A 62,531-nucleotide genomic window follows, 5' to 3' on the forward strand; every position below is an offset into this window, starting at 1 on the left:
TGCAGCTTGGGCGGACAAATTTACAGCAAATTTATAGTAAGGCTCAACTATTGCCCTCCTTCGAAATTCCACTCCTTTCCCCTTGGCCCTTCTTTTCATGACGCATTGGGGCCACCTTCTACCGGGAAAGGTAAACAAAACGAGGCCTACCTGGAGTTCGATTCGTGAAGTTCGTGCTTCAGTCCTCACCCACACCACCGGTCTTCTGCCAGGCCAGATTGGCCAGGTATTTTGCTCGGTTCGGTGATTCCTGACTTACCCCTCCGACCTTTCCACCGTTCACCCCCTTTCGACAAAGCTCCTATCCCCCGCGGGGGACGTCAAAGCCAAAGGCCAAATGCAGGTCGCCAAAGGTGACCGTGGTTCAACCAGGAGAGCGATATTTATGTGTTATTTATGTGTTGCATATTTATGGAAAACCTCATCGTCCCACCCACTCCTCCCACTCGGGTACAGCAACACAAGCAATGCACTTACGTTCGTTCTCGCTCTTGCGTTCTCCCCTTTCGGAGGGAGGGAGATTTTAGAAAAGCAGCAGCATTTTCACTTTCCCTTTTCCGCGCTCCGGCCGGGACGGTGCGACACGTCAAAATCCCTGCGCATTGGGAGTCACACCGGCTGTCTGGCTGGGGCCGGGGAAAAAGGCTCCCAGGGAAAAGAGCCCCACCCCGGGAGCTCTAAATCCGATTTGCAAAATAATAATCACATAATCACATCTGACATGTCCAATATGGCATTATGTATTATGCTGTCAATGATAAACTTATGCATAGCGCCGAAGCTGTTTCCGTTTGCTGCCCGGCGTTTTCTCCATCCGCGCCAGCGTTGCACGTTTTCCTTCGTCCTTCGTCCTTGACCGTCGCGTTCAATGGATTCGATTTTCCTACTTTTCACCAACGAACGGGTTTGGTCGTGGTTTTTAGCACGAATTTCACGATTTAAAGTTTGCCCCCCACCAGCCGCAACTACTTCCGGGTACGGGGTTTTTCCCCAAATCGATGACTCAATCGAACCGCTTTCGCCACGGTTGATCGATTTTTCACACGCTTGTTTGTTGGCGTTTTTTTCCCCTGCCAAACAAGGACGCTAGGGGAAAACTCGGGGAATCGAGCTAGCTGAAGCTATTTTTGTCATTACTAATTTTGACAGTTCAATTAGGACGATACTCGATGGCACACCGGGTTTGCATTCGTGTGCCACCCGGAACTCGGGTTCGAAAGCTCCCTCCGCGTGCTTCGATTCGTGGCAAAGCATTTTTAACCGAGATTGGGCTAAAATAGCCCGCGGGTGCATTTTGAAAATCACTTCCCCTCCTTATGGTGGAAAACATTTGGAAACTTTTGAGCACCTCCTTTTTGGAACAGCTAAGCCCTTTTCGAAGGCCCCCGCTTCCTGGTTGCCGCCGATCGAAAATGGAATCCCGCGGAGAATGCGATAAAATCGGGTTGAAAAGAATTTGTTAAATCAAATTAACCCACTGAACCATATAATTAATTTTCGCAAGCCATGAATGAGCAAAACGCACTCGCACACGCCTGCATAAACGCGGATAAACCGTTTGGAACGAGCGGAACGAGGGTTGCAAGGCTCTAAAAAAAAAGATTTCACATACTCTCGTATTGATCCGCAATTGAACAAAATCAGAAAAGGTATTAAAATCGTTTGTTAAACATACGCACTTATAAAAAGGTAGTTAAATCAATTAATTAATCACTTTCTATCGTAAGACATTAGATCATGTAAATTCTAACTTATGGAATTAGTTTATTAAATGTTGTTTTCTGTAATCCTGAATGGTCAAAATAATTAATTACTTCAGCATTACCAGCCTTGATATGGTTGTCGATTTTTAAATGTTTGATATCCATTGGACAGTATATTAAAATTAATGAAGTTACATCTATCCGTTTATCAACACAATACAGTACGGTAAAGTTCATAGTGCACACGATAGACGTCAGCTTTTTTGTCGCTAGAAGGGTTTTGGCATGATAAATGATGCATCCGTTTAAAACGGACATCAGTTAAGCACAATTGGGCGAAAGGGTTCGGATAAAAAGTTGGTAGAAAACCAAAAAAACAGATGCTTCCACAGAAACTATCGCACCAAACGTTGCCAATCATCTATTCGCATTCGTGGCATTCCCTTTTGCAAAGGGAGACAGCGAAAACTTGCGGAAAGAGAGAGAGAGAAATTAAATTAGTCGAATTGTCACGGGTCAAATGGACAGGAAATGCCACACGTGAGTATGTTGAGATGGAATCGTGGAAGTGTGCAGTGTTTTCCGTGTTACGTTTTGTTTTGGCAACCGTTCAGAGATGATTGATTTATCATGTGCAAGCTGTGAATAATTATTATTTTATTTTTTATTTTCGTTTACTAAAGGTTTTCCGAATAATTCAGATTTGAACTACTTTAACGCTAGGGCAGCGGTAAGCAAAATGATCTTTATTTTATTTTATAAAAAATCAATTGAGATTATTCCTTGCGTGAGCATTTGTCATTTTTATATTTAACTTTAATAGTCGGAGTGCCTTGCTTGCACTTTTTTGTTTAAAAATGATTGATTTACAAAATATCGAAAGAAAGCATCGAATCAAAGAGAATACGCTTTCCAATTTATAACGCACGATCCTTTGATCATGCCCTCATCTTGACACAATTTATATTTAGTTTGGCCATGAAGCCACATTATAGAGCAACATAAATGAGTTAGTTTTCCATTTTCAATCCCCGTACGCCTATTTTATTTTGATGCAATTTTTTCCCAACCACTATGCGACGGAAAAATGACTTTCTTCACCCTTTCAGAAATAGGTTTTCTCCAACGGATATCCGGGACCATCAAGCTGCTGGGGAAAAAAAAGAAAGACATACGATTCTGCCGCAAGCGTGTCCTTTTGCGATGGGCAATCACTATGAGTACAATCAGGCGGCCTGGCGACTAATGGCGACGAAATTGAATGGAAAATTCGAAAGCAACCGAAAACACCATAAGGTCACCAGAAACTAAGGGTCGTTGTGTAGGCCGATCGGACAGGCTCTCTCTGGGAACGATTCGAGCAAAAATGGCCGGAGGTAAAGAAAATTGACCGGAATCAAATTGCTCATTTTGAATTAGGTTGGACATTTTTGCACCGATGAAAGGATACTGGTGGAAGTGGTTTTGTGGCGGTTCATGTGGTCTAGTGCTTTGCTTTGAATGTTTCTCATTTAATGTATTTTCTTTCAACCAGCAACTCCAATGTTGACAAGATTCTTTGATGATTGATTTTTTTAATCCTGGAAGCTATGAGATACATATAAAGGTTTATAATGAATTAACCAATTCGTTAGTCCCTTGAATTACACTGTTCCACAAATATTTGTTTCTACATCATGGAGTGTTTTAAACAGTGAGAAGGTTGACTTTTTTGAGGTTGTAAATATTCTGTTTTCTATTCATAGAAAATAAAATCAAAAGGTCAGATTTAAAGTACATTCATAGCCAGTTACTTTTTCATTTCAAAGAAAATTGCTTCGAAAATAAAATCGATTGAAATGCGCCTCTTCGTTCATTTCCAAAACAAATATAAAAATTCTTTGGTCCGTTGGCGGCAAAGTTTTCCTCGGTACAGCGTTTTCCAACCCTCTATCCATGAAGAAGCTGCCCGAAAATAAAGGTAAACAAATTTTGCTCCCCTCTGCAACTGCCTTTACGGAACGGGATAGTCCACCGCCGAAAACTGTCCTCCGGAAAAAAGGGGGATGTAGAGGATGATTTTTCAAAGTTGGAATTCACCGTCCCACCGCTACCTTTGGACACTTCGTCGCAAATACCGCATCTCATGCAGCCAATCAGTTGCACCAAGTGCTTGCCATTCCACCTGCACCGGAAAAGGGGACATTGCAAATATGTTTACCCGTTTTGAAGGAAAAATGAGCCTCCCTGGGAAAATTGACGGCACTCCCTTGAAACTTATTTCGGGTAAAAGGTGAAAATACAAAAGTAACAAAGTGCGAGATAGATAGAAAGAAAAAACATAATCAACATGGCAAACAGCACGAGTTGAAAATGCAATCTCAGCAAAAAGGCCGGCTAAAGGGCAACGTCACTGTTACCTCGATTTTCCAGCCCAGCCTTCACTCCTACCGAGCTGGAAAAAGTTCTCACCAGCTCAGTCGTTCCTTATAGCTCTTCAACACGTTCGACAGCCTCATTCACTCTCGGGCGGCGGGGATGAGGTTTCCTCCGGCCCCGGAAGTATCCGGGACGCAAAAGTTATAATGTTATGAAATCAAATAATAAAATAAACTTTCATTTCGAAACCTCTTCATCTGCCGGTGCAAGATAAATCTTTTTCATCTTTCCTGCCAAGTTTTGGTGCAAATCTGGTTCTTTATAGTCTTCGTTCTTTTTTTCTTTTTTTTCTGTTGTAGTTGTTGCTGTCTTTCATTCATTTTTATTCCACACCACCAGTCTATTCATTTTCCCGAAAGGATTGTTCGCATCGTTCAATCTCTGAGCCGCCACCCGATTCAATGGTGGCTGCTGCCGACTGTTTCCCTTTCGTTTAGATGAAGCAAAACGTAGAGACGTTTCATCCATTAGGCTTCGAGGGGAAAATTTGACTTCCCTTCGCAGGCAGGATTCCGGGGCCGGCTGTGGCTTCATGAGACGAGATACTGGCAAAAGAAATACCGTCTACCGAAGGAAAAAAATCGCCGTCAATCCACCACCCGAGTGCGTCATCGCCGTTCGACGAACATAAAGGCTAAAGAAACGCAACCCTTTTGCTACAACACGAGCGCCCTACGCCTTTCTGGGGTTGGAAATGGTTGCATAGAACATGATGGGAAGAATTCAACAACGGGAATTCTTTGCGGAGATGCTCAGGTCGATTTCGCGCGTGCCATCGACGGGAAGGACGTGCAGCATGTGCCGACTCGATGACAGTTCGACTGAAGAATTCATTCCGATTTACTTCTCTGTTCCGCCATTGTTTGTTTGCGCCGCCAGTAGCAGACAGTATTATTGCACATGGTGGTAATATTTTCCCACGCAGCTTGCATTTGTTTTGTTTTTTGTAATCTCAAGAGGTTCTTTCATGTAAGAAAGGCTCAAAATATCTAATATTGCGTGAACATTGTATCTATTTGCTATCGCTACATCCTATATGTTGCGATGACAGAATCGATCTTCACAAACTCATCAGTTTCAGTTTTTAATTGATCAACTGAAAAGTAAACTGGCATACAATATTAAAACACATTTTGCTCCAGTTTTAAATCAACCATTATTTTAGTACAGATACAGACACAAAAGGAAAATGTGTCGCATCTTGTATGCAGCCCTGCTTCACCTCAACCTGTCGACAATATAACTGATGGTAGTTCATACATTAAACCCGCAATACGGTACACGACAGTCTGCAGCTTGCGGATCTCTTACTCGAAAAGAAGAAAAACTATTGGACGAATCGTGCAGCAAAAAGGAAACACTCGAAAACGAATGGTCTCTGGATGGATCTTCCTTGAGGGCTTCGAATCGATATACATCATGTAGGAGAACCCTTTGCCAAAGCTTTACTCCATCTGTTGGAAAAAGGATTGTTGGCGAAAAAGGAAATCGATAAGAAAACTCCCAACCCATCGACAAAAAAATGGGAGTGACTCGCATCACGAGTACGAAAGTAAAATTGGAAATTGAAAAGAAATGTATTTAAGGGGTTCAATATTAAAACATATAAATGCAGATTTGTGCTCCTCCGGTTTCTCGTGTTTACCGGCTTTCGGCTCCGTTTGAGGAGGTGTCCTTTGGTCGTGTCGGTAGCGAGCGATGCATCCATCGAAGGGATTCGACTGAAGCATGGCTGAAGGCCTCTGATCCACCGAGTGTTATTTATTTCCACATTTTTCGACGTCGTTTAGCAGCTTTGCATCCCTTTTTCCCGAAAGCGGATGCACTCCGTGTGTCGCAAAAAAACGTAATTCAGTAGCAAGATGAATGAAGTTGTCACGATGCCATTTCATTGTGTTTTTTTTTGTGACGATTGCAGAAGTGAACTTACGTTGTCATTTTCTTCTCAAGTGAATGTTTTGCCCTGAAAATTTTGCTATTATTTTGGTGAGATTCAGGGTTGAAAAATATTCACACTAAAATCACCTGAACCATACCTGAACGTCCAATATTTCATTTTTAATTCAAAGAAATACGTTGTTAAACATTATTTTAGCAAAAGATGTTCAAAGCAAATACCAGATAACAAGATCTCTCACAATGTCGATTTTCATTCAAAAGCAATGTTTAGTCTAAATGTGATGAAAACCTTTAATCACCATCGCTCTGCTTTAATCACCACGACATTAAAGCATTCTAGCCGCCATTTCAAATTCCATCAAATCGCAGAAGGTAAAACAAATAAACGTCCCACTTTTCTTCCGCGCCCGTTCCACAAGATCTTAGCGGCTCGTTGTCGAATCGATTTTGCCGCTTTCTTGCAAATTCACCTTCCGATTCCCGATCGATGGCGGGTACCCTACGGGCAATAAGCGAGCTCATGAATTAAACAATCTCCCAACGCTCCCTTCGTAGTGCACGGCAAGTACCATCGGTGCTTTTCTTTTGCTTATTTGCCGTATGGAAATGGGGCAAACAGTCTAGGGATATTTGTTTCGCGCCGGGGAAACAGTCGGACTTTATCCCCCCTGCCTTGCGTGAAATATCACACCAATCACGACTAATCGGTGGATTTTAATTTCAAATATTCCCGGTGTGAAAGGTGTCCCCAACCGGTGTACCGGATAATGGAGGTGTTTAAAGTAGGAGCTTAAAAGAAAACACTCATTACAAGTCCTGAACTAATTTACACGACTTTTGAGGCGCGTGTTATCGCGAGTAATTTAAGAACAATTCCTTTCTAGTTTTCCTTTATTTTCCTTGCCTTACAGTTCGTAAACATTAGCCTCAACCAGATAGACTTCTTTGAAAAGACGCTCGAACGTTTTTTGTTTTCCATTTCATCCATTTATTTGGAACAATTTTGTTCGTGTGATCTTGTTTTTGATCTTTTCGCCTTACCGTGAGCGACCGTGAGAAGATATTATTTCTTGGGTATTAAAAACTTCCGTAATCCATAATCACATTGTTAGCCGTGTCAATGAACACACATTTTCCATCCCGGGAGGTAAAATCAAGGAGCTGAGAAAATGTACAAGCCAAACCAGGAAGGAACCAGCAGCAGACGGTGAATGCCCTCCCGGTTAAAAACTCCAGAACCCCGGAAGTATTGATGAGCAAAAAAAACATTCCTTTTCCCCCCAAAAGCAAAAACCGGTGCGACTTGCTCGAGGCAAAAGCACAAATGATTAGCGAATAATCCACAACCGAAGCGTGGCACGGAACGTCTCGAAATGAAAAATTAGCATTTAAAATTAAACGGACCACAGGAAGCGAGTGGGTGACGACGGAACCGGGTCCTTTGGTTAATAGAAAAAATATTCGAAAGTAAAGTCACGCCTGAAACAGTCGTTGACGATAGATATTCGTTCACGTTCGAATCGTACGATTTTATAAAACTTACTGGCATGAAAAATTGGAAAGATTAAAAAACACCAGGAGCCTCCATTTATTCCGTTAAATGGAAAAAACAAACTAAACATTTCCAAATGTAAAACGAATCGTTTTGTTAAGAGAAAGAAAAAGAAAATCAAAGACTATTTAAGATGAAGTTAAAAAACCCAGGATATGAAAACAAACACTTACACTCGTACAACTACAAGAGAAGCTCAGACAGGCGGAATGAGATCGTGATTCGTTTTACGCCGTTCATTAGACACTTGCTCCTGTTTGGTAGCTGGGGGTTGGTAGATGAATTAAGAAAGTTTTTTTCTACTTTTGCTTTACAATCACGACAGCTAATAGTGTGCGCTGGATACAGGATAATTAATGTTACATAATTATTTCTCTCTTGCGCTGCGGTACTACTAGAACTTTGGACATACTCCATGCTTCAATTTATTTGTTTTAATAAACTGTTTTTGGATACTATTTATAATAACATTTCAAGAAGGAAATTCAGAAACGCGTATTTATTTATTCGTTGTGTAGACCTTAATTTAAAGTTTATAAGCTTCAGATTGCCATACACTTAATTATCCTTCACACTTAAATCTTATTGTAAACTCAAACTACCAACTGAAAACATAAAGGAAGGCAACAGTTTTCTCACACCATGACGATGTACTTTGACTTTCGACTTACTCAGTGAAGAATCTTGACCAATGGGGGCTATGGAAAGATTGGAAAGTGGAAACGATGTACAATACAAAACACTCTCCACTAAGAAAATGCTAGAAACGGCCGAAGAAAAGAAAAAGAAAGGATGAGAAATTGGACAACATTGTTCGGTGCAGCTTACGATAACGAAGTGGAAGGAAGAAATTAAAAAAAAGGAATACACGGAACTGGATGGCAGATCGACGAACACGACCACCAACGCGCAACACACTGCGGGGCGTAATGTAAAAAGTTTGATAATAAAGTATTTAATATAATCCATTTAGGGCGCGAACAGTGACGACGGTGCACCGGAAGTAACGCCAACGGTACCGGGTAGAAAAGTGTAACTAAAATAGGAAGCAATTAATATTGTTTATACTTTTCGTCCGGTGGTTCGTGTTTGTTCGCGCCCGGCCTTGGGCCCGGGCTTATTATTGGCCGTGTACCGCTCGTTACGTTTTGTGGCATGGGGCTGGAAGTCAGCGAAGTCGTAGGGCGTCCCGGAAGTCAAGTGTATCAACCCGGAACCACCGATACCACACGGTCGGTTCGCCATCCTTCTTCGCGTGAGGATGTTTCGGGTGTTGGTTATCTTAAGGACTCACCTTCCTGCCGCGGTCCCTTGTCGAAAGTTTTCGGAAAGAGACTCCACTAGCGTTGCAGCTCGCGGATTATGTAGTAAACGACGAGTCGCGCCGAGTCAGAACCATTCCCCACTGCGACCAGGTTTAATTTGTGATTAATAAGTGGAGTTTACGTGCACGGGGTCGAGGTTTTTTTATTCCCTTTCGAACCATCCCCGGGGTGTTCGCTCATTACGCTTATCTTCGACCGCATTAGTGAAGGAGTAAGGTGTCGGAAGAGTGGACAGCATAGGATGGTCTTATCCAACTTCTTTTTTTCATACACACCCGATCAACGAAATACTCGCGAACACAAAGAACATGCCCTCTCGCGGACGTGTCCATGTTGAACGATTGCGCTGGACACGTCTCAGACTGAAGTGCCATTATTTAATGGGATTATAATTCCTTTTAACTGCTGAACTTCTTTGTCAATTGCGCGGCTCGGTGAAAGCGAAGTACTTCACCAGTCCCAGTCCTACGAGCTCAGAACAGACTGTCTGCTCCGGAAACACCACCGATAGCATTACGCCATCCATACATCCATTCGACTTCCGACGCTATCCACAACCTCAAACTCCATTCCTTCGCTCTAGACAACTCCAACTTTGCATGTATGGTTGCGTGTGATTTTCAGAACATCGGTGTCCCCATGCTGGACAGATAATAATATTTCAATCTTCTCATCCGCGGTGCTACCACGTTTACGCAACCCCTGGAAGGAACCATCCGTACAGTCGTCTGATTTCCCATGGGGGAAAGCCAACGTTACGACATCTCGCAATGTCACTTCCACGGCCTACGCTTGTGCAGGATCGCTTTACGGTGACACTCTGGGTCCGCGGAATATCCCACGTGGCGGCACCTTCAACGCCGACGTAACCCAAGGTAACTGGGAAGCGCGCAAATATTCTGCTTGAACCAAGAGAGACACGGTAGTGCTGCCAAATTACTTCGATTTAATTACCGGAACTTGAAAACTGTGTGTTTGTTTGTCGGATGTGTAAGACGGGAACGAATGGGCTGCGGAAACCCAGGAACATACCATGCCGTTGAAAGCGCAATTGAGATCAATTATGTCGTCCTCGCACTAGACGATTTAAGATTGCATGAGTCTGCCGCGACTGGCTCGAAGAGGGTTTTACAGGAAGCGATTAACGTTTCTGAGAAATCTTTTTCTTTTTCTAGAGTTTATCCAGCCCTTTTACGCAATATGTAAGTCAATGTCATTGCTTAAGTGTCTTAGGAAGGTGCTGGTGTGTACACTGTTTATAATTATCCAACTTTGTATTTTACTAGAACTAGAGCAATTTTATTCCTACATTTAAGGTCTCTAGGCCAGACATGAATCGAACTTCTCCCAGGCTCCACGCGTAACCGGCACTATCGAGGCATTTCCATTAACCTAAATATTTCTATACCAAAGAACAAAGTAAAGCTAATTTCTTTATTAAGAGCTTGTATTCTGTTATACATATTTGCAGTATTGTCTTATAGTTTTTATATTTATCAATAGTAATTCTAAAAAGTATTTTGTTATTTTTGTCTAACTCGGATACATATGATTAAACGAATGCTGAATCATCAACTTGGAAAATACCGGGAGATGTTTTAAATAGTGCTATAATTAAAAGCCGCTTTGATTTGATTCATAATTTCCGATCAGATTTGAGGTTTTAGGGGGTCCGCGACAGCCGAGCGGTAGCGCCGGTTAGAAAATCACAGGAAAACAAGTCTCGTAAGCCCTTAACGGGCAGGCATGACCAAGAGATCGTTACGCCAAGAAGAAGATTTGAATTCAGATTAGATTTTCAATCATTTTGATAAATTCATCAACACATCAATATGATGTGATAGGTAACTTTAAAAACATCATATACAGAGCAATCTAGACAAGTAAACCTTTTTCTCTAATTATCCGAATCTTGCCGTTTACTACGGCCTCCATAACCCTACACTGACCTAACATATTAATTTTCTATTAGAAACTACTTTTTGCACTACTTTTTCAGATTATTTCATTCTTTCTTTTTCTTTTAAATATATTCTTTTGATAATAGAGTGCGTTTTACGTAAATCGCAAATAACTTCCATTGATCTTTTGATCTTTCATGGTCGCACAATACATTTCAATAAGCTCTATAATTACTTAATCCTTTTCCTTTTCAACCCGGGCCTCCCGCCGCTCTGTCCGCTCATAGGTAAATTCGCCTCTGCTCTGGGCCATATAAAACCCTTAAGTTCAAAAGTGTTGGAAATCTTTAGTCGGAGAACAATGTTTTTCACAACTCCCTAATTCATTTCTTATTCATCTACTTGCTTCTCGCTACATTATATCAATCTAGTACAGCAGTACAAATTGAATTTATCATTTCTTATACAAACACTTTTAAGACCAAAGATAGTTTTTTGGATACTAGTTTTGATTTCCCCAATGCCATTTGACCAATTAGTTTTGAATTTTTTTCATATCGTTTCAGAATTAATCTACAGATGTCGATCGTTATTCATTCTCCCCCTCCATAAGGATCGGTTAAAGGACATGTTAACATACATGCAACAACCAAACTCAAACCAAACCTCCTCAGGGAGCGCTTCATCAACGACCTGCGAATTGACATTCGATGTTGTGATGCGATGTGATAAAATGCTGCATAAAACCTACCCCACGAAAAAACCGACAAAGATTAGAATCTCAATGATGATCCGTCATGATGATGCGGAAGGTTCAATCCATTCTCACAAGTTTTGCAGCGTGGTGAACCGGCGCTCCCTCGAGCGAACGAACATCATGTCACGGTCCACCCTGACATCCATATTTTATTTCACTTTCCAGTATTTATCATTTTGAAGTGGCACTATCAACAACTCGCGCACTTGCATCCCCAACAGCTGCCCACTCGTCATGGCGTTGTAAAACATCCCCACGAACACCCTTAACCCCCGTGGTTGACATTTCATCAACAGACGCCTCGACCGGAAGCTGGCCGTGGACATCCGGAGCCCATTTCGGGACGCGCCGAATCCACACCCGGTGTACAACAGGCAGCCATAAATTATTAATTTGAGCTTCCGTGTTACCGCACGCTGCACGCGCTAGAACAACCTGCCCAACGCAGTGGAGGACGAGCATGCGTCGGAAAGGGAGGCCCCGGGTCCGATGTCCACCGGGCAAAACAAATAGGCACAAATTTTAAATTTATATACCCACTCGCAGCGTCCCCTTACCGGGTGTGTGTACCAGATCGTGTTCTAGCCCAGCATTCAACCCGCATTCGCAATCCAACGAGGTAGCATGTTGTTCACTTATTTGGCCAGTCCCATACGTTTTTTTTTTCACAGCGTGGGGGTTTTCCTTCTGCCCACTGTTGCTTGTTTGCGTTGTCCCTCCGATTGCACTCACTTTCCTTTTTCGCAATAAAACCGTTAGTATTGGAAACGCATGTTTTCATTTCATTTCGGGTGCGAGAGTCTGTCCTCTACTCGTGTTTTTCTCTTTTCCTGTTCGTAGCTACTTCTCTCATTCGTTGAACCTTATGTTGTTATGGTTCACTAAAACTAGCGTTTTTTTGTTTTTAGTTTTACTACACCATATCTCGTAAAGACATGTCACACTGGTCCACAGTGCTCCGTTTCGCTGTTTAACAAGCAATTTTCTGCTCGCAGACGGCAGCGCCGAATTCACTTCAGACGCTTCACCACCCGGGCCCGGTCTGTGTGAAACGTTCACCGCTCGGTCGGTTCGCTCCGTACGCAATTGGTGACCGAACACACAAATCGCAGGACGGCTGTCGAACGGTAATCAATGAAGTTGTTGTACCGCAGTACGGGCTGATTCGGGACAAGCTGCAGTACACGATAGACAGGGTTGAGAGATGGAGCGAAGACCCGCGACAAGCGATGGAGAATCTGTGCGGAGGATTACATATCCTTAACGAACAGGTGTAGCAGCATTTGTCTTCGTGCACAGTGAGGTTCAAATTATTAGCTGCGAGACTTATAGAAGTTCATAACAGCAAAATATTAAATATCATAAGGTAAAACAATAAAATGTTTAGATTACCTACACTCCTCAATCATTAGCCCGTGCTCCATAAAACTGATTTGAAAAAAAAAATCCTTCAAGTATTATGCCACTTAGGCAAAGGAAAATATGAACTTAAAAGAAAAATATAATAAAATGCTAGGAAGTAATAAATCTAATATTACTTGAAAATCAACGATATTCAATAAGCGAAAAATAAAAATGCTAGTAAAAAGCATTATATAAAAGCCTCCTCCTTTAATTGCACGACTTTTTTGGTACGACTTGGAGTTATTTGGAGGGCTACAAGACCCTTCTTTGAACCGAGTTTTATGCAATTCGGGTAGTGTTCATCCTGGTTCTACCATTTTACACTCAAATATAATGCTGAGTATCCCAGTAGTCATATTACGTAGTTAATTAAAATATACTTATATCAAAACCAGGAAGGTTATTAAAATCTGAAGAGATGTAAATAAAATCAATTGATGATGATCAACATTTGAAAATTATTTGAAACAATCAAATTTAAAACAATTATATTAAGCATAATTTAAACCAAAGAACCATCGATTAATAAATAAAATTAAGAATTGCAATGTTCATAATAAAAAATATGCCAAACTTGCATTTGGACATCTCTAAAACTGTCAAAATTACTTAAGAAGAGCAAAGAGATGAAATAATTTGCTTAGTTTCAGCAATACTGCAAAACAACATAAACAAGTTAAATTCAATACACTATCGGAAATGTAAGAAATATCGACCGTTTTGTCCATTACTGTTTTCTTGTGTTCTCCTGTGGTAGCAAGTTTACAGATCTCCATCGAGATATTAGACTCAATCTGGACAAGCGTCCGTAGCTAGTAGTGCAATAATAAGACCGTCGATGAGCGTCAGAACTTCGAGACGACATAGAAGGTGGTGTATACCGGCGCTAGCAAGATGGACATCCAAATCCGACCGGCCGGTGTAGCACCGATGCACGCCACGGACCCATCGCCTATAAATCTGGGATATTTGACACTTGACGTACGGACAAGTAGTTACACGTTTCGGGGGCTGTTTTTACATCGATCCGATCCCAATCTGTCCCCTGCTGCGGAGCGGTTCCCTCGGCGGGGTGGCGGGGTGTGAGATTTATGTTGCATAAGTTGGCGAATGAAGCCGGGTTGGTTTTAGGTACGCGGACTGAGGAGTTCGAGCAGGCTGGGCGTCGAGGTGTACAAGCCGTTACGCACTTGGACGCGCTCTCGTGGACACAGGAGTTGAGAATTGGGGTTAATTGGAAGGAAGGCAAATGACATTTTACACATTCTGCCACTCGCCCCCCCCCCCCCCCCCCCCCCCCCCCCAAACAATCTACTTGCTCCCAGGTTGAGATAAGTTCTCGAAGGAAGATTTAACTCCTAATCCCATATAATGCGACATGACACCGTTGGATTCGTCAAGCCTTTATGTGCCGCTTCCACACCACCTTTGACACCTTCCACAGATTTGATCCGCAGTTTCTCCATTTCCCGGCGTAAAGGTGCGTCACTTTGGTACCGATTTTCGGGGTTCGTGGAGAGCCTCCATTACAAGGGATGCCTTTTTGTTACGGTTCAGCTGCAATTGCTCTGATTGATGGCGATGGATGGTCAGTGGATCGTGAACGTGAATCAGCTGGCCCTTCTCAGCTATCCTTCTCTCTACCACCCTTTTACCCCTCTTTCCCACAACCACACGATTAGTTCACTCAATTGTAACACTGCATTCCCGGCGCTTCACCGTTTGACAGGCCAGTTCGCGGAGCGCACTAGGACGCGCAGACCAAACAATCAAACAAAAAATGGCCGCCAGAGTGCGGGATTTATCTTGTTGAAATTAAACACCGGAAAAAGGGAGGTTACGACCAATACTACTCCCTCCCCGACCGGCCCGGCGCTTAACGGTCCATCGCATTGAATCGAGTGAAAGTGATGGCCCCACCGGCCGGAAGATTGGATGTAAGTAAGGTTAAGAAGATTATCCGATGAAAGGATTAGCCGGCCCGGTTGGATGGTTTGCTCGGGCTTTGGTTTTTTTTTATTCTACCTCCAAAATCGGCAAAACAGGCACCCAATTAAAAGGCTTATGGTCGTAATTGGAAGGAAGATTATATGACGTTCGCAGGGTATGTTTTTTTTACTTGCCTAAATAGTGTAAATAATTATCTCTTCTCTTTTTCATTTTGTAGTAAATAGAAGCTTAATTCTCTCAAATTATTACCAATCTAGAGGAAATGATTAGAGTTGTGTAAATCAGATTCAGATTCATGAATCTGCGTTTAGGGATTCGTGAATCTTTCGTCGAGACATTCATGAATCCCAAAGACACATCAACTGATGAAAAGCTATCAGTCAAATGTGGGTAGAGGGACCTCTCTTTTTTTTGGTCGCATGGTCCACGCCAATGAAAGATTCATGGAGATTCATTAAGGTTTCGAAAGATTCATTAAGCTTTAAAAATTCGAATCCGCAAAGAATCATGAATCCGTGTGTATGAATCTTAGGTGAAAGATTCATATGAATGAAACTCGTCATTCATTAGGTACAACACTAGAAATGATGCCAATGGTTCCTTTTATGAATTGGAAATCCCGCATCCCTCAATTTAAATTATTATTTTGAGAAATCTTTGGATGTACGACTTTCACTCACTGCGGTACGCCATTAGTGGCACGCTCGAGCCAAGGCGAAAGCCGGGAAATCCTCCAGAACAATAAATCGTTTGAAGACCCACCCGGAAACCGGAAAGCATTGTAACGATGCAGTGTACACTACGTACAATTTCTTGTACCGACCGTCGCCTCTGCTTGTCCACATTACAAGACGATGCGGCACCGAACGAGCAATTGTACACTCCTAACCTTCCCAAAGGCCTTTGATCATTCGTACACTTCCTTCCTTGCACATACGATGGCAAAAGAAGGGAAAGATAGATCGGTTCCAGTGTTCCCGGAGCATGTGTACCACCGCCGAATTCCAACCGAATGCGTTTCACTTCGGTTGATTTTATCATTTTCCGGTGGTTTTAAGATACCTTTTTCCCGTTTTTTTCCCACACCCTGGTATGGTTGTTTCTGTCTTTTTTTTCTTCTTTATGGGGAGGGAATTTTCTTTCAATTTTCTATCATAAAAGCGAATTTCATTGAAATGGTTTTTGCCTTGGGTGGGCGCGCGCGATTTTCGCGACCATTCGGAAGGATGAGGTTCATCAGAATGCAAAGACGTCGCCCGAGCAAATCCGAGGAGCAATCAACCACCCTCGACTGTTCCTCAGTGCCGATATCCGGCACGGAATCAGCAGGTCTTGGAGTCTCGTATCCATATCGATCCCCCGGACGCGGGCCAAACGCGACGAGCGATTGAGAAATTATGATGGTTAAAGATTGCAGCTGTCTTCCGGTTCGGTGAAGCTAAGATGACGCCTTCCGCCCACCGCATACGTGTGTGTGTGTGTGTGTGCATCCTGCGGCACATCCTGACGGGATGATTTAGCAATCCTGCCATCGATAAACCGGCAGTGAGATAGATGTCATACGCCGGCGCCATCACCGGCAGAAGCAAGCCCCCGGTCGGGAAGCTCGATCGGCCTGCATCAGCTTAAATCGACAAGCTCCCTTGCCAGTGGACACGTCGGTGGAAGCTCGATCAAGCGCGTCCAACACGCGGAAGGGGAGTCAAAAGGGAACACACACCGACACGATATTGCCACTCGCCAGGTCGCCACGCCACGGCTCGGTTCGGAATGTCTGCAGTGGGCTCACTTTTGACGATGATGAAGCGCATACCAAATCCACGGACGACCTGGTGTCCTTTTATCGGCGGAAAACTATGAGGAAACTGTCACAGCGAGATCGGTGCATTGCGCCGAGAGCGAAAGGAAGTTGGGAAAAGCATTGTTATTTGTGCAACACTTTACATAATTTATGGTTTCATTTATCTTTTTTCGAATTTCTATTTCAAATCAAATTGTCGTTTTTAAAAAGTTGTGTTTTGATTAAAAAAGATTTTTAGACTAATGTTTTACATTTTGTGAACAACATTTTATTAATGTTATTTAAAGTCTTAAAAAACATTCAAAAAAACTAAAAATATGTTATTTGTTGTAAACAAACCATTATTTACACATAGGATATGAAAAATCACCTATTTCAAACGTCATTTTCCAGCTTATTTCCTAAGAATTAAAGTACGACAATCTCCGACCCTCTGTGGTGGTTGGTACTTCACTAGTCTTTTCCCTTCCCACAACGCCGGGCGAACGGTATCGTTATCCGTTTGCTTTACCGGCACGGTCTTTCGGGTGTCCCGGCCGCTTTCCTCATTGGACCGTGAATGATTTGTAATGAGAATGAAATGCATGAGTAAGGAGAAAAATTGTCTGAATTTGCATTTTAAAAAAGCTAAACGATGAGGGATATAATCTCTGCCGGTGCGCACACAAATAGACGCACCGTGGGATAAAAAGGGATCCCGGAGGGAAATCGTACGCATGGGGGTGGTGCACCCCCTGGAAAGAAGGAAAATGGACGCCGTGGAAAGAGCTATGAAGGTTGGATGGAAAACACCTTTCTATTGTGGCGTACTATTCGAAAGCGTTGCTCAGTATGATGGTTTTTACTCACAGTTTCAATAGGAAGTGTTTAGTACTGGTATGTTATTGCATTATATTAAACGAAGTTCATTTCGCGTTCTGTTTATTACAGTTATACCAACGTAATATTCTCCCATGGAGTAAGTGCTTTGGTTTACAGTTTTACAAAAGGAAAGGAAAGGATTTTAGAAATATTTTTGATTAAGAGTCTTGAGCTCCCATTCTCTCCCAGTAAATGTGCACTTACTGGAAGTACAGAACAAATATTATCAGTTGAAAACCATCACGAATCATATGGAAACGATGGAAACCAGTCCATCAAAGACATGCCCAGTTTTTACACGAAGAATCAATTGTGTACACATTAACTTTGTGGATTACTGACACTGTAATCAAGTGTCTGAGAACCTTCTACCTTTCCATCATTTCACGCTGATGTAAATTGACGTACGATGGGGCTGAGTTTCACTCGGTTAATTTGGAAAATAAAACACCTCTCGTTTCTCACCTTGATCACTTCACTCGGTTGGGTTGTGTTTTTGATTGGGCTTCTAAAAGCTAAATTCATCTCGGCTGGTTGGTTCTATTTTTCTCTTTGTTTTAAAAACCAGCAGTCGCCTCATCAGCCGATAACAGCATCATCGTCATTATCCTGCTCGAGGGCACGTCAATAAATTTAGGTCAGGGCAGGAAAATTAGGCGCTTCAGCCGGCGATTCGATTTATTGATTTGATCAAATTTGGGCCGCAACATCACCATCAAAAGACCTAAATTGAACCCTGAAAGAACAATCAATCCGATGCTTTTCGTGCACCAGAGCACCAAGCAGGGGGAAAGGGAGGGTGGTTGGTGTTGAACACGGAAAAACACGAGACCAGCATAGAACTGTTAACCGAACAAATGCGAATCCCCATGGGGACATAAATGCCATCCAAATGGCTTCCGTAACCCGCTCCAGCCGTTCCGTGGCACATTGAATCGTAGGGCAGAAAAGTTTCCACAGTCACAAAAAGGCACGCTGTGTCGTACGTTCGAGCGCCATTTTCCTCCCCGAAGACATGCTAATGAAAATAATTACTCCACGTTAAGTGCAGCCTCGGTGATAATTTATAATGAAAATGAACTAATTTGTTCCTAAGCCTCAAGCGTTCCGTCTGTTTCAGCTGTGCGAAAATTTCCTTCCCAACAGCGCCCTCCACCGAGTGTGAAAATGGGGAAAATTGCTTCTCTTCGGAAGGACCCGATCGCCCCCTCCATTGGTAGTTGTATTGAAAAGCGATGCTTTTCCTTTTCTTTACCTCACTGACACTTGAATGCACTCCATCATGCAATTGCAATCTCAGCGAGGCCTTCGAGTGGAGATGGAGTTTTTTTTGTCTGTTCTCTATTTTCCTTGATTGTTCCTGACTTTCTGTCCCTCCGACTTCACGCCGCAGAATTTGTCAAAATGGGTGCCGGAAAAAAGATTGAGCTTGGGTTGGAAGTATTCTTTGTTATTTGCCCATTTAAGATGTTCTAGGATGTGGAAAAGAAGTTGCATTTCTCACTCGTCTTTCTTCCTGCCAAATCGTTCTCTTTTAACAATCCCACCTTCTAATCCTTACATTCCAGGGAAAGAGAAACCCGATACGACTAAACCGTAGCAGTGGGGTGGAAATTTTAAACTTTTCCACAATGCTTGCATTAGAAAATAAAACATCGCAAAACGAAGGAAACATGTCGTCCAGAGAGGACGGCGAGGAAATTTTCTGCAGCACAATTTCGATGCACCCAAAAACCACCGTAAGAGGAGTAGCGGAGTGCCGGAGGGCTAAAGCCGCTCGAAAATGGATTAAACTTTATCATGGACAATGGGGAAAATATTGTGTCCCGGAAACAAATCCTTCCCGAGTCCGGAAACACGAATGAATAGAGCGAGCGAAAAAGTGCACCAGAGACGTGCAAGGGAAAGCGTCGTGAAACCATCTCGGGCACGAATCAAAAGGATTAGTGATCCTATTGTTGATTAATTTCGCTGATCAACTTTTCTTTTCCTCCGTGAAGTGGTGTTCTTCCAACGCTTTGTCCGCCTCATTTATCGGATAAAAATCTAATGCATCTCTGAAAATGTGGAGTGAAAAAAAAGTTACCAGGAAAAAAAGGACCCCAGCTTCTCGGAGGTCTATTATTTAGTCTTCTCTATTGTCCCACCTCAGGAGTTCATCTTGCAATCTGAGTTGTGACCTTTTTTTTCTTTTTGTTTTCAGTACGTATTTAAATATTTGAAGCCATCCTTCACTTTCACACTAGATGGGGCGACATACAAAAACGCATTTCTTGCCACTGTCTTGTCCGATACCTGAGAGAAAACAAATGAGATGAGATTTCCCAACGCTAAATCACTCGATCGATTTCCCACACGCACCCACCGGACTCACCGGTTGGAAAGGAGAAAACTTTCCATCCGAAGAAACAAAACCGACCGTCAGACATTTCACAATGGTTTCTTGAAGGATTAAAAAACACAGAACTCCGAAAGCAAGTTGGACACATTGGAGCGATAGTGTCTGGAGTGAAAAGTTCGCCCGGAAGGCGTTGGTGTTAAAGGAATGGGAGAAAGGAAAAAACACACACACATTTTCACCTGCACCTTTGCACCTTGCCCGGGAGAAGTCCCGAAATCCCGGGTGGCAAATTATCAATTCTAATGCACCTGGAAATCCGCCCCTTTTCAGTCGCGCGGTGACGGTAGGAACACTGACACTAACACGCACGAGTCGTTGGGGGACGGTGGGGGTGGAGGGAATGCTTTTTCCACGCTAGGAAAATGGTGCCGATCGTACAATTTGTTGCCACTGTTCGCGCATTTGCCAGACAGCCAAGACAACTGTCTGAAGAGGTAGAGGAAGCCGAAGACTGGCACGACAACGACGAATGGCAATCTGATAAGGTTTCGCCACCTGCCGAGGATGGGTTTGATGGAAAACTCCTTTTGGCGCGACATCTCGTTAGTGCCACCGACCGCAGATGCATCGTGGTGGAAAATAAATCCGCCTGCTCGGATGCCGGTTACCACCCATCCTTCATTACCTCTTTCTTTTTACCCCATGGACCCATCGTGGTGTATCAAGAAGCGCAACCTGGCACAATGTTTGGCACCAGCGTCTGTTTCCTGTTTTCTTTAAGCCCATTTTCACACGCCACCGGGAGTCCTCCTTGCGCCGGCACAAGGACCTACCATCGAGCTACACGTTTGCATTCATTAAATATTTAACGCGTGAAAATGTAAAGTGCTGTCTGCGTGCCAACCATGCTTTCCGTTGGTCTCGAAGATCTTTTTTACGTTCAACCCAGGTCGAACCCCACGTACTGTGTATGTTCCGTTTGTTGCTTCATCGGGAAACCCCGTATCGCACCGTATCGATGATACTCGGTGGTCCAAATCAAATAAAAACATATGGAGAATCCTTTTTTGCTAGAACCAACAGCGATGCGCTTTCCTCAGATCTGGCAACCGTTCAATGCATCAACTGGTGATTTGTGATGAGGAAAGAATTTATTATCAACGGTATTTAAGTATCATCTAGAATTAAGTATAATTTAAGCACTGTGCTGCTTTAACAACTAATAATAAATCTAATATTATTTACTAGTTTATGAATGAAATGTTTTAAAGTAAAGAAAACTAAGAATTTGAAGCAAAACAGAGTAAAAATGATTACACACATACACATATAAATGTTGGTTCATCAACACATTTTTAAATTGGCTGTTTTTTGACGATAAAATTAAATTGATTACATTCTAAATTCTATTCAAGTCAAACGAAGTCACACAGTCTTACACATTCATTTACCCACCAGTTGATTCCATCTGGGCCATAAGAAAATTTTTGGAGCTAAATTCATAAAGAACATATCTTAAATCTTATCGGATTCGATCGCAATAATCTCAGGCGACATCTTTATATACGTTTATTAGACTTTCTCGATCGCATTCTACTATTGATCGTTTTAAAATTTCCCAGCTTCGTAACACTCGTCCAAAATCCGGTGGCAAAATAATATGATTGCTTTACATCCATAATCACTACATTCAGAGAACACAAATGGTGACAAAATATGTTTCACAATGTTCAAATTTTCCTAAGATATGTTGTTTTGATAACTGAGAGCATGATGTTAAAATCTTATGCGAGTAGATGATGAATTTCAAGTATAATAAAAGCAAATAATTTAAAGCATGTAGTACAAAGAATACGTACAATATGGCAATATGAAGAAGCATAAAATTCAACAAAAATAAGTCTCCAAACTAAAAGTTTAAAGTAAACAAATTTCAGATTAGTAAACTGGGCCGCGATTCTTTTTCATCATCAGAAAACGCGGATCGGATTCTTTTCCATCATGATCGCGGATCGGATTCTTTTTCATCTGATTTACGCTAAATGATGTGTTTTTCAATGCGAAGTATTTTGTAGTATAAACTCTAGCCTCTGTGAAGATATCATTTTAAAACATTTTATTTTTCTGGATTATTTTTGCAAAATTCTTGAAGTTTTGATTAGTTTAAAAGTAAGATAAAATGTTTGGAAAATGTTGGCACCTTTGATGCGTTGATCCATTGTTAGGTTCATTTTGTATTCCCTTCTTGTTGATGCATACAAATGACTGCCTGTTCCCACGGACTAGAATAAACGACCCTTTCATGGGGCTCTCTATCATCTTTCGTCGACAATCAGTCACTCGCTGTCATTTTCTCGTTTGATGGTCCACTGGACGGATTGGTTTATCGTTTGAAAATTGGCGGCAAAGGCAATGGTGCTGCTCGGCCATCGATAGCTCAATTTCCCCATCCCATCTCGTAGCCCAGTGGCGAGTAGCGAACGGGCCCGAGACACACACATAAACACGCCCTGGCAAAAAAGGACCCCAATAAGGGCGGCTCATTTGCGTCCGGTTGGATTGGCGTTTGCAATTAAATTGATTTGCGTAATCGATAACTTCAGCGCCGGACCGATCCCCGCGCAGATCCTCCGAATGGATGGCAACTCCGGCCAGCACCTCCTCTTAATCGACACCCATGGCCAATCATTTGAGACCGAAAGAGAAAGAGCGAGATGTAGGGTTTAAAAAAATGAAAAGAACATACAATTCCCATCTCGCCGAACGCCCTTTGACACTCTAGAAAAAAAAAAAGATAATTAATTTGATTCATTCACTTTCGACGAACGGCCACCATAAATCACCCTCAGGAAGGCTATTAATTAACATCTGTTTCATTGCCTTTCGCGCGCCCCTTAACATTCCGCAACATCCTAGCACCCTCTGACCTCTGACCGACGTCTCGTTTCCGCGGAAAATACCAGCCGGTTCACCGTGGAACGTGCTGATTTCCCTGGCGTACGGCGATGCGCTTCTGTGCCAGGTGACAACCTAGCTAGCCCATACATACGAGACCGTCGGTTGGGGGAGAAAGGTTAAATTGAGACTATAAATATGGCCCTATCCTAGGCAGAGGGGAGATGCTGAAATTGTGATGTCCGCATCAGGGCAAGGTCGTGCGGAAGCTGCACTTACTATCCTGCTGACGGCAAAGTAATATATCATAAAACTGTTGAACCAACCTGGTTTGACAAGAAGTGTTGAACCAAGCTGGTTTGAACAACTACTGAATTGATGACACTGGCAGCACTGCATGTGTCAAATGACCGGAACTGTTGAATAAAGAATTTTATTCCTGTGTGTATAGTGGAATCGGTCGCACGTGTTCCTTGTTTCCCGATCCGAAATTAGACCATATACCTCTAATTCTAAGAGGTTATGGGCCCAGGCCACGCGGTGTGTATTAAGTGTTGTTAATCTTTCGGGCGAAGTTTTTTTTAAAAGTGAAATTAGTCGCAGTCAGAAAAACAAAAAATACAATGGATCTCTCTAAAGTGAGTGTTGTTCGATTGAATAATCGGAACTACCGAGCGTGGGCGTTCAAGGTAAAAATGGTGATGATGCGGGAGGGAACGTGGAAATACGTTGACCCGGGTGTCGCGCCGGCACCGGTAACTTCCGATTGGACGGAAGGGGATTCGAAGGCGCGAGCCACCATCGCTTTGTTGGTTGAGGACAACCAACATAACCTCATACTGGATAAAACAAGCGCCAAATCCACGTGGGATGCCCTGAAGGCTCACCACCATAAAGCTACATTAACTGGAAAAGTGGCACTTCTAAAGGAAATATGCAGCGCAAATTTCGTTGAAGGAGAGAGTATGGAGAATTTCCTCTACAGCATGGAGGAATTGTATTCTCGTCTCGAGAATGCTGGAGAAAAATTGTCACCATACATGCAAGTAGCTATGATCTTGCGGAGCCTACCAAAGGCTTTCGATACCCTCACCACCGTTTTGGAAAACCGCTCCGACGAAGATCTAACAATGGAGCTGGTGCGGTCCAAGCTACTGGATGAAAGCGAAAAATTGTATAGCGGTGATGCGGCGGAGGAGCGGGCGCTGAAAACGGGCAGCCGAACGAACAAGGAGTCTATTGTGTGCTTCTTTTGTGGAAAACCCGGTCACAAGAAGCAGGCGTGCAAGCAGTTCCTGAAGCAGAAAAGCAGCGAAAAGAAAAAGGTGATAGAACGAGCAAAAACAGTGCGCGAAAACGACCAAGCGTCGTTCCTTTGTTCGGTGCGTTCCAGTGTTCCCGGAACTACGCGTGCGTGGCTTATTGACTCTGGTGCAACATCACACTTAGCCAACGATGAAAAGTTGTTCAGCCGTTTAGACAGAAGTGTGCGTCCTGAGATTTTTACAGCGGACGGCAAATCTATCCGTACGGGTGGAATAGGGGATTGCGTGGTTATTTCGTGCGACAATGACTTTGGAAAGAACGTGTCGATAACACTAACGGACGTTATTTTTGCCCCGGGTATAGAGTGCAACCTTATATCAGTGCCCAAACTTTGCAGTAAAGGTGTTCATACAGTGTTCGACAAAAGCAATTGCAAGCTTGTTTACGGTGCGAAAGTCGTGGCTACAGCTGATAAAGTGGGTGGCCTATACCGACTGAATATGGCTGATGAACGGGCCTTATTGGTGAATGACAGCCGACACACCAAGGAAGCAGAAAAGACATCGACTAAAGTGCTGGATATAATCCATAGTGATGTGTGCGGCCCAATGGAGGAGACGACGCCAGGGGGATGTCGTTACTTTATGACCTTAATAGACGATCACAGTCGTTATAGTTTCGTCTATTTCCTGAAAAAAAAATCTGAGGTCGAGGATAAGATTCGCGAATTTGTGAAATTGGTTCAAAATCAGTTCGGACGTAAACCGCGGATCATTCGCTCCGATCAGGGTGGAGAATACTCCAGCAAGACACTTAGGAGATTCTACGCGGATGAAGGAATAAAGGTGGAGTACACTGCGGCGCATTCACCACAGCAGAACGGGGTTTCGGAGCGGAAAAACCGGTCTCTGAGTGAGATGGCCCGGTGTATGCTTCAGGACGCGGGCATGCACAAGCGATTTTGGGCGGAGGCAGTCAACACCGCTTGTTACATGCAAAATCGTTTGCCATCTGTTGCAGTAGACCGTACGCCGTTCGAGATCTGGTTTGGAAGAAAACCAAATTTGACCCACTTGCGACTATTTGGATGCGTCGGTTACGTGTTCATTCCGTCGGTAAAGCGTAAGAAGTTAGACGTCAAGGCGAAACGAATGACGTTCGTCGGCTATTCCGCGGAACATAAAGCGTATCGGATGCTAAACACACGGACGGGAGAAATCCAAATCAGTCGGGATGTTCGTTTTCTCGAATTCAGCGACGGATCTAAGGAGCATCATCACGATGAACCCAAACTGGAGGATAGTCCGACTGGAAGGGAAGAAATCGAGTGGTCTTTCGATGAAACAGTGATACAGGAAGCTGAACCCGATTTGACTCACGAAACAACCTCTGAGTCCGAATTCTACGGCAAGGATTGTCCAGGTGATGGTTGGCCACGAGGGTTTTGGAACGACAACGACAACAATTGGCTTCGTGGACTGTGGGATGATGATGACTGTAAAGTTCAAGCTGGAGCTGCGGTGCCAGAGATCGAACCTCCGGAGTCTACTGATACCGTTCGTCGTTCACAGAGGAAAACAGCAGGCGTTCCGCCGGTAAGATACGACGAGGAAGTGAATTTGGTGATGGAAAGTTTGCCTGAACCAAGGACGTATAAGGAAGCTGTATCCGGTCCACAGAGCACCAAGTGGAAGTCGGCAATGGCAGAGGAAATGCAGTCCCATCGCGAAAATAATACGTGGGAGCTAGTGGAACTGCCGCCACAACGGAAGGCAATCGGGTCGAAATGGATCTACAAATGCAAGGCGGACGAAGACGGCAATCTCGTTCGTTATAAAGCACGTTTGGTGGCGCAGGGCTTTTGCCAAAAATTCGGGACCGATTATGATCTAGTTTTTGCTCCAGTCGTAAAACAGATAACTTTTCGGACGATGCTGGTTTTAGCGAGCAAAAGGAAGATGTTGGCGAAACACGTTGACATAAAGACAGCGTATCTTCATGGTCATCTCGAGGAGGAGATTTTTATGCGACAACCACCAGGGTACGAGAGTGGTAAACCGAATGAAGTCTGCCGGCTGCGTCGCAGTATTTACGGGCTCAAGCAGGCAGCTCGTGTTTGGAATAAGAAAATCGACGACGTACTGAAAACTAAGGGTTTCATTCAATCAACGGCGGACCCGTGCCTATACATTTGCAAAAAAGCGGATAAGTCCATTTTTGTACTCATTTACGTAGACGATGTAATTGTCATTTGTTACACGGAGGAGGAATTTTCTGAGGTGGTCCACGTCCTGGAACAGAACTTTACAATAAGTGTCATGGGTAATCTAAGATTCTTTCTTGGAATACGTGTTAGGCTAAACAAAGGACAATTTTGTATTGATCAGCAAGCCTACTTGGAAAGAGTTCTGGAAAGATTCGGCATGAAAGATGCAAAGCCGTCAAAATATCCGATGGATCCCGGCTTCTTAAAACGAAAGGAGGAGATTGGCAAGAAGTTGGATTCGGCGAAAGCGTACCAAAGTCTTATTGGGGCTCTGTTGTACGCTGCTGTGACCAGTAGACCCGATATTTCAATAGCTACAGCCATTCTGGGAAGGAGAGTACAAGATCCATCAGAAGCGGATTGGAATGAGGCTAAGCGAATACTACGTTACCTAAGGGGTACACTGGACAGCGTACTTTACCTCGGAAGAAGCGAACAGAAGCTGGAATGTTTTGTGGACGCCGACTGGGCAGGAGACGAGAGCGACCGCAAATCCAACTCAGGGTTCTTTTTTAAGTTCGGCGGCGGGCTCATCGGATGGGGCTGCCATAAGCAGAAGTGTGTGGCACTATCTAGCACCGAGGCCGAGTATGTATCCCTTGCCGAGTGTCTGCAGGAGGTAAAATGGGTCCTCAAGCTAATGGCAGATATTGGCGAACAACAGGTTGGTCCGGTCGTGGTCAATGAGGACAACCAAAGTTGCATTGCGATGGTTAGCGGAGACAGAGCTGAACGCAAGGCAAAACACATCGATACAAAATTCAATTTTGTGAAAGAAATGGTTCGGGACGGCATCGTGCTACTGCAGTATTGCCCGACCGAGCACATGCAAGCTGATCTACTCACGAAACCGTTGCAAGCGGTGAAGCTTCGACAACATCGGGAGGCAATCGGCATCAAAACGTTCAGCGTTGAGGAGGAGTGTTGAACCAACCTGGTTTGACAAGAAGTGTTGAACCAAGCTGGTTTGAACAACTACTGAATTGATGACACTGGCAGCACTGCATGTGTCAAATGACCGGAACTGTTGAATAAAGAATTTTATTCCTGTGTGTATAGTGGAATCGGTCGCACGTGTTCCTTGTTTCCCGATCCGAAATTAGACCATATACCTCTAATTCTAACAAAAACTTCACCCTTTAAGCGAACGATTGCCATCCCGTTCCGGGTGGGATTCTCGAAGGACCGCACCGGGTCATCCACTGTTGTCCCTATCCGCTATTCATTATCCTATCCCACGGCTCCATCAACTTCCCTAGACACACGTACACGGACCTGTGTGTGGCAAAGTAAAGATCCCTGATCATTATCTCATCCGGAAGGATTATCTTCCTCTCGCTCCATCCGCCATATAGGAAATCTAAACTTTCCCGGCGTGGAACGAATTTCATAATTTGCTGGCGTTTTCAATTCCAAGTATGATTAATACTGTACGCCTAACCGCGGACAGCGTAAGTCTTCCAGAAAACCATTTTTAATCCATTCGTTTTCGGATTTTAGGATACCATCCTTCAGGCCTTTAACCCTCGATGATTCGCATTCGTCGTGAATCGGAAGCAACCGTGCAGTACCACACAAGTTTCAATTAGACCGTTGATGCGTATCGGCGACGTGTTCTGCTTCGACGGCGAACTCCATAAATTTGTCACCGAATCGCACTCCCAGGATACTTTGACCAGTTTATCCTGAGGGTAGCGACAATTTAGTGCATTATTTTGTAAACTTGCTATCCAGATATGAGTTCGGAGGGGCAGACAAAGAATCTGGTGGTAGATCTGATTTATTTCTCGATGTTTAGAAAAAGTTATCCAGTGTATTCCTTGATGAGTTATGGTTGGTTTTAATAATTTTAGCAAATAAGTAATTTCATAACGTTAAAATTATTTTGAGTTTCTGCATGTTAAGATTCAATAGAATATGTTTATAACCCTCTAAACTTTCTAAATGCTAAGATGCACTTATTTGTAAGCCCTGTTTTTTCCTCTAGGGTATATTGACTGGATTTTCAATAATTTCACTTAAATTTTCTATGAGTTACTGTCTTTAGTTTGCGAACAAATAGATACTTGAAAAACACATGAGTTTTAAATCTAACCTTTTCGTTCCAGTGGTTTTTTGTTTGTTTTAATGTGTTAAACCCCCAATTAAATTGTTATCTTACCGAATAGCCAAACAGCATTTATGCTCCATATGTTTGCTACCCAACGAGCGCACAGAACATCTTCGACGGTAAAATCATCTGATGAAAACTGAAAGGCTTTTCTCGGTGGCCAATAATTAGCTACCGTTCCATTACGTAAGCCTAATACCGACGGTAATGTAAAAATGGCGTACAAGCTGGCAGCTTTAGCAAACCCATTGACTCATTATTCTATTTCACAGACATATTCAAGCCCAAAGACGTGCATCTGTTTACCTTTTTCCTTTCTTTTCTTTCCGGTCAGCCGTGTGTGCTGCTCTAATGAATATTAGTCTCTTCCGTCACTTGCCGGCATCTTAAGTGCAGCCATCCAGACGACAGCAGAAGGCACCGGCTCCGCAGTACGGCGGCCAGAAAGCAGCCTTCAAATTGTCCATAATTACGCCAATTACAGCCGTAGTCAGGTGAAACAAGGCAGACGAGGAAAAACTACATACACTCGCTCCCACACTCACCACAAGGCAATATGAAATGGTGCTCTGCTTGGTGAATGTATGAAATGAAAATTAAAAACTACATACACGTGCATCCATTTCAACGAGCTAGCACCGACATCATTATCTGTCAGTGCCTGTAGCCAGGCTGGGCTTTCAGATATTCAAAAGCCTTTGACAACCAGCACCTCGGGAAGGACGTTCGTCGGTCGTGAGCAGTCTACTGGAAAACGATAGTGTGCTCTTTGCAGCCAAGAAGGCATCAAAAGGCTGCAAACGGTTGCATAGAACGACACCGCAGCCGCCGCTCGGAACTGTCTCAAGTCAGCATAAGTGATGGTGTTTCTGCAACCAAGTGTGCCACTTGCTTTGAATGAGGTTTTTCCTTTCCCTCTTTTCTTCGTGGTTTTATCTTGTAATAAGCATTTCTTGGCATAATTTTTACTAATGGAAAGCCAGGATCGTCGTGTTTCAAATATTCTTTTTTTATTTGGTCTATTTGCTCCATTCTCTTATAACGATCGTCTTTGAAACCTTTATGTGCCGTAGACCAGCACCAGACAAATTTTGTGAACTCTTCATACTTCCAGCATAGATGGTTTACACAATTAAACATGGCGATACTTGCTAAAATGTGCAGGGGTCCAGAAAAGTTAAGATTTCATTCATGATTATGATTACATTGGCCTTTTTGAATGGCCATCGAAAAGTAGCAAAACCAACGTTCCAAAAGAGATCCGACAAACGTTACGATCCCATGCATGAAACGGATTGTTGTTAGTGTGGTTTTTTCTTCAGCTGATGAAGGAAACGATGGTACTTTTCCTTCGTTAAGCAAAAGATGATCCTTTTTTTCGTGAAAGACCTGCATTACCATTTTTTTCATCAAGTCCGTTAAGTTTCCGAGGTGAGCACATTTGGGCGGGTATATTTTCACTTATGACTTCATTTTTTCCGACATCGAGCAATGGAAAACCCATCCCGAGGACCATTAGGCGGGAAAAAGCCAAGGAACGCTCGCCTCGAAAAGAACACGTCGGGATGAAAATAGAATGTAAATTTTTATACCACCGCCGGGTGGCAAGGCAACTCCACGTTTGAACTCAATGTCCGCAAGAAAAATTGTCCCGAAATGTGGAAATGCAGAAATGTAATTATTTTGCCACCAATTTTCTTTTCACTCCAGCCAAAGGGATCCGCAAACCGTCTCGCGGGTTTGGCGAATGGTGTTCCTTTATCGCTGTTTAAGTGAGCTTCAGGTTTCTTTTATCTCTCTGTACGGTTGTTACCGTTACCGTTTGGTTCCTTTGCATGAGCAGTCTCTATTTACCGGCTTTTGGGCAGCACACGCCCACCCGGAAAAGGGATCGCATGGCCACACCGGGGATGAATGCATATGGATGAGTACCAATCCAATTAGATTGAATCGGTGCACTCGAGTGATTGTGCAAATTGAAAAGACGACTTGCTTCTTGCAGGATCGCAGTTGCTTGCCCGTTCCTAAACTTCCTTATTTTCGCTGCTTTCGGAACAGCGTCGACCCCTGCCAGTGCACATCCTTTTCGAACGTCTTATCTTGGACGCAACATGAGCTAGCTAAATGAATAGGAATATGGTGGCTTGGAAAAGTATTACATTTTTCCTGCTTTGATCGACGTTTTCGCCGATGCATGCAGCTGATGATGAATGAATAATGGATGGAATGTGTTTTACCTATTTAATCCTCCAACCACTCTTACATCAAACATTTTGCTAGCATTGTGAAATAAACAACTACATACAACTATCAATTTTCTTGCAAAAATGATTTTAAGCAAAAAATACTAGCGAATCTAAATAATAAATTTAAACAACAATAGCTATGCGTTGCATTTTAAACTGTTTCAAAAACTCGCATCGATCAGCTGTTTGTCATGACGTCATTTGACAACGATACCAAGGCTACGCTACAGCAACATATGGGGAGGCTGCATTAACACAGTTTTCGAGTACTATGTGCAGACTGGTATTCGAGCAGTTTTAATTGCAGTGTGTTAAAAAAAATCCCAGCAACATTCGTATTTTGAAGAATATGATTGTCCTGGCCATATTCCAAGTTATAATTTCTGTAGTTAATAGAAGAATAGAACAGGAGAGAAGCTTCAACCTGTCATCAGTTTATTGAGCAATTTTTGTTGAAGAACAACGAGTTCTGGCGAGCGTTTAAAGGGTGTGTTCTGTATGCTTTTTCTATTGATTGCTGATGAAAAATTCCCATTGAATAGGAAACATGTAAACAAGATCAAGATTGGTACTGTAAATTTGTTCACAAATTCACAAATTATTGCAACTTGAGACCAAGGTGTTTGAGGCGCTGTTGAAAGAAGCTTGGTCTTGTATTTGACATTTGATTTGACAGTCATTGTGACAGCGCAGTCTGCAGCGTTTTGACCAGTTTTCCGTCATAAAAGTAGTTTGCGTTCGATATCGCGGAGGTGACGACGAGGAACTAGTAAAACTGCAATTTCAAGCTGCACTGTGGCAGCTGCTAGCCAGCAACAGTCGTCTCATTGTGAAGAAAAGCGCTTGCCCAAAGCACACCTCGTTCTTTATGCGGTGCAGAATGCAAGTGCAGTCTTTTCAGCCCGTCGCTGCGCTGGTGAGAAGCAGAGTGCAAAGGGAAGAAACCCTGCGGGACGGCGTACCCACCATCCTTTAGGTGGTCCAGTTCGCGAAGCTTGTTGTAAATTGTGCGGTTCTGTTTGGCTTTCTTCGCCGAGGCTCGTATCGATCCCTGATGGTAATAGCATCAATCAAACGGGTCAGTGCCTGCTGCTGTGGAGTGGAAATCATATCGAGTGCTGGTGCTCCGTCGAATCCTCAATGGAATCGAAGCCTCGAGCAGATACATAATCAACTGGGCAGCCACGGGGAAACGAGTGGACAGAATGTCGGGCTGCTGTTTCCAGTTTGCTAGTGCGGCGTTATTCTGATTCTCGGCATACAATTGTAAATGGCGCAGGAATCGAGTGTATCGGTCATTCGATTTCCCGTCCCGTGCCGTGTGTTGTAAGTGCTACTCGAAAACTACACGAAAGAAAATTCCATCCGTCCGGCCGCCTACCGCGAGTGAAAGCTGCGCAAAGGAAAGGTGTTCAGTGAAATCAGTTCCAGTGCTCAAGGAAGCATTTTTCCTTCCCATTTTGGCACCGAGTGGCGTGTGTGGTGGTCACGGAGCAGGAAGAGGTGGTACGTGTGCGTGCAAGTTTGTGTACATCGCAAATTCACCTTCTAGAGTTCGAGCAGTTTTCATCGGAGGAGTATCCTTCCACGATAACAGCACCGTCGTCGGAGCGGTTTCCCTGAACAATTGTGAGAGAAAATCCTTCCTACTGGAGCGGAGAGATTTTCCCTGCAACTAGCTGGAAAAACATCAGCATCGGGAAAACCAGGAGCGATAGAGAGAGGGAGAGCGCATGCCAATGAGAGGGCCTCCGTAGCGGGGGAAGAGAGAAGATTTGTTGTGTTTACTATTTTCATCTGATTTTCCCTGTCGGAATTGGAACCGAAGGTAGCGAACGGAAAACACGGATCGATTCGCATAGTATATTTTTTATTGTACTCTAAACGTCAAACACGAACTCGATGGCCACGGAGGGCGGAAATGGCGATCGAAACCTTCGCACGACGAGCACCACGTTCCCATCGGCGTGCCGCCCATACGACATCTTCCACTGCTGAACCCGGCCAGCAGGAAGGAAGGAAGGAAGTTGTCCATAATTCAATAGGTGAGTTCTTTTTCCTAACCCAAAGTAATTTACTGTTGTATTTTTGTTTTTGTTTTTTGCAATAATAAAACGACCCAAGCAGACGGGAAGTATCGCCCCGGGGCTGTTCGTCCGGTTAGGCTAAACTTTCCATTAAAGGAAAGGCTTCAAAATGGATCAACCAAATCATAAGTACCCTTCTCCTTCGCTCGCGGACGCTTTTGTGCCTTCGCTTGACTCGTCTAATGTTGAAGGATTAAACTTACGCGATTCGTGACGACCCGTCGTCGCTTGCTGCTTTGCGGTCGTCCCTTCACGTGCGCGCTTGACCAATCTTTTCGCGAACATGCCAAGAAAAACGGAACGAGAAAAAAATCGTTCAGAAAAAACAGCCGAACTTGCACACAAACGTGCGTACCTTCACGCGGCGTCCTACCGTCTTTACCTTCGAGATGGCCGGAGGCCCTGTTGGGGCCGTTTTCTAATGAATCAAACGTACTGGTTCCCCACTTGTCTAGAGGAAAAAGAGATAAAAAAAGCATACACTCACTGTGGGCTGATGGCGATGGACAAAATTGGCATATTTCGCCGATAGGCATGCGCAACTAGCAACGCGCCCTGCTGGCATGGAAAAATCAGGTGATCAGATCACATCGCTGGCCGCTTTGTTTTCCGTTCCCCGTTTTTTTTTTAAGTTCGTTGAACCACGTCGTCGTGAACCGGGCCCGTCCCTCGACGGTCCAACAATGTAGTTGCGCCGGACCATTTCGGTGCTGGGTGTAATTAAATTAAGCACAAAAGAAGGATGGGTAAACGCTAATCTCTTCTGCGCGCACCGTGGCACCACAATCCGGTGGAAATCGCTGGGTGCAGCTGGTTTAATCGCGCCCGCTCGCTATTTTCTTATCAAGCCCTGGAAAGCACAATAAATAGAATCATTTATGGCGCCCACGAACAAACTGGGTCGTTTCCATTCTCTGTCGTTTCGTTGCTACGAATGGACGCCGGTGAAATTAGTGTGCCCCGAATGGGTGCAGGAAATTATCTTTCGAAGGTTTTGTTATGTTTCTTTCGTTGGAGGTATGTTTGAATATTATCTACCAGCTGATGGCTTACCGTTTGTTTGCCTTGCAAGGCGTGGGTTAACTGAGTGAGGACCAAATATGGATTGGACTCTTTTTTAGCCAGCTCAGTAATCGAAAGTATTTAAGGGTTTGATCCGCTGTTTTCTAAATCTTACCTGCAGATATATAATTCGTAACATATATACATTGCCATAGTTCAAAAGCAGAAAAGTGTTAAAATCATTATTATTTTATACTTCAACCATAACAATTACCTCCTCTTGGATGCAGTTTTCGGGGTGATTTAATGGTTTCTATGACTAATGACACTCTGACAAACTTTGACACATGCTTTTTCTTGAAACAAATTTGAAAGCTATTGCACATTCTTCAAAAATTGCCCACTGTGCCAGCCTCTTGATCGTCCATGTGTGTCCGAGGGTGTGCAAAAGAAGCGGCCGCTCATGACGGCTCCGTCAAGAGGTGCAAGAAGAAATTGCCAACCGTTTTGCTCGGTCGGAACCAATCCGAAGTGAAAAAGTAAAAGGGAAGTAAAACGCACGATGAGCCTGTACGTAAACACACGAGATACGGCGCACACAAACACACGCGATAAACCATGCCGTGGACAGGAAGAGTACGCATCGGTGCGGACAGCAGGGCCCCACGGAGAGGGCCACACATTAATCCGCTGATATTTCTTTTTTTTTTATTCACTCGAATGTTGTTGACCAGTTTCGCAGATCTTGTTTCTTGTTTTTTTTTCCTGGTTTGAAGATCTTGTTATACCTTTCTTTCTTTCTTCGATCAAGTGCCCGGCTCGGTGGTCTTGGTAGTGGGGTGTGTCTGTGTGTACTACAGTCGTGCGTTTCCGCCGTTGTTTACTATCTGTTTATTTTTCGCGATTTCGCTGCCGGCATACTTGAAGCATCTCTTCAGGCAAGTAAGATAACAACTCCCATGGAAGAAAAAATAAGGAGAATGAAAACGTACACCTCAGAGTCTCTGTGTGTGAAAAACGCCCGTTGCAAAACGATGTCGACGACGCGAACGGTTGAATCATCCAAAAGGTTTGCCAAAAGGTTCCCAAAATATTTATGGCCACTGCCAGCGGCACGAGAAGAAGGTAGCCGAAAAGAGGGCCGGAAAGCAAATCTTCCGTACGAAAGCCGGAGAGAAGGCATCAGCATCCGATATGGCGAGGACGGTGCTCCGTGTAGCATAAAATAAAACGATCGATTTTTCAAGGGGTAAAGCGTCTGGAAAGGAAGGAAACACGAAAAGAAACTCGTCCTTCGAGGGATGGTAAGGTAAAAACCTTCGGAAAAGGAGGAAAGAGCTACAAAACTACCCCCTCCCTCTGCCCTCCTCTGGCCCGGAGGTGAACTTGGTGGGCAAACCCTCTTACCCTACCCTCCCGGGGGATGGTGGCCGTGATTCACGACCGAATGATCTTTTGGCGCACTGCCGCCTGAATATGCTACCCGCACGCATTGCACACGACCACTAAGGCAGTTTCCGTCTCCATTAATGGATGCAGAAAAACGCATACCGCAAGCGCAGTTTTGCCAAATTTAGGCGCCATCTCATCGCGACCCGCCGAGGCCGACGTCAGCCAGGCGGCCGGATTCGGATGGCGAAGCGCGTGCTCACCGAAGTAGGTGCTAATTTTCATCTGCGAGGCAAGGGTTTTGTGCTGTTGCCATGGTGATCGGTGTTGCTTGATGTGTTTTACACGCCACACACTGCTCGAGGAAGGGATAAACAACAAATATCTAAATTGGGTCAGCTGGACAACTAACCCGATGACACATCGCTTGGTGACCGTCAGGTTTGTGACTGCACATGTGTGTTTTTGGATGCTGTGCGTTACCTCCGTTGCGTCTGACAAACGCAGCATATCCTTACCCGCGGGCACAAAGTCTTTCTTGCACATCGGCGCCGAAGAAAAACCTTGCCTCCACTCGGGTGGGGATCGTCAGTGAGTCTTACAAACGGCCCCGGGGTGTGCGTCACTCGGCATCGGTACAAATCATCCGACCTGTAAAAGGCCATGTGTCATCCATCTGGACCGGGCCAACATGAGTCACGCGCCGTGGGTAGGATTCCCAGCGAGAGGCCGGGCCGGGTCTCGACCGTCTGTGACTGACCTTGTCTGAGGTTCGTTCGGATCGGTTCTGCGGTCGATCGCTGGCTCGGAGCACTTTGCACGGGGCGCAATATAAAAAAATATAGTAAGCACAACCAGAGGGTGACGATGACACGGTGGAAAAACATGCGCGCACACACACGCTCGTACACGCACACGCATTACCCCGATGGCAAGTTGTGGCCAGATATGGGCAAGCGCAAAGACCGAACACAACGTGCGCGAAGGTAGTGGACACGGTGTGTCGGGTGTACCGTACGTTAGATAGGCTTGCGATTTATGAACCATCCAGCGAGCTTAATCCACCGTTCACGTGGGGCGCGAGCGGCTGCTGGTGTTGTTTTTGTTTTGGTGAGCCAGAGCGGCTACTAGCAGCAACAGCGCAAGCAGTGGAGTAGTAGAGTAGTGTGGGGTAAGATTCCGTTTAGAAGTATCAAAAATCCAATTTATACGAACACGATAACAGGTGGTTTTTCGATAATATGGGTTCAGGAATAAGCAATTCTTTGTCGACGAGAAGTTTGTTATCATTAAAACTAAAAAGAATTCATTCAGTCTCTATAAACTTACCCTCAATTTTGCGCATATAACACGTACTTTTATATTCCCAATTTTTGCTTCGAAGTCGAGTCACTGATTTTTTACCATTATGTTGTTTCGATGTAACTGGAAATAAGCAAAAAAATTGAATCATCCATGGTGCAAATTCTGCAATTGGAATTTTCGATTGTTTTTATTTTAGAATACTATTTATTTCTTTCCAAATTGTTTCGGCCAATCAACGTTGATCACACGCTTCGATTATTTGAAAAGATAAATTGTATCATTTTTCTCAATTTACATACCGAAAGAGGTCTTAATGTTTCATAAAATCATCATCAAGAACCAAACATATTCTTCAAAAAAAAAAAAAAAATCCTTTCGTTATAGAATTTTTATAATTGAATAAGCATTTCCTCTATTTTTATTTTTACAATTCAAAAGAATACTCATAGAATATTCCAAAGTGTCACGTATGGAAATGCGCGACCTTCCAGACAGATCCATTTCGTCAATTATACGCAGTGTCTCTTTAATGTCTTTGTCTTGCGTCCATTGTAGAATACTTTGTGGTCGTGTCTCAACTAGGTTGCTTGTGGTAGATAATTTCTTAAAGGAAAGGGTTTTAGAAACAAGTATACCACTATTTTGCATTGTGCTTTGATTTGTGTTGTTGTGTTGTTTATGGATAAGAAAATAAAAAAATGTGGGGAAATGGCAAGCTCCCGTTTGTTCGAGATCGAGGCTTTTCTCGATCGGAAATGCCGAACCATATACCAGTTATAATTTTTCCCAAGCTGCCCCCTTTTGACCCATCCCACACTAAGTGTGCGCGCACGCGCTCGATTGCCCACAGCGTCTGTTGTGGACTTCTCTCGCTGGTTGCGCGCTTAGTTTAGTATACACCTCGCGGTCTCCAAGCTATGAGGCGCGAACGCGATGCAAAACGAAGTGACTCCGAACCGCGTGTTCCATAAGCAGCATCGCCGATCGGATGTGCGATTGCCATATACACCGTCATCAGAGTCAGCGGTCGGTCGGGTGTCCGGTACGGGGTGTGTTGTGTGTGCTTTTTCGTGTAGTTAGATGGCAGTGCGTTCCGCCCCTAAAGTAGCAGCAGTCGAAAGCGCGACGCCCGTTTGCTGGGAACAGCGGATACGGCACGTCTGTCGTCGGGGTGGTGGCTTATTCTTTCGCTTAGTAACTCCAGCCAGTACCGCGAGCTCCGAGGGGGTAAGTTCCGTAGCGGGAAGTCGCGTTAGGTGTTTGGGTAATCAGGCGGACCGATTGTGTCGCGGTTGACCGCAATCGAGGCGACTCCCTTACACAACTTCTCGCTGACTAGTTCTTGGGCCGCAAGCTTTCCGAGCAGAACCAACCCCGACTTCAGGGGTCGAGTGAAGGCACCCATGGTCGTTTTTTTTCCTTTTCGTCATCTGTACCTCTCTGATACAACAACACCCCAACCCCCCAGTAGAGTGGAGTTGCGCTGTGGCTGTAACGAAACCGCGCGCAATTCACGCGCAAATCACGAACCCACATTGGTGACGATGCCCAAGGGGGGTGGTTGCAGGTGGTGAGGTTGTAGGGGAAAAAAATCGAAAGTAGATCAACGCCGGGCCAATAGAAAGAGACATAGCGCCTGCGGCAATCGCACGCTGGCCCAAGCAAGCCGCCGATGACGATGATGAAAGGGTGCGCTCGCGTTCGCAAGATCGTTTGATCTGAAAATCTCAACCTCTGCGGAGGGTGTCTCGGCACCGAACACCTTTAAGGTACTCGGTAAACCCACGATCACGAGTCACCGTGCGGTATTTAGTCGTAATTCCTTAACCATCGCTTCAGCTTCTGCAATATAGACTACGCAAAACATTCCGCGATCTTTTTCGTTGTAGCTTTGAACATTACTTGTTCTTTTCTACCAACTCTTTATTACTGGATGGTTTGACATTAGTTCTTCATACCCTAGATAATACACACAATTAATCAGAGACAAACATCCAGGAAGCCCAATGGCGAACAGGATTGCCAACCCACTGTTGGAAGCTTGGAATACTTCGCCTACACCAGATATTCGCTTCCGCACTTCGGATGCTGGAAGCAAAAGTATTCGTATTTGGAGTTGGGAACCACGGATTTGGATCAGTATTTTACTCCTGCGTTGTTAATCTTGCATATCACGATCTCTCTGTTTTGCTCGGAGATTGAAATGGGTGATACCAGAAGAACTCCTTGGGACTTGTAGGTTCGATGACTCGCAATGAGTTAGTATCTTACTGTTACGTTGAGGGGGGTCTGATAGAACTCTTACAATATATTTCGTTAAAGAAGCGATGACAAAGAAAAAGCATCCTTGAAATAGTTGTAAACTTCTGAAACAGATGTTTCTACAGCTTGTACTGAATGTTGAGGACTCAAAAACACGCCAATTAAACACTCGTGGCAAGACATCATTAAAACCGCATCACTGTTTACCTTGAGTTTTAGGTTAAATGATCTGAATTCTTCTGGCAGCCGTAAGCCGCACAGTTCGTATCTTTTTCCACCGGTTGTGCGATATCCTCAGGAGATATCGTCCATATCTCCGATGCTTGCCATCCACCGATTAAGACACCGATAACCCAACGGACGGCAAGATTAACCTCATCAACCACGTAAAGCGATGCTTCACCTTGGCCGATGTGTGTAATTTAATCCGCACCCCGCCGCCTAATTCCTATCCCATGGTCTTTCGACGCTTTCTCGCGCTTGAGGCGGATGAAACCGCAAGCCCTTGAAATCTTCCCGCAACCTTCGGCAAGCGAGTTGATGAAAAGCGACAATCCGCTACCGCGATCCCCGCGCGTAATTACAGATTATTTTTGTCACCGACCACCGCCCCGTGCTTCCGTTCCTTGCTCTCGTGTCATCCGCAGCGGAAAGTCAAGAATTTCCGATGAAGTCACGTTCCGTCGGGGGAGGGCGAATCAAAATAAATCCCGCCGCATAGCCACACCGCAGATCTCTCCGATCCCATCTCTCCGGTTGGGAGAGCTTGTTGTACGCTCGCCTCACACCGTGCACGTTTCGTGGACCAAGAAGACGATCATACCGATCGTGAGTGCGAGATCGCGCAACCCATTTATAAACACCGCAGAGTGTCGGTAGTCCCGCCTCACGGTGAAACACACGACCTGATGGCATGATCGCCACCTTTCGGTGGGGACCGCGTTCGAGCGTTGTCAACCCAGCCTGTCACCGCTTGTCAGAAGCTGCGTCTGGTTTTTGTTTACCTCCCGCGGGCTGGGATTCGGTCGAAGCGAGGGGTGGATTATGAGCGATCAGGGTGTCTCCGGGCCTCGGGCGAACATACGGAGGGAATATAAATTACCAGAGCACACGCAGGCCCCTGACGAGTACAAGACACGGTGGTTGCGGACACCTGTTGCTTGCTTTTGGCCCTCGGAAATCTTCCGCTAGGTCACGGTGAATCACGGTCGACCGTCGCTCCCTTGCAGAGGTGCGTACCGGCCCGTCTTTGTCCCCATCGGTCCGCAGCGGAATAGAAGTCGCCTACACCAGAACTTGCCCTCGAAAAGGTTTATTGGCCCCCATCGAGAATCGTTTCCTTGGAACAAATTTGGATGACGATTGGAAAATTCTAACGATCTCTAACCACCTCCTCTGTGCCAGATGAACTAACTGTTGCACGTGTGTATCTCGTGTTTGTCAAAATTTGCCGCTCCGATGCTAATGAAATCGTACACCTAATGACCATGTGAGAAAACATCACTTTTGGCATGTTTGCTCGGGAAATCTTGGCGTTATACCGTCACTTTCAATTGTATAGTACAGTAGGTCCCCGCAGTACGCTATACTCGATATACGCGAATTCGCAATACGCGATTTTTTTTACAAATTACATCTCATAGCGTTTACCGTTGTTGCTTGGGTTCTGATTAGCCAATTTTGTTTTGTTTTGGTAGAATGAAGTTATTAAAATGCAGTTTTAAACAACCGTTTAAAGGCCATGACTGCAACGACCTGAGTTACACACGGCCTGAATCAATACATGTTGGTTCTTGTTTCATTAAGCTGTATAATTTTGAAACGATAATCTTGAAGCGATTAATATGGCATCAAATAATAAAAGTAGTCGAAAGAAGTGTGCTATAACAAAACAAACAATTACAAAAGATGGAAATAGTAAAGATGTTCGAACAAAGAAAGAGATATGCAGCAATAGTGCAGTACTAGCGTACTGCGGGGACCCGCTGTAATTCTTAATAATATATGCAAAATTCCTTTTTTGTGTGGTAAAATAAGTAAAAAGGGTGAACACAATTTGTTCACGTCAAACAGTGCCAACTAAAGAGCATCCTGCGGAATACTTAACGAACGCAGTAGATTCCAATTTGTCTGTGAGATTGGCTAGAGCTAATGAACTGAACGGTCTAATTTTATCCTTTTTTGTGTCGCACGAGACGAAGCCCCGCCGTACGCGAAAAGACACAGTGTCACCAAGGCGTGTCGGGTCGGGAGGAATATTAATTCGACACTTTCGGCCGAGTTCGAGTACGTTGTGCGGGGGTTTTTGTGGTATTTTATTTTCCTCTCGAACCCATGCCCAACTACGTCAACAGCGTCGATCGTGTCAGCTGCAGCGCTTCGGTTTGTTTGATTGTAAACATCTAGCCCGCTCTCGATGTTACGGCACACAATCGTGGCGGGGCTCAAGAAAAACATCTCAATTATCACAAATCTGCTCCAATTGCGCCGGTAAGGCAAGGTAAGGTGGCAGCGAAACGACAAGGTGGATGATTTGCGAACCCCCCTCACCGACCTTCCCCGGCATCCCTTTTGACACGTTAGCGAAAAGTGTCACCCACCCGTTGCCGGTCCGGAGGATGACGCTTGTCAAAACATGCCCTTGATTAATCGGTAGCCGGCCGGGGACCATTTGTTTACCGCCAAGACACTCGGCTCAGGGGTGTGGTGAGGGGGGGGAGAACAGGGTACCGGTAGCACCCGAACTAAGTAGCGGACGAAACGAATTGATTAGCGTCGTTGGTGCGAATTAAAAATATCGCGCCTACCAACGCCATTTTTAAATGGCCGCTGCTTCTGTTCGCTCGCTCGAAGGGCTGACGGATCGTTTCGGTCCGTGATGGGCTGTTACTTTTCGCAAGTTGAACCCATCAGCCCCTAATCGTTTACTTAATGAAAGCACATAAATATCGCCGCGCGCGTCCAAACGACTAAATGGTTCGGGGCAATTAAAAAACAAATACACATAAAAGCACCACTTACCTGAACAACAACAACAGCTCCCCATGGACATTGATCTTTAAAACGTGGCTTTGAACAGATGTTTTACAAACCCCGCTTCTCCTCCACTTCCTGGACGTTCGGAGCAGAAGAGCGTCGGTTGGATAAACAGTAGCGGCTAAACCACCATAGCAACCAAACCCAGACAGCCAACTCGCGGCGCGTTGATTCGGTTAGTTCGAATGAATAACGGAAGCTGTTTATTTTGGCATTGACCCGTTCAATTGGTGGGATGGTTGAGGGAGGTGTGCTAAAGTGGAACTTCCTCGGGAAGTGTTTAGTTGCGCACCAGGCACAAAGGCGACACAATCGCTTTACATGGAGAGGATTCAGGGGTTTTTGGTTGGATTCGCTTTTATACCAGTGGTCGGCACATTTGTGCATAACCTGATCAGGTTTTTTTTATAGAGATTCAGACACTTTTATCTTTATCAAATTGTGTTATTTGAGGAAAACAATAGTTTCGGAAAGGGAATACATCATTTTTGTTGCTTTTGAAATATAAGTTTTAAAGCTTACTTAAACTTATAAAACTGAGTGGTTGTAGATATCACTAGCCGAAATTATTTAAAATCAATTCATTTTTCTTAACGTTTGCATTAAAAAAACGTAGATAAATGTTCATCGTTGATAAGAGAAAAGTTAACCAAGCTAATTGAATGAAGTAAATTTTTCTGTAAATTTACATCTTTTAAGTACTTTCAAAAATAATCCAACTGCCTTGCGGTCCTTGGTCGAAATTTTAGCCGTAGCGACAAAATCAGTCATATAGGGATGTTTAGCAGTTGTGTGCCATTCACGACCAAATGCTACTCCGTTTGGACTTTAAAATGTTGGAATAGGTCCTACCTTTAAGTGTTAGTATTTAAGTGTTAGTAGCTTTAATATTTTTTCGATTGGTTGGTCACGGCGGATTAATGTTTTTGTCACGGCGGATTCAATTTAAATGACACGGTTGTCAAACTTGTTCTAAATTTAGAAGAAATGCTACTTTTTTTTGCTTTCAAAAGAAAGTTGCTAGCGTTTTCCGCTTTTGCATGGAAAATCGTTAAAAATTTTGTATTTTTTTAATGCAAACGTTGCTCTAAATTATTACAATTTAGTGGACAGCTCATTATTACACGTTTTGTTTTCAATTCAACACGTTCCGTACCAAAAATAATACCATCAACGGACGTGTTTTGCATCTTTTTTACAAACGAAGAAGGGTGTTAAAGAGGATGTTGAAAAAAAACAACCGATAATTCAGCTGTAGCAGCTAACATTTACCATTAATCAGCCATTTTTCCATCACAGAAAAACAGTTACGGAGCATTAAAAATTCAATGTTTAACACGAATAAAAGCGTCACCCATATATGGGTGACGTGGTAAGGAACCTGTTAACCGTACTTCAGACACAACTATTTATTCCTTATAACTTTAAATTCAGTGTTGATAACGCTTTAAACGTAGAACTTGGCTGCGTGACTTTGAATAATCATTATTTATGTTGCACTATTTGAAAGGTTCATTAAAATCATAAAAAATCAATTCGCCTTGCTACTCTTGCTTAAAAAATAAACAAACATTTTTAGATAAAATCCACCGTTTGCCTACCCCTGCCCTGGGCGATCGCAAAAACAAAGATCGCTTCGGTCTTCAACACTCGGAACAGGCAGGTGTGTGGAAATTACACTTTTCACGCTAGCGATCCGCTAAATTTGACGATTCTCATCGGCGATCAGCACGCGAGAGGAAAAACCATCCCACACATCCCACTGCCTTCCCCCCCTTCCCCCTCCCGACGATGTCATTTGGTGTCGCTATGACGTCTGTCGATTTTTCGGTGAATTTTTACGCCACGCAGGAAAGTGAGATTCGACGGTTCAGAACGAACCAAACACGGCCCCAAAACCGAAGGCATTTACTCTCTCTCACACGTCCCTCCGCCCTCGTGCATCCTGTTTCCCTGCAAAATGCAGTGGCGGTGGCGGCCCGCAAACAAGCGGCCAACGCGAAGGGTGATACATTTTTGCCTGCTGATGGCTATTTTTATAAGCGACATGAATGCTAGAAATGTTGCTTGACCGCGCGGGGCGGCACAGGCCCGAATCAAATTCTTCTTCGCCGCCGGCCAAGAGCAAAACATTCGGATGCGTTTAGTCACCCGGTGGCGGGTGGTAGTGGTGTACGGCCGTGACCTTCGCGGTGGCCACGCGGACTGATGGTAGCCGCCGCCTTCCCTCTCGGAAGTGGAGAGGGTGGGATTAATCAGTACCGCTTACTGCGCTGCTTGACTAAATATTTGGCCAAGCGAATTTTAATCGGCAATCAACTTCTAATTAGACTTAATGAATTGGGGATTTCTTCATTCTGAGTTGGTTGAGGTGAAAAAGGAATCGATTAATTAACGCTTATATAGCAACAGTATTGTAACAAAAAGGCATCATAAAGCTTACATGAATCAAAAACTCCTTTTAAGAACATTCTCGCCTAGGAAGCACCTTAAAGATTGTTCACTCAAAATAATCCACGACAAAGCTTATGATAAATTGTTGCTTAAACTATTTGATACTGTTTGCTATTTATTATGTTTTGTGCTATTTAAAAGATCCATATTATTACCATTTAGTCAACATTTTTTGGTCAACAATATACTTTCTAGTTGTGACATTTAGTTTTTCGTTTTTTCTCGCTGCTTTTAAAGAAATGTCAGACGATTATTCTACTCCTCCAGTTTATTCCAATTGAAGCGACACCGACGAGGTCTAATAACCAGACACTATAAGCTAATGGACTCTCGTTCTCCGCGAGCAGTAAACGAGGTATTTCCGTTGCTTAATTCCACTTCAACAATTGTGCTCGGACTTCTATCCATTTGGAGAAAAGGTCGCATTTTGATGTAAATAGTTTATAAGTGATATTGCTTGTTGCATTGTACAATACTTTACAGGAGATTTTTATGTTTTGTTTTCTTTATTATGATAGTTTTAGTATCACTATCGGAAAAATGTAAGGTGTTTTTAATATGTTTCACAGCATTTATCTAACACAAGAAAGTTCTAAGCAGCGAAAGTTATAGGAGTTTCGATCATTACACAGTCAACATTTTATAGTTTGGAGAAAAGGTCAAAATTTTATGTTAATAGTTCATAAGTGATATTGCTTGTTGCATTGTACAATACTTCAGATTGTTATGTTTTGTTTTCTTTATAATGATAGTTTGAATGTCACTATCGGAAAAATTTAAGGTGTTTCAATATGTTTCACAGTATTTCCCTAACACAAGAAACTTCTAGGCAGTTAAAGTTATAGGAATTTCAATTATTACACCATCAACATTTTATAATCAGTGTTAAGCAGTTAACTAACGAGGGTCTAATGTTTTCTGCCCCAAATAAATTGGTTCGGACGTGTAACCGTCGTAAAGTTTATTGGCACTAAAACAATCATTCTGCCCCCCTTCCCCGGCCACCCGTTGCTTCCATTATTCTCGATGAAAATGGTCCCTCCGGTTCTTTTGGAGGCGCATTCGGCGTGTCTCGCAAAACTTCTCTGGACCCTTTTGGAATCAGGTCACAACCCGAGGTTCGAGGATTGGTACTTCCGTTCCATGTGACCTTCCCGTACGGGGGGCTATTTCGAAGTGTGGGAAACACGACCGATTTCGCCGACACGCACGGACGGCGAAGCGATGGTGCGTAATTATTCACAACAAGTCGAGGTTCGAGACTGCCGACCGGCGGCTTCGGGTGCCTAACCTTGTGCCCCGGGGTACTCAGAAGTCACGTCGTCTGAGGAAGTAATTTGACTGCTGCGTGTGTATTGCTTTTTCTTTTTTAAATGTATGTTACGTCTTGGACCACCTCATCTAATAATGCCCCGAGCTGGCCCGGCTTTAACCGCTCTCGATTGCTGCCACGACCGTATGTTCTAGAGCTCAACCATATTAGTGCGAAGCCACGCCATACACCACCATGGTGATTGGTGTGTCTATGGCTTAGCAAAGGCCAACCGTCGACACAGCCGCGTCTATCGTAGCCGCAAGCCCTGCCGATGTTAAACTGCTTGGAGAACCCGTACTACACACTGTATAGAGGAGGAGGAGGAGCGGGACCGGAGCGAGTGCCCGGTAGTAAAAAGTCGAGCTCGCGTAATGTTGCGCGTCCCTGAACCTAGCGCGTCCGGCGCAGGCGTTTGTTCCTCGCTGTCGGTCCAGTTGCAGCTGAGCTGCCACCGGATTTGAATGCCAAATGGTGCGGTGGGAAGCGCGTGGTGGCCACGCAGACGCACATGGGAACGATCGCAGGCCGAGGACAGGCAGTCTATAAAGCTGGCGGGTATAATTTTGGGAGCTGAACATGCTCAACTCGCTTCAATGGGGATCGAAATTGATGCGGAAGAAATCGGTGCCAAGAACTCAGTCCGGCAGTTCATGGTTTTAATTTAAATATGCAATAGTTTTAAAAACAGATTTTTAAAATGCACTAATGATTTTAAGATCCAACTTAACCACAACTCGTGATGCATTCCAACATTTTAATTACCGTCGATCCAGGGTCACGATCGCGTTTTAATTTTCAAATATGTTGTAAACACCACAGTGGCCGCTCCTAAAAGTTAACCAGGGTCTGGAAGAGGTTACATGGAAGGCATTTTAATTATCACCCTTTTGCCTCCCTTGGTGTGCCGGTGGCAGTATTTTTATTTACTACCCCATTCGCTCATGACTTGGCAAACATTCAGACGTGTTATCTACCCATCCACCCCTCCTTCCCTGTTACCGTACCTGAAGCAAGTGCAACGCCACTATCTGTAAATGGCAATACCGGGCTTGTGCTGGTAGAACCTGCTAGATGATGATGAACATCACGGCTGCGTGCCATCAGGCCTCGCGTTCGTCCGGAAGAGACAAGATGGTGCAGAAGATGATCGGTCGATCAGTGAGGGTAAGGTTGGTTGGTGTCGTGACGGGGGGTATTGGTCACGATATCATGGAACAGTAATAAAAAAATATCAGCAATAGAAAATACATCGCATGAGGAAGGTCTATTTTGTTGTGTGTAAGACAGGGGTCGGCACACGTTTGCTAAAAGGCCAGTGATATTAAACGCTTTTAAATGGAGTATTAGTTTCCTTAGCCGAGAAGTAACTTTAATATATTTTATCTAATTTTTAAGTTTTCCATGCAATCATTTATTTTATGTCTATTTTTGTTGAATTCGTGTACGTTTTTAACACATTATTTGTTTTTTTTTCTACTTATTTTATTTTATTATAGCAAGGTATTACTGGCGTATTCTCAGTCATTAAAACAATTTCGGGATGTTTTGAATATTGTGAACCATTTTTTGTTTTGTGAAAAATGTAATTCCTTGGTTATTGAAGCAAAGTAAACAAGTCATTTTCCCTATTGATGTTGGACGAAATGGTTTATATTTATGTATATTTATTTACTTTATTTTGTCTGGACGTAAGGGCTAAGCAAAACTTAAAATTAGACTACAAAAAACAAGGACTTAAGAACTAAAACCTGACTCAAGCTATAAACAAAGTACATGCGGGAACCAAAAGGATGCTGTTATACAGGAAGCAGGAGGCATAGATTAGAGCAAAGCAGAAGTAGAGGAAATTGAAATTCACAAGGAATACTAAGGAATTGGAGAACTACCAACATTAAAACAGCGATATAAAAAGTATACTTGAAAGGAATGTTATTGAACAACTTGTTCAATGTTTCCAACTTACTTTTTTGCGAAAAAAAAAAATCAAATCCAACAAGAACCGCGATGAGAAAATTAATAGCTGCCGACCCCTGTTGTTTAAGTCAACAAGCAGAGAAAACTGAAATCTTCCGCCTTATGCGGACCGTTTCAACCTTGGTCTTGGTTGGTGCTTCATGGTCCGAGGCTGCTCGGGTTTCACTAGGTGGTGTTGTACGAGCGATGCCGAAAAGGAGATCATATAAAACAATTTCCAAGCAATTAAACACCCATACAAACGCACCTATCCATTTCACTCGCTCCGGTCGGTGGGTGTGAATTGCAATTGCGTGCACTGCCTTCGCGCCCCGACATCCAACATCTCCATCATCTGGCTTATAGGGGCTCCGGTTGAAAAGGGAAAATGCTTTCCAAACCGGCCAACAAAATGTGTGCAAACCGTGTTTGTTTTCCCTTTTTTATCTTCTTCATTTTTACGAGCGTTACTTTTGGTTATGGGTGAATCACAACCCATAGACCCGGGCTGGCTGGTCTTAAAAACGGTCGATAGCTGTTTCTTCATATCGTTCCAATGATACTTTCTTCGACTCGCCAACTACTGACCTGCCCATAATCGTAATGTGCTGATTGAAGGGGTAAAAACTGCAACCGACCCTCGTGTGTGCGGTGCTGGTGTAAACATAAAACAGATCAGCTTCCAGCTCCGCGATTACGCCAGCACGGAGAAGATCACGCCGTGATGGCATAATACACTGCGCAACGCTGAACGGCGAGACCCTCCACAGTTATGTCCGGCCCACGGGTCGCGTGGAAATCAAACAGTGCTGATTAGCAACTCCTGTGGACGCTGGCGAGATTGCGAGACGTCGCGGTTGCTGCGGTAGAAGGCGCTGATAGCTAAAGTCACCCTTATCATCAGCTCGATTCAACTCGTGCTTATCAGGGGCGTGTGTGGCTTGCCTTGTGCCATCGTTATTGCAGAAGTACCGCCGTGTTCGAATAGTTGGTGATAAACCTGTCGCTTGTGTGAAGCACTTGCCTAGAACGATGTACCATTGTTGGATGAGAATCTCCAAATGGCAAAAGTGAAGGCTTACGGACTTGAAGTTTATTTTATTTTTTGTGTCCAGTATTGTGCCACTCTACCGGAGTGTTCTTCGACTCACTGACTCACTGTGAAGTAATGCTTGTCGAATTTAATGTTTGTGTAATTTACCGCTTTTGTTACCTTCCCCATCAAACCCCCATCAGACTCATCGCATCTTCCCGGGAAACAAATCCACCGCAATTTGCCTCTCGACGTCAAGAGCAGAGCGCCAATTTCGAAATCGATACCCCGTCATCGGCGCACGGGTTTGGACACGGTTTGTTGGAACTCCCCCGGTCCGACGATTCACGTTGGGAGTTTCCCCGTTCGCATGACTTTCGATCTCTCGTGCCGCGGTCGGTGGCCAAGACGGGTTCCGACGATCGGCGGTCGGACACACTCTCCGGCCAACCGTGACGGCCGGACGGAAGTGTTGGATTTGAAAGTTAGGCTTCGTTCGCTGATTGTCTGCGCGCGAGCCGCGGACTTCGCAACGCACGCATGGACTTCGTGGCGGAAGCGTGGCCATGCGCAAGCAAAGATACTGCAGCGTGTGTTTGTGTGTGTGTAATTGGCCGGCCGCAAACATCTGTTTCCGTTTATTAGCTTCCACATTTGCGCTTGAATTAAAATATAATGCCGATAGAGGTTGTAAATCGGTTTTAATTTATGGTTATGATCGATTTGTCGAATCGAACAAAACAATGTACTTTGTACTTCAATGCAGTCGGTAGAACAGGGTTTGGATAAGTCAAAGAGCTGGAGAGACACAAGAGTTGAATGTGCCAGCTTATTTCCGTCTTTGATTTCCATGTCCTTTTCAAAAAATGTGACAGCACAACATAAAACGTAAATATACCTGCAAAATAAGGTAAAAACCCAAAGTCTTTACTGTGAAAGGTAAAACGAAAAACAACTTGCTATTGATGTCTTGCATGTAGCTGTTGACATTTGAAATTTATTTCTTTTCGACTTCTGACTTCACTGATTATTAGTTTGAGTTATTCTAGATCTCCTTATAAAATGATTTGAAAAGAAATGCTTTGATTCAAAGAGTTTTGGACGTCTCGATATGAGGCAGCTTAAGCGGACTAGGGGCCCTAAGTATCTGTAACTTGTTCCGGAAAAATACACACTACAGTACTAAGCCAAAATAATTAAAATTTAGATTTAATTGCAATTTGCCTCAATTTTATTTCATTCGAACGTTTTTTATTAGGCTGATTTCATTTTTTACTTTTTATAAAATATCTTTTCAATTCGTTTTAAAACTAAACAAGTATTTTTATGAAATGTTAAAAAAGCTAAAGTTAATACAATATCAAGCTTCATATGTGTCCATTATACTCAAAATATTCTGAGAAATGTCTTCCTTCTTTATGAAACCTTCTAGTTGATCACTCAAATATTCGTTAGCTCATGATTTTTTTTATTTTATCCCCAACAAAAACATGAGAAGGCGAGTTTTCTTTATCAAAACTCTATTTGGCAAAATAATTCCAACATTGAAATTTAAAAAAAATATGGGCAAAAGGTACGGGCGAAGCAGCTGCTTGGCTGCCTGTGATCCGCCTTTGATCTCTTAGATTTGGGGTAAATAGGTCTGCATGACTCTTTACATCGCTTTTGACATTCACTAATATTTGAATAAGAGATTCGTGAAGCCCAAATCATTTTATTTTGGTCGCTGGATGATTAAGCTTCGGAAAAAAGCATACGACATATTTTTAATTTTGCTCCCGATAGTATTTAATCGAACATGTTAGTGTTTATTAGTTACTGTAATGGTGATAAAATTATGTTCCAATATTTTCAGTTGCGAATCACTTTATTTTAAAATAAAACGAATGAAAGGATCCATGCTTTTTGCAAACCCGTTTCGGCCGTACCTCAGCAATGTATTGCAGTGTTATATTATTATTTTTAGAGTTAATTTATCAAAATTCCTCCACCCGAGGGTTTTTTATTTTGTCACATTTTTTTCTCTTACTAAACAACTTATATTATGTTTATTCAAAAATATTATATACTCGAATCAGTTTGTAAACCTCAACCACAATACGAAAGAAATTATTCGAACCCATTATTTTGTAATTCTAACACCGACAAAAGATGAATGTTAAATTGGATATACATATACTACTACTACTACTCTATTATTATATACATTTATCTCATCTGCCAAATCGTGCACAATCACGCTCGCCAATCCGGAAAGTGGCGATCGCGGAAGGTTCGATGAATACGCACCACACCGGATGTTCGTGCGGAGCACTGAGCACCGTCCAGGGGGGGTAGGGAGAACGACGTCTAACGGCTCAGGCACGTGCGAAGGCCCGGCTGATCGTTTGTTGTTCCGCTGATGAGCGTGGAAAATAAAGCAATATTTACACTCGAGGTAGCTCATCGTCGTCAACGCCACGAGGGAAGAGAAAATCGGTGGAGATGATAGAAAGCGAAGCATCCACCGTCGGATGTCGCGTCCGATCGATCCGGAGGGAATCGGAACCTTTGTCGTGTCGGAACCATCTCGACGCTTGACTCTGCCTGCCTGTCGATGGTGATGAGCTTGAAACGGATCTATTTGTGTTTTTGCTTGTGTCTTATCTGCCACGTTCGAGCATCGCATGTAACGGGACGCGCTCGTGACTGGCTGCTGCTGCGCCGACCGAGGCCGCCATTTATGTACGCCATGCCAGTCGATGCCCAACCGTTCGCTGATAGTTGCAGGTTACCTTCACCTTCGTGCGAGGTAAGCAACTGTGTACGCTGGCGCTTGGAACTCTATCCAAGGACCTCCACCGGTGGACGGTGTGGAGGAAGGAGGGAACGTTCCGCAGTTCCGTTCCAACACCGGTCGCCTAGGTTAGGTTTTATACGCGCGTTGTTTGGCCTCCCAACGCGTGTGTTGCATTGCATTTGACTTTGTTGTGCTATTATCTAATACAACGTTGTTTCCGGTTTACTTCCTCTGTGAGGGAGGGAGAGACGGAGGGTGGGTTGGTTCGGTTCCCTCTTATCGATAGGCATATTACTCGATATTTGATGCGAGATGGGAAGGAGGGGACGGAGTGGCACGCAAACATCTCGCTCAGTTACTAATGAACCTTTATTACCGCATTTACCGGTTTTTGTTAATATAATTTTTCTCTCTCCTTCTCTCTCTCTTTTCCGGTGCCTCGCTTCGACCCGCAGGAACAGTGTAGTGCAACTGCAACGATGAACGATGCATATCGTCAGTTGTCAACTGACGATCGTCGCCTAGGACACGTCGGCTGAGCGAGTCACCACAAACAACCGCAGCCTCTCTTAACATCACTTAGCATCGACGGTGGAGGAAGGAAAAAGAAATAAAACAATCAGGTGCCTGCCTGTCCTGTTTACCCTCGAGGTCATACGAGTTACGATATTCAGAAGAGGATAAATAAGACATCATTGGAATTATTGAACCGGTCAACAAAGACCTCCGTGTCCTTGAAAGACCTCCGTGTCCCGCGATAAGCACACCGGTTCATCCGTCGAGGTCTCGAGGATCATCAAGAGAAGTCGTGTGTGATTGTTTGCATTTGCGTGCGTGTGTGTGTCGACGAAAAATCCACGCAGACACCCAGGAGGAGGTGGTCAGCTGCAAAAATGGTGTTATCTTAGAACAGGTTGGTGCACGCTACAAACTCCTCCCACACCACATCCATCACACATCCCTTCCAACAATCGCTGCAATTCCCCCGTTGTTTGCCTCCTTTTCGTGCCGGCTACCTACTTTCTCACTGGCGGTACCGATTTAGAGTCCATCACTCCCTCACCCACATCCTGACCCTACTGAGGTTGTGTGGTTCGGGGCGAATGCCCTCCCGAGCGAGCGCACCGCTTATCGATGCGCCCTCACCCTAAACTTTCCTGATAACCAACCCGTGTACCGTCGTTCGCTTCAGATTTGCCTGATAACATCCCGGAACCACCTTCACTTTCGACATTCGAAGGTGCACAGGAGGAGGAGTAGGAGGAACGGTCTCTTTTTGTGGTACCGAACGTTAGACGCACCATCATGAGTCAGAAGACATCGAACGGAGGCGGTGGCGGTGGAAGGAGCAAAGGAGGTGCAGCATTGAATGCTGCCGCCACGTCTTCGCCGTCATCGGTGTCGTCGTCCAGTGGCAGTCAAAAACAGTCCACCGAGGTGGTCGGTTCAACTACCACGGCGACAGTGTCTTCAACAACGACATCCTCGGTAGCATCAGATGGAGGAGGACGTACAGCAAAGGCATCGCACCAGCATCATCATCATCATCATCCGCACTGCTCGGTACGATCGTTAAACTTTGACGATCCGGAACTGTTACTAACGGTGGCCGCACCACCGTCCGGTGGACGGAAAAGTCAGGAACAGGCACCGCCATCACCGTTACCACCGATGGGCGCTTCGAACTCTCTGGCCGCAAGCACGATCGTGTCCGCGTCGAAACCTCCACACTCGAAACATCATCCGGAGGAGGCGAAAGGGAAGGACACGGCAGGAACGAGCCCGAACGGTGGTGGAATTGTGGTCGCTCCAGCGATTGGTCCCGTTCCGATCAGCCCGGGAAAGATGGGACTGAAGAAATCCATCTCCACCCATCAGGGTCCGGTGAGACACGAGCAGCAGGAACCGGTGGTGATTCCTTCCAGTAAACCGGTGCTTTTGAAATCATCATCCGTGCCGGCACCGGCCTTTATCGGTGGCGCAGCACCGGCCGCCTGCTCTTCACCGATCAGGGGTGGTAAGTCGGCATCCGTGTCGCCGCATCCACCCGTATCTCCACAGCCACCCGTGGCTGGCCCTGTGATAACGACGCTGGCCGCGGCATCACCCACGGCCTCCGGCACTCCGCTCATGTCGGCCGCCGCCGCCGCCTCGATGGCAACCGTCGTGATGCGCACCTCGTCCGGTTCGAGCCTCCACAAGACGGCATCGTACCGGAAGTCGTCCTACAAGCCGCAGCACTCGCACTCCCTGCGCTACTCCGGCAGCGGTAGTGACATTTCGAACCTGGTGCGCGTCCGCAACTCGACGCTGGGCAACTCGGCCCCGACGCTGTCGCTGACCGCGAAAGAAAACGGCGGGTTCGGGCTGGGCACGCTCGGTGGGGGGAGTTTCTTCGCCGGCCAGAAGCGCCCAACCTCGTCGTCCTCGTCGTCGGGGGTGGCGGCGGCTCGCAGTGCGGCCGTCGCCCGCCACCGGCTCAGCTTCGTCGCGAACATCTCGCCCCGATCTCACTCGCCCATTCCCGCTAGTCCCATCGATAGTCCGCGCATCAACTCGCCCAGTATTATGCAGTTCCCGTTCGTGCCAATCAAGCGCATCGCGTCGACGGCCGCCGCTGCCGCCGTGGCCGCCTCGAAGACGTGCGACAGCCGGCGCTGGTCGGTCGCGTCGCTGCCCTCGTCCGGCTACGTCACGACGCCCGGGAGCTCGAACATTTCGTCGCAGTGCTCGAGCCAGGAGCGGCTGCACCAGTTCCCAGCCGTGCCGACGAACGACGATCTGCAGCTGCTGTCGCTGCATTTCTCCTCGAACGACAGCAATCCCAGCCTGGTCGATGTGAGGACGCACCATAGTCACCATCACCATGGCTTCCATCATCATCACCACCATCATCCGATACCGTCGGCTGCTTACCATCACATGACGTTGCAGCAGCAACACCAACACCAGCAACAGCAGCAGCAGCAGCTCCTCCATCATCACCATCCCGTCCACCATTCGCTACCGACGGCCGGAGGGGGACATCAGTCCCTTCCGTACCAGCACCCACTGGCGAACAGTTCGATCTCACCGCAGGCTGCCGGTGGTGGTGGCTTTGGTCCAGCCTCAGGCGCCAGTGGAAGTGTGCTGTACCAACAGCAGCAAACGGCTCAGCAACCGCTCAGCCTACAGTCACATGTTGGAGCACCGACGCAGCTGCCGGGCAGTCCGCACCTTCCCCAGCACTGCATGATGAAGTCCGGTGCGCTCGGTGGAGGATCGTCTTCCGGCTCGGGCTCGGGTTGTATCGGTGCACCCGGCAGCATCGCGGGCAGCAAGGATGAGCTGAACAATTTCTGCGGCTGCCGGTCGCCGATCCACCGGCCCCGCTCGCGTAGCCTCAGCAGCCCGAGCCACTCGCCCATCACCGACAACGAGATCTCGATCATGAACACCTTCTACAAGGAGCGCTTCCCGAAGGCGACGCAGCAGATGGAGGAACGGCTGAGCCACTTCATCAACGAGAACAAGAACATCATCAACGACAGTGCGCGCAACTCGCAGCCGATCGTGCGCTTCGTGCACCACCAGGTGCTGGAGATGGCCCGCGACTGCCTGCACAAGTCGCACGCGAAGCTGATCACCTCGCGCTACTTCTACGAGATGAGCGACAACCTCGAGCGGCTGCTGGTGGAAACCAAGGAGAAATCGCCCGAAGCCGCGCCGGAAATTACGGGCGTGATCAAGAAGCTGCTACTGATCATCTCGCGCCCGGCACGCCTCCTCGAGTGTCTTGAGTTCGACCCGGAAGAGTTCTACCGGCTGCTGGAGGTGGCCGAGGGGCAGGCGAAGGTGACGCAGGGCATCAAGGCGGACATTCCACAGTACATCATCCAGAAGCTCGGCCTCAACCGGGACCCGATCGCGGAGCTGCAGGAAGAGCTAAACATCGAGACGGCGTCGCTCAACTCGAGCGTCAACTGTGCCGATCTGGAGGAGGAGGCGGAGAACGAGGAGGACCAGACGGCGGCCAGTCAGCGGGTACGCTTGAGGGGCAACCGGAACCGTGCCGCCAGCGAAGACTCCCATAACAACTCGTCGATCGTGAGCGATCGGCAGGCGAACGAGATGATGATGTGCTCCACACCGAAGGGTTCGGGATCGTCCAGCTCGGCGGGAAACAGTGCTGCCAGCAGTTCCTCGAATGTCCTAAACAATAACAACACCGGAGCAGATGGTGGGGGAGCAGTAGCAGCGGCAACAACAGCGCCGACGGTTGCACCAACCGGTGGATCCTCTATGGTGCCGGCATCGACGGGTGGAGGCAAAAGTTTCAAAGCCCGCACCAACAACGCCGTCCCGAACGAGAAAGACTTTGACATTCTCAAGCTGATCTCGAACGGGGCGTACGGCGCGGTGTACCTGGTGAAGCACAAGCAAACGCGCCAACGGTTCGCGATGAAGAAGATCAACAAAAACAGCCTGATGCTGCGCAACCAGGTGGAGCAGGTGTTTGCCGAGCGGGACATCCTCAGCTTCGCCGACAACCCGTTCGTGGTGAGCATGTACTGCTCGTTCGAGACGAAGAAACACCTCTGCCTGGTGATGGAGTACGTCGAGGGGGGCGACTGTGCGACGCTGCTGAAGAACATTGGCCCGCTGCCGTCCGACATGGCACGGTTCTACTTCGCCGAGACGGTGCTCGCCGTGGAGTACCTGCACAGCTACGGCATCGTGCATCGCGATCTGAAACCGGACAACCTGCTCATCACCGCGCTCGGGCACATTAAGCTGACGGACTTTGGGCTCTCGAAGATGGGCCTGATGTCGCTGGCGACGAACCTTTACGAGGGCTACCTGGACAGCGAGACGCGCCAGTTTTCCGACAAGCAGGTGTACGGTACGCCCGAGTACATCGCCCCGGAGGTGATCCTGCGCCAGGGCTACGGCAAACCGGTCGACTGGTGGTCGATGGGCATCATCCTGTACGAGTTTCTGATCGGCTGCGTACCGTTCTTCGGCGAGACACCCGAGGAACTGTTCGCCCACACCGTCAACGATGACATCGAATGGCCGGACGGTGACGACTGGCCGCTGCAGGAGGAGGCGAAGGATCTGATAACGGCGCTGCTGCAGCAGAACCCGCGCGACCGGCTCGGCACGGGCAGTGCGCACGAGGTGAAGGAGCATTGCTACTTCTACGGGCTCGACTGGAACAATCTGCTGCGCCAGAAGGCGGAGTTTGTGCCGCAGCTGGACAACGAGGAGGACACGAGCTACTTCGATACGCGGGTTGATCGCTACAACCACGAGATCTGCGGGGACGATACGGATGAGATGGAGGATTCACCCCTGTTCGGGTCGTTCAGCTCATACTCGCCGCAGTATCGCAAGCAGCACAGTCTGTCCCAGGCGTCCATTGCCAGTTCGTCGGATGGGTTCGGCGGTAGTACGGGTAGTCGCACCGGTGCGGTCGGTATCCCGCAAGCTGGAGCCGCAGCAGGACCACCAGGACCGGCGGTCGTGCAGGGTGAAACCCCAACACAGGCACCCTCTTCTTCATCTTCCGGTTCATCCGTGCCCGATGCGGTGCTTGCTTCACCCCTGCCGGTGAGCTCGAGTTCTTCCTCCTCCTCCGTGGCGACACCTTCTACGACGATCGTCGCCTCGAACGTAAAGACTCCGGCGGCGGTGTCTTCGGAGTCAAGTGTTGCAACAACTCCCACCACCACCACCACCACAACCACCACTAGCGTGGTCAAACCGCAGCAGCTGCCGAGCCTCTTCGAGGATGGCTTCGATGCGACACACCCACGCCCGAACGACATCAGCAAGCTGATCATCACGCCCGAGCTGCGCAAGTTCAACATCAATCCATCCCGCTACAAGATGCCCTCGACGCCCGATCTCGACTACCTGCCCGAGTTGGCCACACCGGATCGGGAAGACTTCCTCGTCCACCATGGCATCAGTTTGCGCCATTCGCCGGCGAATGTCGGTGCTGGCCCCTCCGGCTACCCTTCATCGATGCGCGTCGTCGCCCCGAGCACGCCGGAAACGCCGGAGACGAACAAACGGTTCAGCGACTTCTACCCGCTGTCTTCGCTGAAGCAGCTCAGCACACCGGAATCGTCCCAGACGGACAGTGACGACGTGTCGCCGCAGATACAGCGCAAGCGCAAGATTCACGTGCACAATCGCATCCTGCCGAAGTTCTCCATCTCGATCGAGGACGACCAGAGCGGGCACGAAACGTCGTCCTCCACGCCGTCCCAGATCGTGCACAATTCCTCGTCACCGTCGAGCTCGCTGCACAACCTCAGCGGAAGCTCGCGGCACATCGTGAAGAGTGCGTCGGCGTTGGGACTTTCGCTTATGACGTCGTCGGATGATTCTTCTTCGGCCGTCACGACCGCCGTTGGTCGGTCGTTTGGTGGCGCGGGCGGTGGCTTGAGCCGGAACGCTACCGGTACGACCGCTTCGAACCTTTCGTCCTCCTCCGGGTGCAGTACGGGTATCGCTTCGTCCACGATGCATTCGGCCGGAAACTGTTCCAGCACGGCTAGCTCGCGCGATACGTCTCCGTGTCGGGAGCTGAGCCCACTAGTCACGAACCTGAAGCCACCGTTGATCATCCGTAGGGGTCCGCGTGGGTTCGGTTTCACCGTGCACACGATCCGGGTGTACTATGGTGATACGGACTTCTACACCATGCACCATCTGGTGATGGCGGTGGACGAAGGCAGCCCGGCGTTTGAGGCCGGTCTTCGGCCGGCTGATCTCATTACGCACGTAAACGGTGAAGCCGTGCAGGGGTTGTACCACACGCAAGTGCTGCAGCTGCTGCTGAGCGGCTCGGAAGTGGTGAGCCTCCGGGCGACACCACTCGAACACACGAGCATTCAAACGGGTGGCCGCAAGCGTGAACCGTGGCAGAGCAAGTTCGCCAAGAAGTCAACGCACAGCCGGCGCAAGCAGAAGAAGGACAACGAGAAGAAGCGCAAAGCGTCGCTGTTCCGGCGGATCAGCAGCAAGCGGGCGAGTGCGGAGATGCAGCAGATGGTGGCCGGCATCCAGTCGCCTACGTCGGCGGTTCCACCGAGCCGCAGCTTCCAGTCGCTCGCCCGCTTCCAGGGCAGCCAGCCGAACCTGCTCCAACCGAGCACGGGCGGTCCGTCCGTCGCCCCCGGTGGTGCCATCATGGTGGGGCATCCGGGACTGCAAATGTCACCCATTCCACCCGGCGGTCAGTCTCCCGTTGGCGGCGGCCCGGGAGCTGGCTCCCTGCCAGTCGTAGCGGCATCATCTGTCGGCGCTCCCGCCGTAAACCGGTTGAGTCTTTCGCCGCTGAGTTCCGGTTCCGGAGCAGCAGCGCTGTATGCGAATGCGTCCACCGGATCACCGGCGTCCGGATCACCAAGCACCTCCGCGCCGAGCACACCGACGGGCGTGGTGGGACAGTCGGCGCTCGGGTACAACGATGGTGCGCCGCTGTACCAGCGCCCTTCGACGTTGCACGTGCTTAAGCACAAGCTTCATTCGTCGCCGTGTGCCAGCAGTAAGGCACTCCACTCGACCGGTGGCCCGGGTGGGCGTCCTTCGAATCGTCGTAAATCTGCCGACCACATGCCACTGTCGCCACTCGCCCGTACACCCAGCCCTTCGCCGTTACCCGCCTCCCCGACTCGCTCCTCCAGTCCGCTAGCGTTCCCAGTGGTGCATCCACTCGGTGCCTCGAACACGACGCAATCGTACAGCCCCGGAGGACTGCCCGGAGCCACCTGCATCGGTGCCAGTAGCAGCGCCTTGGTGACCGGCCTTCCGCTTCCCACGGGCGTACCGGGCCTCGTAGCCGGTGGTGCACCCGGCGCTCCCACGACGAAGAAGGGCTTCCCGCGGGCGAAAACGGCTGAACCGAGCTCACCGTTGCTGCGGCGCGCCCTGTCCCCCGATCGACTGCATCCGCGCAGTGCCGCCGAAAGCAAGTGCGTCCTGTCGCCGCTGTGCTGCAACACTTCCCTCAAAACGACCCCACGAACCGTGGCCGGCATCTGGCGCTCGAGTCAAAACTCGACCATCACGACTGCCACCGGAACCGCAACCGCAACCGCCACCGATCCCGTACCATCGTCCTCATCGTATTTGGCGTCGTCACAGAGTCACAGCAACTTGGTCAACAACAACCCGGTCGGAGGCGCATCGTCAACGGGTGGTGGGAAAGCATCCGGAACCCGCAACCTAACCGGAGCGTTGGCCTCCACGACGATGACGAAGGAGGACGGCGGTAAACAGCAGCTACCGGCGACAAGCAGTGCCGCAGCGGACAAACTCATCCCACTGATGGAGAAGATGGCCATCAAGGAGGCGGGCGTCGAACCGGCGGGGGCAACGAAGGCCAGCAACAACAATGGCGCTGGCGGAGGTGGAAGCAACGGGAATGGTGGCGGTGGCAATAAGAAGCATACCGCCGGCGGCAAGGACTAGGGATGGGCGGAATCGCGGTATTTAGTGCAACATCCACGTTGAACGGTTCGACTCACATCCGGTATCGGTTTCCGTTTTTTTTTTTAAATCGTTCACAAATGGGCACGCGGTGCCTCCTTTCGTTATGTTTATTTTTATTTCCACTCCGTTGCACACTTCATTGATAATATTGATTGATATTTATCGCCGATCATCTAGTTATTACGAACACGCGCTCTTACTACCAGCTACACTGTTACGAAGATAATGATTATTAATGCTACTGCTCTCGAGTACTGTTATTTTTTATATTATGTTACGTAGGGTAGGGAAACCGACCCCACACCCCCACTTGCTTTAATTTTATTTAATCTTTGGTACGCTTCGATTCGATTTCAACTCGTGCTTCGCTGGAGTATTTCTGTGACGATGGTGAAACAGACGCGCCCTCTTGGCGCTCTAGAGATGGGTTCGGTTTTGCTTTTCCGGGATTTCTTTCGGCCCAACAACAACTTCTGCCCCCGTCGAGGTCACTTTTGCGGGGGGCGCTCCGAAGCGAGCACCATTTTTTTTTGACCGTTATCGACCGAATTTAAATGGCCGTCAAATGATATCTTTACTATAGCCGAACGCAAGACAAACTATAAAAAAATATCTTAATGTGTGATACCTTCTCGATGAAGGAAAAATAAAAGGTCTGTGTGAGTGTGTTTGTGGAGAGAGAGAAGGAGAGTAAAAGAGGGATAAACCATGTAAGGAACGTGAAAAATTTATCAATATAAAGTGTGGGATAAGTTAAGCAAAAGGCATGATAAAGGAATGTAAACAGTGAATAAACCCGATATATGATAAACATGTGCGAAAACACACACACACACGGAAATGGCGAGTACAGGAAAGAAACGTAAGCGGGGACGGGCGATTGACCAGCTTCTCATTCAAATGCGGTCATTAAACACCAGCAGCCATATACAGCGGGTTTTGGAAATGATGTTTCCCGTAAAATCCGTTTAGAACACAAAAACCTCGAAAGAGGGAAGGGCTGTTTTTGGCGAAACTAGACTCGGTGTCGACATCTGTGTAGATCCGTAGGTTCCAGATAGGGATGGAAAAAACACTAGTACTCCGCACCCACTAGAATGTCCGCACCCGTGTGCGGCGACACCGGTCAGTAGGAACAACACATTCAAACACAGGTTCGTTCTATTTTGTTTCCGCTTTATTTCGTAGTAGGCGATCACTCGGATAGAAGTGGTTGTTAGGGACAGTTTATTTCAATTACTACTAGATTATGGAACCTATTTGCATCCTCGATGATCTGTGGTATTTGACACGGACCCTTGTTGCATTCTCCGTACAGTTTTCCCAAAGTCAAAGTGAGGGAAAAGTTAGACCGGGACTACTGCTAGAGTTATTTTTCTATCGTTTTCCTCGTTAAAAAATACAAAAACTACAATTACGCTACTGCCCGCTCAAAACTCGCAACACAACACGCTTCATTGCCGCTTGATATATATATATTTTGCATAGTGTGTGTTTGTGTGTACGTGTGAAAATGTCTGTGGAATAGAACCATCAGCGTACCAGGATTAGGACAAGTCACCCAAACAGAGACCCTAACAGAACTCCGGCACGATAAACAAACGTAGCCGTAGTGATAATTCAAACCACTTAATGCAGTATCTTCTCGTTCCTCGATGTGTAAGCGATTTAGTGCGAATAGCAAGCAAACCAAGGGCAGGGAGTCCGGTTAGGGAAAGCACAGCAGATTAAACGATTTAACCCGCTTTACCCCAGACAGTGCAATATTAGCGACGCTTGGTGGCGCGAAGAGGTTGTGTAGCGATTGTTGTAGCAAAGGAACCATGGTAGAGTGTTGAAATAGATTGGCAAACCTAAAACACAATAGTAGAACACAACAAAACTTAACAAACTCCGACCGATGGCTTAATTTTATTGGCTTCAGTTGGAATGGGGTGTTAAAAGAAACAGAAAGGATTCCATAGGCGATTAGTCACAGGACAGTTAGCGAATATCGAACCGATGATTGATTGATGATTGTTTGATTGAACAGGCAAAAAAACAGGACACGATTAGTGAGATATGAACCGGCCCATTGCTGGGTATGCTGGATACGACGGAGACGACGGTCTGGAGAAAGCTCTTAGGCAATGGAGAGAAGGTCGTTTTGTGATCATTATATGTTTAACTTTGAGTGGTCTAATCAGTTTTGATGCGTAAGTTGTGATGCTTAGGTTTATCGTGTGCTGGTGTACATATGTATGTGTACGTGTGTGTGTTTACATGGTGTGCAAGAGTAAGTGTGATTGTATGTACGACTAGTGTGCACGATGTTAAGGTATGATGTATGATTTTTAATGTAAATAAAAGCCTAATTTGACACAATTAAAGAAGGTAAAGAAGGACATAAGGAAAACTCGGTAACAAAAAAGTATAACAAACTCATAAAACAATAAAACTGCTTGCAATGACGACACAAAAAGTAAATACGGAATAAAGAAAAATAAAATAGAAACTCAGCTTCCGGTGCGTTAAAACTACCACTATCCAACATCTACGCTAGTGCATGTGTGTGTAGCATATTTCGGTCTTATCTTTTTTTTTGTGCTCTCGATTTTCATCGGCACTATAATTTCCAACTCCCAGTAAACAACTCATCTTCTATGTTTTTTTTTGTGCTTTAGTTAAAACTGCCCTTGGTGCATTAAACACCTCTACTCGAAACAATACAATTGAGCGATAAGAACAAATAAGC

The 62,531-nt window shown here is 45.9% G+C and overlaps 1 protein-coding gene across 1 annotated transcript; it reads left to right on the plus strand.

Annotated features, from left to right (window-relative positions):
* The first annotated feature begins 31,460 nt into the window (after positions 1 to 31,460).
* LOC131285412 (microtubule-associated serine/threonine-protein kinase 4) lies at positions 31,461 to 59,776 on the plus strand. Its single transcript, XM_058314268.1, has 3 exons — positions 31,461 to 32,740; positions 51,766 to 52,223; positions 52,503 to 59,776. The coding sequence occupies exon 3, from the start codon at positions 52,616 to 52,618 to the stop codon at positions 59,774 to 59,776; it is 7,161 nt and encodes a 2,386-aa protein (XP_058170251.1). The 5' UTR covers positions 31,461 to 32,740; positions 51,766 to 52,223; positions 52,503 to 52,615.
* Positions 59,777 to 62,531: the final 2,755 nt, after the last annotated feature.

This window comes from Anopheles ziemanni, chromosome 3 (genome assembly GCF_943734765.1).
Source record: "Anopheles ziemanni chromosome 3, idAnoZiCoDA_A2_x.2, whole genome shotgun sequence".
NCBI classification, from domain to species: Eukaryota; Metazoa; Arthropoda; class Insecta; order Diptera; family Culicidae; genus Anopheles; species Anopheles ziemanni.

Coding starts and splice junctions, on each gene's coding strand:
- LOC131285412 (XM_058314268.1), top strand. CDS start 52,616: ATGAGTCAGAAGACATCGAACGGAGGCGGTGGCGGTGGAAGGAGCAAA.